The sequence below is a fragment of the Saccopteryx bilineata genome, chromosome 11, assembly GCF_036850765.1.
Source record: "Saccopteryx bilineata isolate mSacBil1 chromosome 11, mSacBil1_pri_phased_curated, whole genome shotgun sequence".
Taxonomy (NCBI): Eukaryota; Metazoa; Chordata; class Mammalia; order Chiroptera; family Emballonuridae; genus Saccopteryx; species Saccopteryx bilineata.
In genome coordinates, this window is record NC_089500.1 from 53,262,451 (window position 1) to 53,334,539 (window position 72,089).

At 42.5% G+C, this 72,089-nt stretch overlaps 1 protein-coding gene across 3 annotated transcripts; it reads right to left on the reverse strand.

The window, feature by feature from the left end:
• Positions 1-27,180: 27,180 nt before the first annotated feature.
• Positions 27,181-37,237, reverse strand: ZBTB14 (zinc finger and BTB domain containing 14). 3 transcript variants are annotated; one of them, XM_066246770.1, is made up of 3 exons: positions 36,852-37,237; positions 34,403-34,484; positions 27,181-33,300 (listed from the first exon to the last, which is right to left on the reverse strand). In XM_066246770.1, the coding sequence occupies exons 2-3, from the start codon at positions 34,403-34,405 to the stop codon at positions 31,954-31,956; spliced, it is 1,350 nt and encodes a 449-aa protein (XP_066102867.1). In that variant the 5' UTR covers positions 34,406-34,484; positions 36,852-37,237; the 3' UTR covers positions 27,181-31,953. The 3 variants fall into 3 exon arrangements, with proteins under 3 accessions (XP_066102867.1, XP_066102869.1, XP_066102866.1); XM_066246772.1 differs by having other exon boundaries at positions 36,689-37,237; XM_066246769.1 differs by lacking the exon at positions 36,852-37,237 and adding an exon at positions 35,878-35,929.
• Between the last annotated feature and the right edge of the window lie 34,852 nt (positions 37,238-72,089).

Below are 72,089 nucleotides of genomic sequence, written 5' to 3' on the forward strand. Positions count from 1 at the left end.
AAACCCCGAAGGAAATAGGGAGTAAGAAATGCTCCGCCTTCCTCACTAACCTAAACAGGGCGGCTTTCTCTGGTAACTGTGAATATAGAAACTGAAGCGGGCAAAGGGGGTGAATAGATCCAGGCCCCCACAGCAAAAACGGCCGAACCAGGCTGTGGCTCAGAGATCCAAGCTGAGGAAAATCTGATCCTGTGGCAACCCGGGCAATACAAGCTAACACTCGCGCCAAACCCAAACAAAGAAAGACAAGCGGAGCGGCCATTTTACCCGGTCTCCTGGTCGGTGCGCAGTTAGTGGAAGAGAGATTTCTTCCTAAGCCGCGGAAGTGGGTGCCCGTGTTGCCCCACGGAGAGGCAGGGTCAGAGGCCTTTCTGTGGGCTGAGGGCAGAATCTCTGGGCAGCCCCAGCGCCCTGGGAAAGCCACGCACGGGAGGGAGTGAGAACTAATCCCAACGGTGGAGATTTTCCGTGCTGGAGGCTGTTTCACTCAGAGGGAACCGCGGCCGGCCTCATATCCTGGTTTGCGCGCGCAGATAAGGAGTGAGCGATTCCTCCGAGTGCCTCGGCAGTGCGCGCCCGTGTTATCGCAGAGAGGGGCAGAGTCAGGGGCCTTTGTGTGGGCCAAAGCGGAATCTCGGGCCGCCCCAGCGCCTTGCAAAAGCCGCACACGGGGACGGAGCGAGACTCAATTCCAACGCTGCAACTTTTCCCTGCGGTTGGGGGTTTCACTCAGAGCGTGAGACTGCTGGCCGGATATCCTGGTTGCAGACAGTGAGTGAGAGTTTCCTCCAAGCGCCCCGGAAGTGGGTGCCCGCTTGTGTTACCGGATAGAGTGGCAGAGCCAGAGGTCTTCGAGTGGGCAGAAAGCCCGCCTGATTATGCTAGCAGCTCTGACTGACTGAGCCTTACCCAGAGCCCTGTGCTGAGTGGAAATAGAGTGGGGAGTTGCCAGCAATTTGAGCCTCTTACTATCCAGGCAGAGGCAGCAGCAACCCCATACCTGGACTATCAGGCTACTAATTGAGGAAGGAAAGACTAGGAGAAAGGCTCCAGGAACACGGACTCTCTCACTGTCAGAGCCTATAAATGCTAATGAGCCTCGACTCCCAACGAGAATAAAGCACAATACATGACATTGCCATAGAGACTTATCAACTGCAAACCTCTACCTGAGCGTGCCAAAGGGGCAGAACCCGGGGTACAGAGTCACCGACCAGGAAGAGGGAGAGAAAAGAAAAAGCAAGAAGATAACCTCTCAAAATCAAGAATAATCTGCAGACTTTATAACCTATCCCATTTTATTATATTTGTTCGTTTGTTTCTCTTATCTTCATTCTTGAGACTTTTTTTTCCTCCTCCAATTTGGCCGATTAACTCTCTGCCGGTCTTACTCTCTCCTCTCCTTGAACTACACTACCCATAAGTGTTACATCTCCCATTATCATTTCTCTTCTCTTCCTTTCTCTCTATGAGGGTTGCACTCCAAAACCCTTAACTCTCTCTCTCTCTCTCCTTTCTTTTTTCTTCTTTTAGTGGTTCCCTCTTTTTTTCTCTCTCTCTCTTTCTTTTCTCCCTCTATATTAGTTTCTTCCTTTCTCCTTTACATCTCCTCTCATTCAAACCTCAATAACAAACAAATTATCTTATCTGGGACTCAAACCTATGTTTGTGGCATTTTGGGGGGTTTTTACTTCACCTTTTTAACTCACTAGCAGTGCTCCCATCCCTGGCTCTCCATATTATCTAGTTCTTGTTCCACTAAATACAATAGTAAGTTTTTAATTTGTCCCCCCATTTTTCCATTTTCCTCTTATTCCTCTCATCATAACTCTTAGAAAACCAACACCTAAAAGCAAATCATTTTATTCTTGACCCAAATTTTTTCCTTATTTGCTTTTTGTGGGTCCATACGCTCTTTTTTTTTTCTTTTTTCTTTTATTTTTTTTCCTTTTTTTTTTTTTTTTTCTTTCTCTCTTTTTTGCCCCTTTATTACTTTTCCCCAATTCAGGCCCTCCATCACAGGCATTGTTTGTTATAACTCACAGTCCACCACAAGATTTTCTCAAGAAAGAGGGGAGAGGAGAGGAGAGGAAAAAAAGAGGGGGGGAATAATTTCCTTTTTAAAAAATTTTTATTTTATTTTATTTTTCTTTATTTCATTATTAATTTTTTTTTTAAAAAAACAACTCTTTTCGATTTGTTATTTTTTTATTTTTTTTAACTTTTTATTCTTTATTAAATCTCATTAATACTATCAACAAAACCACCCTCAGATGCCATTAAGGAAGAGAAAATCGAATATCATGGATACAAAAGAAAGAGAGGTAACACAGCTAGATGAGGAAAAATCTATGGAGAAAAAATTTAATATATTGGAAACCTTGGAGCTAAATGACAGAGAATTCAAGATAGAAATCCTAAAAATCCTCCGAGATATACAAGAAAACACAGAAAGGCAATATAGGGAAATCAGAAAACAACTCCATGAACACAAAGAATATATGTCCAAGGAAATTGAAACTATAAAAACAAATCAAACAGAGATGAAAAACTCAATTCACGAGCTGAAAAACGAAGTAACAAGCTTAGCTAATAGAACAGGTCAGATAGAAGAGAGGATTAGTGAAATAGAAGACAAGCAACTTGAGGCACAACAGAGAGAAGAAGAAAGAGACTCAAAAATCAAAAAGAGCAGGATAATTAAAGAAGACAAGCAAAAAGTCTAAGAAAATATACAAAGCTTGACTAATAATTATATTTTTAAAAAAATAAAGAATCTTCATGAGTTATTTATCCTCTTGTAATTCATAAATGTTAAGAAAAACATACCAAGGAATGATTTGTAAAAGGTCATCAAAAGCAAATAAGACACAACTAGTTCATTGCTTCTCTTGTAACTGACTAAAGTTCTAGAAGAAAGCAGAAAAACAAAATGGGGGCAATAACAAATGGGACTGGACTCGGATGAATAATGTCTTCCTAAAACTCATGTCTACCCAGAAACCCAGAATGAAACCTTCTATAGAAATAGGATAAAATCTTTGCAGATTTGAATAGGTAAGTTAAAATGAGTTACACAGGATTAGGGTGTGTCCTAAATACAATATTAATGGTATACTCATAAAAGAAGGGGAGAATGCAGAGAAACAGAGACACAGGGAAGAAACGCATGCGACAATAGAAGCAGTGATTGAATGACACAGAACTTAAAGCCCAAGGAGGCTGAGAACTGTTACCACCACCAGAAGCTAGGAGAGAGGCATCAAACTGATTCTTCTCTAGAACTTCAGAGGAAACATGGCCTTACCAACACATTAATTTCAAACTTTAGGCTGTCGGAGCTGCAAGAGAAAACATTTGTGTTCCCTTCAGTCACCCAGTTTGTGGTACTTTGTTATGGCAGCCCTCATAAACTGCAACAAGGTTAAAATAACAATAAAAAGAAGAAGAAGGCCTGACCTGTGGTGGTGCAGTAGATAAAGCATTGACCTGGAATGCTGAGGTCGCTGGTTCGAAACCCCAGGCTTGCCTAGTCATTGCATGAACGAGAAGCAACTACTACAATTTGTTGCTTCCTGCTCCTCCCCCCACTTCTCTCTCTCTCCTCTCCTCTCAATAAAATCTTTAACAAAAAGAACTTAAATTAATATTTAATTATAGAAAGTAAATAATGCTGTAAAGAAAAGAACATGGAAAGATTATAACAATCAGAACCATGATTCCTAAATTAAATATTGAATTCAATGTTTATATTTGCCAAAATCTGTTAGCTGCATATCTTTTAAGCCATAAGTAGCCTTATATTTGAATATTATTCAACATATAGTCAATTATCCATTACAAGCCTAAGAGTACTATGAGCTGGGGTTGATAAAAAGGATAATTTTGGCCCTGGCCGGTTGGCTCAGCAGTAGAGCGTCGGCCTGGCGTGTGGGGGACCCGGGTTCGATTCCCAGCCAGGGCACATAGGAGAAGTGCCCATTTGCTTCTCCACCCCCACCCCACCCCGCTCCTTCCTTTCTGTCTCTCTCTTCCCCTCCCGAAGCCAAGGCTCCATTGGAGCAAAGATGGCCCGGGCACTGGGGATGGCTCCTTGGCCTCTGTCCCAGGCGCTAGAGTGGCTCCAGTCATGGCAGAGCGACGCCCCGGAGGGGGGGCAGAGCATCGCCCCCTGGTGGGCAGAGCGTCGCCCCTGGTGGGCGTGCCGGGTGGATCCCGGTCGGGCGCATGCGGGAGTCTGACTGTCTTTCCCCGTTTCCAGCTTCAGAAAAATACAAAAAAAAAAAGAAAAAAAAAAAAGGACAATTTTATAAATTATAAGCCTCAAGTAACTTCACTTGTTAGGAAAACAAATAATAAACAACCAAGGAGCTAAGTGTAATAAAAGAAGATATATTATAAAGCACTACATTAGGCTCTAGTTAAGATACAAAGGGGAGGTACTAACTATGATGGCCATGCAGCATCAACAGAATGAGGTCTGAAATCATGGGCTATGCTTCCTGGAAATGAAGGCACTTTATAGGGCCATAAACAATACTTGAGATTTGGTGAGGCTGAGTTAAAAGAAGCTGGGTGTGGGGGTAAACATTTAATCACAGCTCTCTTTTAGAGAGCCAGGGTAACGGGCTCTGGACAACCTGAGCAAATGTTCAATAACTCTCTACTTGGTTCTCTGTGTATGCTCTCTCTACAGGTGTAACTGTGGCACTCGGGGTAGTCAAGTAGTATGAGGTTAGAATTAACCTTAATTGTAAAATCAATTATTATTAACTAGCAATAGTATGCAGGGGCTTGTGACCATTAACAGCACCAAAGGATGTAGATTGGTAACAAGATATGAAAAGTGAAAAATGTAAAGTTTTGAAGCACATTATTTAAAAGAATTGTTTTTTTTAGGCTTCATATTAGTCATTCTTTGCTTTATAACACACTTCTATAATTACTCTAATGTAACTAAAACTTAGAAATTTTATTACTTTAAATTATAATCTTTTAATGTTTGATTATCAGTTAATTTGTCTATTCTTTTTTTTTTTTTTTTACTTTTTTTTTTTTCTGTATTTTTCTGAAGCCGGAAATGGGGAGAGACAGTCAGACAGACTCCTGCATACGCCCGACCGGGATCCACCTGGCACGCTCTCCAGGGGGCGATGCTCTGCCCCTCCGGGGCGTCGCTCTGTTGCGACCAGAGCCACTCCAGCGCCTGGGGCAGAGGTGGAGGAGCCATCCCCAGCGCGCGGGCCATCTTTGCTCCAGTGGAGCCTCAGCTGCGGGAGGGGAAGAGAGAGACAGAGAGGAAGGAGAGGGGGAGGGGTGGAGAAGCAGATGGGCACTTCTCCTGTGTGCCCTGGCCAGGAATCGAACCCGGGACTTCTGCACGCCAGGCCGACACTCTACCACTGAGCCAACCGGCCAGGGCCTTGTCTATTTTTTAATATAAAAATAAACACTGTTTACATCCTAATACATTACTGATTAAAATTGGTAACCAGATGTTTGGGAAGCTACCTTATTGTTGAATTATAATTAAGTGCAATTGCACAATCTTGTCATTTTTAAATGTTTATATTTTATATTTACAGTTTTAAATGGTTGTGTTTTCATGATGCCATTTAAAATATTCTAATGTAGCCTGACCAGGTGGTGGCACAGTGGATAGAGCATTGGACTGGGATGTGAAGGACCCAGGTTCGAAACCCTGAGGTTGCCAGCTTGAGCGTGGGCTCATCTGGTTTGAGCAAGGCTCACCAGCTGGAGCCCAAGGTCACTGGCTCGAGCAAGGGGTCACTCGGTCTGCTGAAGGCCCATGGTCAAGGCACATACGAGAAAGCAATCAATGAACAACTAAGGAGCCGCAACAAAGAATTGATGTTTCTCATCTCTCTCCCTTCCTGTCTGTCTGTCCCTATCTGTCCCTCTCTCTGACTCTCTCTGTCTCTGCCACAAAAAAAAATACAAATAAAAATTAAAAAATGGTACAAAGGGTCCTTGGGTTATGACACAGTTCCATATCTATGACAGTGACATATCCCAAATTTAAAAATAAAATAAAATAAAATATTCTAATGTATATCACCATTCTATATTAAAGGATGTAGGGCAACAGGAATTTATTGTGAGTTTTTATCTAGGTTCCCTTAACTCTATAAATTTGCTTTTAAAAAGCTAATGGACACCCAGTGCCTAGACATTGGTGTCATATACCGTTCTCCAATAAAAGGAACCATGGATCCTTGGAGAAATGGCTAATTCTAGGCACAGAGCAAAGACTGTACAAAGTGACCCTGGAGCACCTTGTAAAGAAGTTCGGAGGGTGGTCTCCTTCCCAGGAGCATGCCTGTGCCTTTCGCTTCTCCCTCTTTGTCCCCCACAGGCATGTGTCTCCTAAACTCTAAGGGACCCTCACAAGACTTGCAACCAGGGGAGCAGTGGGCATCAGAAGCAGCAACTCAGCCTAGGCTAAACCCCTGAAACTGTCCCAGAGACCCCCTTTTCTCTGACTATCCAGCTGATAGGAGAACTCGAGAGTTACATTTTTAACTTGAGCAATGGTGGCTCTGGCTATGGTCAGTAAACTTAATGGTTAATGCAGGTAGAGGCTTTGTTGCAGGAACTAGGATACCTGAACAGGCCCATGGGACTTAAGGACATCTACAAGTAATACACACCTTGGTGCCCCAGGGGACTGCAAGCAACGCCTTTGTGCTTCAAGGACTGAACTCTCGATGACTATGATCCAATTAACTTTTACTATGATCGGATTAACTCTCCCCAGAAATTCCAAAACCCTCCCCTCCCCTTTTCTTCCCTTTATAAAAAGGTTGGCTGGGGGTAGGGGGTAAAGACGGCTTGGGAACATAACCCTATCTTCTCATATCATTGGCCACCTGAATAAAGTGCCATAAAAGATCCAATCCCTGTCTTCTTTGGCCGAATTGGTGACAGGCAGCACAAATGCCAGTATTTCTGGTTTCACAGTGAGCTGACAGCAGCCCTGCCTTGGCTCACTTCTTTTCAATAACATTTCTAGAGAGCCCGAATTAGTCTCTGTTCTGTTACTTCTATTCAAAGCCCTTCCTTCTTTCACTGTCCCCAGCTTTAATAAACATACTTGCAAAACACAAAAAAATAAAAAAGGTAAGAAGTGCTTAAAAAAAAAAGAAAAAACTAAGAGAGGAAGCCTATCAAAGTGATATCAGACCCATCTTTAAAAATTCTGCGCCCTGGCCGGTTGGCTCAGTGGTAGAGCGTTGGCCTGGCGTGCAGAAGTCCCGGGTTCGATTCCCGGCCAGGCCACACAGGAGAAGCGCCCATCTGCTTCTCCACCCCTCCCCCTCTCCTTCCTCTCTGTCTCTCTCTTCCCCTCCCGCAGCCGAGGCTCCATTGGAGCAAAGATGGCCCGGGTGCTGGGGATGGCTCCTTGGCCTCTGCCCCAGGTGCTAGAGTGGCTCTGGTCGCAACAGAACAACGCCCCGGAGGGGCAGAGCACTGCCCCCTGGTGGGCGTGCCGGGTGGATCCTGGTCGGGTGCATGCAGGAGTCTGTCTGACTGTCCCCATTTCCAGCTTCAGAAAAATACACACACACACACACACACACACACACACACACACAATCTGCAATGGTTGAAGCTATAAAACTTGAGAAAAAAAAACTCAAATAGTGCAGTATTGGATTATAGTCCAGAGTATAAAATACCTGTGAGCCCCATGATTGCCCTAACTTACCAGATAGAGAGAATTCCCCATGGCAGAAGAAAGGGAGAACCCAAACACCCAAATAAAGCATGGCTGGCCCTCTGCTTTCAAGGTTGGCAGAAGCCAACGCATTTGGAATTCACAGGTGTAAAGCCAGTATCCACGGCCACCATCACAGCCGCCCGGCCCATGCATGTTCGCATTAGATTCGGACAGACGGTAATGAAACAATGGAACCAAGAACTGGTGGGCCATCATTATTAATCCTAGCTTGCACCCTGCAGGCAAGTAAAAACACACTGGGCTCCAAAACCCATTTGTAAAGCCAGAAGCCAAGGCCAGGGCCACTATCACAGCAGCCTTCTGGCCTATGCAGGTTCGCATTGGATTCGGACAGTCGGTAAAGAAACAGCAGAGCCAAAAACTGATGGGCCATAGTCTTTAATTCTAGCTTGCACCCGGCGGGCAAGTAAAAATACACACTGGGCTCCAAAACCCAATCACATTCAGTGCTCACAAAGCTACTGATTTATCCGAGTTTCCTAGAATCAAAGGTTTCTAGCTCACCAGCCTTATTCTCCTCAGTTCCCCATCTCCTTCCTTATCCCAGATACAAACTCTACATAAACTGGCATCTCACTCAGCACTCCACCATCTTGGCTGCTTCTCCTGGCCTACTCCACGTGGCCTCCTCCCGCTCTGCTCTCTGATGCTATTCCAGGAACCGAGCGCCAAGTCCCGTTCTGCCCCCATTTTATAGTGTAGCTTCACAACCTTTAATCCAATATACAAAATAGGGAAGTCTCTAATACAAAGTCACTTTCTGAGGCATGATTGGATTGTACCGCCCCACATCAAAAAGGGTAGGAAAGGCTTAATCCCAAAACCAAGCCCCAGGCTACAAGGATTCTGCCTGCCTTTAGCCCTCCCCCAACACACATTAATATCACCTGGGCGATGGCCTCCTCGTGTCATCTTTAACAAAGTGAGCATAATACATTTTATCTGCCCAACACCACTCATTCAGTGCTCACAAAGCTACTGACTTATCCGAGTTTCCTATAATCAAAGGTTTCTAGCTCACCAGACTTATTCACCTCTGTTCCCCATCTTCTTCTCCCTGTACAAACTCTGCACAAACTGGCTTCTCACTCAGCACTCCACCATCTTGGCTGCTTCTCCTGGCCTCCTACACATGGCCTTTCTCTGCTCTCCTCTCTAATGCTAATCTCAGGAACTGAGAGAGAGCAAGCTCCAGGTCTGCCCCCATTTTATAGTGCAGAAATCAAAACCTTTAATCTAATATATAAACAAGGAAGTCTCTGATACAAAGTCACTTATCTGAGGCATAATGAGATTCCTCATAAGAGTGCACCACCCTACAGCAAAAAGGGAGGGAAAGGCTTAGTCCCAAAACCAAGCCCCAGGCTACAAGGATCCAGCCTGCCCACAGCCCGCCCCCAACACATATTAATACAATCACGCCCATCCCAAGCAATCACCTGGGCAACGGGCTTCCACGTGGGCAGTGCCATCTTTAACAAAGTGAGCATAATATATTTTATCTGTCAAACAACAGGGCAGAGGAGCAAAGCAGAGAGCTGCAAAGCAAGCAAGCTCTGGATGTCTGCAAAAGGGTCCCCTCTGGTGTTCAGCTGAGTATTGATCGACTCACGTGAATGAGGAAGCAATGGAGGGTAGGGGAGATGTATGGCCACACGGCGGCTCCTGGAGACGCCACAAAAGAGCAGCAAGCAGAGACAGCTCTCAGGTCTCACAGAAGGCTATGAAGAATTTGTATTCCCACCGGCCAGAGTGGAGAGAGCTTCTACTGCTTGGGGCATCTAGGAGAAGCCACTGAGGGAATTGCCTTCTAGAGGGGCCACATTAGCCTTAGAATAAAGTCACCCTGAGTGCACCTAGCAAAGCTTTAAATCAAGTGTAAGGCCAGGAACCGCCATCGTGGCCATTCACATGCAGGTTCCCATTGGATTCGGGCAGACGATAAAGAAATGGCGGTGGCCCTGGCCAGTTGGCTCAGCGGTAGAGCGTTGGCCTGGCGTGCAGGGGACCCAGGTTCGATTCCCGGCCAGGGCACACAGGAGAAGCACCCATTTGCTTCTCCACCACCCCCTCCTTCCTCTCTGTCTCTCTCTTCCCCTCCCACAGCCAAGACTCCACTGGAGCAAAGATGGCCCGCACACTGGGGATGGCTCCTTGGCCTCTGCCCCAGGCGCTAGAGTGGCTCTGGTCACGGCAGAGCGATGCCCCGGATGGGCAGAGTATAACCCCCTGGTGGGCAGAGCATCGCCCCTGGTGGGTGTTGGGCAGATAAAATGTATTATGCTCACTTTGTTAAAGAGGCCGTTGCCCAGGTGATATTAATGTGTGTTGAGAATTGTTGTAGCCTGAGGCTTGGTTTTGGGATTAAGCCTGTCCCACCCTTTTTGGCGTGAGGTGGTACAATCCTATCATGCCTCATAGAAGTGATTTTGTATTAGAGACTTCCCCATTATGTATATTGGATTAAGGGTTTGGATTTCTACACTATAAAATGGGAACGGAGCGGGAGCTTGCTCTCTTGGTTCCTGAGGTTAGCATGAGAGAGCAGAGAGAATAGAGCCAGCAGCGGGAGGAGGCCACGTGGAGAAGGCCAGGAAAAGCAGCCAAGATGGCGGAGTACTGAGTGAGATGCCAGTTTGTACAGAGTTTGTATCTGGGATAAGGAAGGAAATGGGGAACTGAGGAGAATAAGGCTGTTGAGCTAGAAACCTTTGATTCTAGGAAACTCGGATAAATCAGTAGCTTTGTGAGCACTGAATGTGACTGGGGTTTTGGAGCCCAGTGTGTATTTTTACTTGCCCGCCGGGTGCAAGCTAGATTAAAGACTATGGCCCACCAGTTTTTGGCTCCATGGTTTCTTTACCGACTGTCCGAATCCAATGCGAACCTGCATGGACCAGAAGGCTGCTGTGATAGTGGCTCTGGCCCTGGCTCCTGGCTTTACAGTGGGCATGCCAGGTGGATCCCAGTCGGGCGCATGCAGGAGTCTGTCTGACTGTCTCTCCCCATTTCCAGCTTCAGAAAAAAAAAAATACAAAAAAAAAAAAGAAAGAAAGAAAAAAGAAATGGTGGAGTCGGAGGATGGTGGGCCATCCTATTTATTGGTGTCTCACCAAGACAGGCAAACCACAAAAGAAGACAAGGGAAAAGCAGAAAACCAGCTTTTCCCATGAAGGGCAAGGGATCAGGGAAGCCCCTGCAATTGTGATAGCAGGAACTGTGTGAGCCAGCTCCTGGTCTGTCCCACTTTATAGTGTAGAAAACCAAAAACCCCTAATCCAATATACAAACAAGGAAGTCTCTGATACAAAGCCACTTATCCGAGGCATAATTGGATTCCTCATGAGAGTGCACCACCCAGATCATACAATCAGTCAAGGGTGTGGGGAAAATCTCAGTCTTAAAACTAAACCCTAGGCTACAATGACCCTACCTGCCCAAAGTCCGTCCCCCATACCCAACACAAACCACAAGCGAGCAAACACATATATCATATTTACAAACTCATTTGACCAACATCAAGCCTAAAGCATCAAACTGTTTTCAACTAAATTATCTGCATTCCAGAACAAAGCCCAAATCACTTTAAGAAATACAAATGTCAAGCATCCAATAAGGTGAAATTCACAGTTTTGAACCTGATTTGAAAAAGAAAAATGTTACCAATCACACCAAGAAGCAGAAAATATGACTTATAACAAAGAAAATTTTAAAAAGAAACCTAGAAATTACTGTATGGCCAATAGACATGGCCACCATCACAGCCACCTGGCCAGTGCAGGTTCGCATTAGATTCGGACAGACGGTAATGAAATGAAGCCAAGAACTGTTGGGCCATTAGCTTTAATCCTAGCTTGCACCCAGCGGGCAAGAAATACACACAGTGAGAAAACACTCCCCTTACCATTCAGGGCTCCCAAAGCCACTGACTTATCTGAGTTTTCTAGAATCAAAGATTTCTACCTCACCAGCTGTATTCACCTCTGTTCCCCATCTCCTTCTCTCTGCACAAACTGGTTTCTCCCTCAACATTCTGCCTTCTTGGCTGCTTCTCCTGTCCTCCACGTGCCCTTTCTCTGCTCTCCTCCAGCATGGGCTCCTCTGCCCCATTTTATAGTGTAGAAATCAAAACCTTTAATCCAATATTACAAACAAGGAAGTCTCTGATACAAAGTCACTTATCTGAGGCATAATGGGATTCCTCAAAAGGGTGGGAAAGGCTTAGTCTTAAAACTAAACCTAAGCCTTTGGTGGGCGGTAGTGGAGCAACCAAATGGCACTGTGATTGGCCTACCATGAAAGCGAGAGGAACCAGGTTGACCAGCACTGCAAAAGTGGGCGGTTTTTATCAAAAGGTTCGCCATCATGGGCTTTGGCTATAATAACCCTGCCTGCTTACAGCCTGTACCCCACACCCAATGCAAACTTTAAGTGAGCAAACATATACATCATATTTGCAAACTTATTTGACCCACAATTACACAGATGATAGAATTAGTAAACAAGGGTGTTTAAAACAACTGTTTTTGCCTTACCAGGAATTGGCGCAGTAAATAGAGTGTCAGACTGGGACACAGAAGACCCAAATTAGAGACCCCAAGGTCGCTGGCTTGAGCGTGGGATCATAAACATGACCCTATTGTCACTGGCTTGAGCCCAAGTTCGCTGGCTTGAGCAAGGAGTCACTTGGTATGCTGTAGCCACACCCCCCCTCTGGTCAAGGCACATATGAGAAAGCAATCAATGAACAACTAAGGTGCCACAATGAAGAATTGATGCTTCTCATTTCTCTCCCTTCCTGTCTGTGTGTCCCTATCTGTCCCTGTCTCTTCACCAAAAAAAAAAAAAAAAAAAAAAAAAAAAAGAGTGAATTAGGGGCCCTGTCCGGTTGGCTCAGCAATAGAGATTGGCCCGGCATGTGGATGTCTGGGTTTGATTCCCAGTCAGGGCCCATAGGAGAAGCAACCATCTGCTTCTCTACCCCTCCCCCTTCTTTTTCACACTCTCTCTCCCTCCAGCAGCCACAGCTCGATTGGCTTGAGCGAGTTAGCCTTGTGCATTGAGTTTGGCTTCATGGCCTTGCCTTAGGTGCTAAAATAGCTTAGTTGCTGAGCAAGGGAGCAGTGGCTGATGGGCAGAGCATTGCCAGGTAGGGGGCTTGCCAGGTGGATCCTGGTCGAGGTGCATGTGGGAGTCTGTCACTCTGGCTGCCCACCTCTTACTTAATTTAAAAAAAATAAAATAATAGGGGGCCTGACCAGGTGGTGGCGCAGTGGATAGAGCATCGGAATGGGATGCGGAGGACCCAGGTTCGAGACCCCAAGGTTGCCAGCTTGAGCGTGGGCTCATCTGGCTTAAGCAAAGCTCACCAGCTTGGACCCAAGGTCACTGGCTTGAGCAAGGCGTTACTCAGTCTGCCATAGCCCCATGGTCAAGGCACATATGAGAAAGCAATCAATGAACAACTAAGATGTCACAACGAAAAACTAATGATTGATGCTTCTCATCTCTCTCTGTTCCTGTCTGTCTGTTCCTATCTATCCCTCCCTCTGACTCTCTCTATCCCTCCCTCTGACTCTCTCTCTGTCTGTAAAAAAAAAAAAAGGAATCAGGGACAGATAAAATCATAGACAGAAAAGGGAACCTTTTACTTTTAAAGAAAAGGGTCAATTTTTTACCGTTTTTTTCAGTTTTATCTTGAAAAACTGATATTCTATACCTCCTGTACCTGCTCATATTAAGTGTTAAAAGAAATTGTATCACACAGCTGGTAGAAGTATACATGAAATAACTTTCTTGAGATGCAATTTGGCAGTTGGTAGCACAACTTTTCATTTTTCACCCTAACATCCACCCAGCAGCCCCTGTCTGGGGCCAATGCTCAAATCAACTGAGCTATCCTCAGCACCTGAGGCTGATGCTTGGACCAACTGACCTATCCTCAGTACCATGAGGGCTGACGCAGGAACCAATAGAGCCACTGGCTGTGAGAGGGGAAGAGAGAGAGAGAAGGAGGAGAGGGCAGGGGAGATAAGCAAATAATCATTTTTCATGTGTGTCCTGACCAGGGATAGAACCCAGGACACCTGCATGCTGGGATGACACTCTATCCACTGAACCAACCAAACAGGGCCATTTGTCATATATTTTGACCCAACAAGTCTACTTCTTAAGATCTATCCTAGAGACATTTACTTGCTCAGAGATGTGCACAAATATTTGGTCAGCTTGCTGTGCCATATATATATACACACACACACACACACACACACACACAAAATAATTAAACATACTAAAAGAATAAAAATAAAGGCTTGAATAAACAAACTATGGTAATATCCCAATACCAGAATGTTATGCAGAAACAAAAATTATACTGTGCAAGAATAATATCGTTACTAAAAAGTTTGTTATATGCTATTTAGTAAAAGAAGCATGATAAAAAAAAACAGGATGCATAACATAATTCGATGTTTATTTTTATATATAGAAAAATGTCTACAAGGCATATATAAAAATGTTGAAATTTACACAGTTCTAAGATTATCTAGAAGATAATATAATGGACAAAATAGACCAAATGCCAATTATCATGAAGTTTATTTTCCAGTGGGGAAAGACAAAAAAGAAAACAGTAAATTTGTAAATGTACGCTATAATATCTCACATGGCAATAAGTTCAGTGGATGATGGAGAGCTAGTGGAGGCAAACAAGGCTGCTATCTGTGTGAAGTGGTCAAGGAGGCCTTACTGATAAGGTGACATTTGAGCAATGACCTAGAGGACCCTAGGAATGTGATGAAAGGGACATTAGAGTTTCTATTTTTTTTTTTTTAAATTTTTTATTTATTCATTTTAGAGAGGAGAGAGAGAGGAGAGACAGAAAGAGAGAAGGGAGGGAGGAGCTGGAAGCATCAACTCCCATATGTGCCTTGACCAGGCAAGCCCAGGTTTTGAACCGGCGACCTCAGCATTTCCAGGTTGACGCTTTATCCACTGCGCCACCACAGGTCAGGCTAGAGTTTCTATTTTTAAAGGATTCCTCTGGCTGTCATGTTTAGCGTAGACTGTAGTGAAATGGGGCATGGGCAGAAACAGAGAGCCCAATAGGAGGCCACCGCGATATCTTGTCAAGAAATAATAGTAGCTTAGAACTAGGGTAGTCAGTCTGGTTACATTTTGAAGGCTGGGCCAATAAGAGATGTTGGTGGCCTGCATGTGGGATGCAAAAGAAGGGATAGGCTCAATAGTCTCAACAACTGGGAGGATGGAGTTGTCACTTAGGGAGATGGGAAAGACTGTGTGGGAGCAGAGTCAAGTTTCAGTTCAAGAGTATGGTTTTGGACCTGGCCAGTTAGCTCAGTGGTAAAGCATTGGCCTGGGGTGTGGAAGTCCTGGGATCGATTCCCAGTCAGGGCACACAGGAGAAATGACCATCTGCTTCTCCACCCCTCCCCTTTCTCTCTCTCTCTCTCTCTCTCTCTCTCTCTCTCTCTTTCTCTCCTCCTCACACAGCCATGGCTTGAATGGTTAAAGCAAGTTGGCCAGGTCACTCAGGATAGCTCCATGCCCTTGCCTCAGGTGCTAAAATAGCTCAGTTGTCAAGCAACAGAGAAGTGGCCCCAGATGGGTAGAGCATCAGCCCCAGACAGGGATTGCCAGGTGGATCCCGGTAGTGGCACATGCAGCAGTCTGTCTCCCTGCTTCTCTGCCTCCTATAAAAAAAAAATTAAAAAATAAAAAAATTAAAAGTATGGTTTTGGATATGTTATATTTGAGATGCCACATAGAACTGAATATGAAGACCATCTATGACGTAGTAGGTGAAGGGTTTTCCTCCCTCTCTCCCCCTTAGTTTGAATTAGGTGCTCTTGCCCTGCATGGCACCACCCACGTCCACACCCACCCACACTTGCACCAGACTACGATTGTTTCTGAATAATTTTTCCCCACTAGATTGTGAGGATCCTCACTGTATCCCTGGCACCTACTACAGGGCCTGGCTTTTATAAGTACCATAGAAGTCTGCAGCATGGGGGTTATAAAAGTAGAGAGACTGAAGCCAATAAATATAATCATGAGTATTATTTTTTTTACCAATAAGATAAATACCTTTTTACAGTTCATTTAGAAAGATCCTACTAAAATATTTTTACTTCAGAATGAAAAATATTGACACTTTCATAACTTGAGTCTCACGACAGCAAATTCAGTGATACTGTTGTATGCTCATTTCTTTCCAACCTTCACAAATTAAAGATTTACAACCAAAGTGTAAACTTCTCATGTTACTCTAGTTTAAAGAAAGACACTAGAGCTTCAGGTTTACTGACTGACTCCACAGGCTACCACTGAAAGACAGGCTTCATTCAGTACACTTCTGCCAAATCCTAACTAAGATCTTACACTCCCTTAAGAATTTTCATATTGAAATAGTTACTGGGACTCCTGGTTACACACAACAGATGAACACAGGTATTTACTTACTTTACCACTCCAAGGCCCCTCTGAAGGCAGGGTCTCAGAAAACAAGGAAAACGAAGGGAATACAAAAATTAGGTGATCAGGGAACATGCAGATACTCCAGTACTTTCAGCCTTTTGTATAGTGCACTTTCACCAATGAAATAAAAGTTGGTTTTGCATCTCATTTGCATAATTGAACAACTTTCTTTGACTTGTCGTTTGCTCTTCTGATGTTGTTTAATAAAAAACATCAAATGCTTTTTTTTATCACTTCATATTCATTTTGAAATAGCCCCTACTTTTTGTGAGCAGTATATATATTGAATGATGATATTCTTCAACCTTCTTCTCCTTTAGATTCCCAAAACACTATCAGCCAGACCATCTCCACCAAGCAGATTTAAAAATATTCTTTGTTATGTCTGACCAACTCAAAAGGAAGGATCTAAAGAAGCTGACATTAGGTAATAATAACAAACATCTGTCAGATCACCAGTGACTGAAGCCTCACCCCTGTGCTTGGGTATTCCCATCAGCCTTTATAACCCACTTTTGGAAAGAAGACAAAGAGATATCACCTGTGATCTGAGGAAAGTCACTAACATAAAGAGAGAAATCAAGGCAAAACAAACAAAAATAAAAAGGAATTTGAGACCTAGCCAGATAGTTCAGTTGTTTAGAGCACCCTCCCCATATAACTAGATTATGTGTTCAATCCCAGTCAGGGCACATAAAGGAATCAACCAATGAATGCATAAATGGTTGCATTCTCTCCCTTCATCTCTCTCTAAAATCAATAAATTTAAAAAAGAAAGAAAAAAAGGAAGAAAGAAGAAAAGAAGGAAAGGAGAAAGAAGAGGAAAGGAAAGGAAGGGAAAGGAGCTAAGGTCAGGTCACAAACATACCCTGTTCTTCAGCCCAACCCTCCTTGTATTCCCATAGCAGCCTAGGATGCAGATGAGTCATCCTACCTACAGGCAGGTGTGTGCAGAAACACGATCCTCTAGGAAGGATATCTGGCCCTAGCACAAGGCCAGGAGATGGTAATGTGTCCACAGCTGACATTATCAAGCCTAAGTAGCCAGAGAATGTTGGATATACACCCTGGGAACCTTCTGGTGTTCTAAACCAGAGTCCACGGGGCAAAACAAAACAAATTTTAAAAAGGAAAGAAAAGAAAAAGCAACTTGGAGAAAATATACTGCTCACAAAAATTAGGGGATATTTTGTTGCTTCGTATTCATTTTTGAAATATCCTCTAATTTTTGTGAGTAGTAAATAATTGCTACAGGAAGAACATTTAAAGCAAACTATCATTAGTATCTTCAGAAAAATAAGATTTTTTTTACCACCTGTATGGCCAGGAGCCGCCATTGTGGCCATTCGCATGCAGTTTCCCATTGGATTCGGGCAGACGGTAAAGAAATGGCAGAGTTGGAGGACTGTGGGCCATTCTGTTTATTGATGTCTCACCAAAACAGGCAAGCCATAGGAAAAGACAAAGGAAAAGCAGAAAACCTGCTTTTCCCATGAAGGGCAAGGGATCAGGGAGGCCCCTGCAATGGTGATAGCAGGAACCGAGAGAGCGAACCCCTGGTCTGTCCCATTTTATAGTGTAGAAATCAAAACCTTTAATCCAATATACAAACAAAGAAGTCTCTGATACAAAGTCACTTATCTGAGGCATAAATGGGGTTCCTCATAAGAGTACACCACCCCCTATCATGCAACAGTCAAGGGTGTGAGCAAAAGCTTAGTTGTTTTGGTTTTGTTTTTTTATTGATTGATTTTTAGAGAGAGAGGAGTGAGAGAAGGGGGGAGGAGCAGGAAGCATCAACTCCCATATGTGCCTTGACCAGGCAAGCCCAAGGTTTTGAACCGGTGACTTCAGTGTTCCAGGTCAACGCTCTATCCCACTGTGCCACCACAGGTCAGGCAAAAGATTAGTTTTAAAACTAAGCCTTAGGCTATAATAACTTTGCCAGCTTACAGCCTGTCTCTCACACCCAAAGCAAGCAAACATATATGTCATATTTAAAAACTTATTTGACCAACACCACCATAAAACAAAAAGAAGTAGCAATAAAAAACCAAACAAACAGGCCTGATCTGTGGTAGTGCAGTGGATAAAACGTCGACCTGGAAATGCTGAGGTCGCCGGTTCGAAACCCTGGGCTTGCCTGGTCAAGGCACATATGGGAGTTGATGCTTCCAGCTCCTCCCCCCTTCTCTCTCTCTCTCTCCCTCTCTCTGTCCTCTCTAAAAATGAATAAAAACAAACAAACAAACAGGTGGGATGCATTTAAAGAACAAAACAAAAAAGCTTTTAGAAATTAAAAATATGGTAGCCCAATGGCCAAAGATGAAACAATTGGAGTAGCAAAATATATGATACTCTTGGCTTATATCTCATAGAATAAGATAAATATTCATGAGTTCTGGTACAAATAATTAAGTAACTAAGGGAGAAGGGGCATCTCTTTCTTATAAAAGAATTTCAATTAACACATAATAAGAGCCCTGACTGGATAGCTTGGTTATTAGAACCTCATTAGAGCGTCATCCCAAAGCACAAAGGTTGCACCTACAAGAACAGATCTATGTTCCTGTTTCTCTTTTTTTCTTTTCTCTCTCTTCCTCCCTTCTTCTCTCACTAAAATCAATAAATAAAAATAAAAAAATACATAGAAAGAATGAGAATAATGAAAAATCTTTATTAGAACACCAAAATAATAACCGTTGTAGGCAATTTTCACTGGTTGGATGCTAAAATTAGTGACTGAAAGTTTGAGGACCTACAGGATGTTTACATATTCTCAAAGTACTACCACCAAGATATTAATTAAAAAGGAAAAATAGTAACTTACAATTAAGAAACCTTGCAAAAGCTAGATTACTTAAGTGATCAAGGTAAACATTACCAATAATAAAACAGTAACATCAAGAACCCCCAATATGGGCCCTGGCCAGTTGGCTCAGTGGTAGAGCGTCGGCCTGGTATGCAGGAGTCCCGGGTTCGATTCCCGGTAAGGGCACACAGGAGAAACGCCCATCTGCTTCTCCACCCCTCCCCTTCTCCTTCCTCTCTGTCTCTCTCTTCTCCTCCCGCAGCCAATGCTCCATTGGAGCAAAGTTGGCTGGGGCGTTGGGGATGGCTCTAGGGCCTCTGCCTCAGGTGCTAGATGGCTCTGGTTGCATCAGAGTGGTGCCCCAGATGGGCAGAGCATTGCCCCCTGGTGGGCATGCCGGGTGGATCCTGGTCGGGTGCATGCGAGAGTCTGTTTGACTGCCTCCCCGTTTTCAACTTCAGAAAAGAAAAAAAAAAAGAACCCCCAGTATGATTCAGAGACAGGCATATTGCTTGCCAAAAATGCACAACCTCAAGTAATCATAAGAATTATTATCAAACTCAAATTGAGACTTATTCAACAAAAATAACACACTAGTGCTGTCCAAGTGTGAAGGCCATAAAAAACAGGGAAAGAATAACCAGCACAGCACAGGTTGGAGGAAATTAAGGAGATAGAACAAGTACTTGTAAAGCCAGTATCCACGGCCACCATCACAGCCGCCTGGCCCATGCAGGTTCACATTTGATTCAGACAGACGGTAATGAAACAGCGGAGCCAAGAACTGGTGGGCCATCATCTTTAATCCTAGCTTGTACCCAGAGGGCAAGTAAAAACACACACTGGGCTCCAAAACCCATTCATTCAGTGCTCACAAAGCTACTGACGGATTATCCGAGTTTCCTAGAATCAAAGGTTTCTAGCTCACTAGCCTTATTCACCTCTGTTCCCCATCTCCTTCTCTCTGCACAAACTGGTTTCTTCAGCATTCCTCCATCTTGGCTGCCTCTCCTCTCCTCCACATGGCCTTACTCTGCTCTCCTCCTTGCTCTCTGCCCTCCTCCTAGAACGCAATCACTCTTCTCCGGGAACAACGTGATCTCTCTTCCTTTTAAAACCTTTTGGCATGAAAGCCCTTTCCCAACACATACTGACATAATCACGCCCATTTCTAGCAATCACCTGGGCGACAGGCTTCCACGTGGGCAGTGCCATCTTTAACAAAGTGAGCATAATATATTTTATCTGCCCAACACTTATAATATGATATCCTGGATGGATTCAACAGAAAAGGACTTTAGTGAGGGGAAAAAACTGGTGAAATCCAAAATTAAGTCTGTAGTTAACAGAATTATTCCAATGTCAATTTCTTCATTTTGATAATTACATTATGGTTATGAGGAGCCACTGAGCCATTGCACCCGCAGGTGTTGTAAAGTACCAAAGGCTACAGAATTAATATTAATATTTTAGGAGGCTTGGAAAACATTTTATTAATTTGGATTAAGGTGTGCAGAGAAATTGTGAGAATAGTCTCTGTACTGTGTGATTGGCATAACCAGGATGGCCCTTGGCATTGTATTGTAAATGCAAGGGGAAGAAAACATGGATTCCCAGACATTCCACCACACCTGTGGGGAAAGGGTTGAATGGCTAGCCAGGTGCAGGAAGAGAAAAGCCAAAATAAACCTTTTCTTATAGCAATGAGTCATTTGCGGGCATTTGTCCCCACCGAAACTACCTCTCCTATGTAAATGTGTGTGTGACTCTGGACAGAGAGATAGCAGATAAACACTAGATAATATAGGAATGCCTTTAATATGTAAAGAGACATCTTTCTACCATTGTGTTGGCTTATAAACTTTGTTTTCCCCAAAATAATGTATAGCTTGCAAATTGAACGTGGTCCTATCATGTTAAAGGACATATGACTATAACCAATAGTGGTAAGGGGCTCCTAATTGCAATTTTTGCTTCTGTACCTCCCACTTACAAAACTATAAAAACTAAGTAGAACAAAGAGCCGGCGCGCTCTCCTCTCCATCAGATTTCTGTTGCAGTTCTCGCCGCTTGGCCTAGCTAGACAATAAAGCTTTGATGTGTAAACGATGGACATTGCTCCTGCCTTCCATATTTCGGGTCCCTCCAAATTTGGATTAACAGTTACATAAGATGTTAACAGTAGGGTAAGTTTACTCCTGGTATGTGGAAACTCCCTGTACTCATCTTGCAAGTTTTGTAAATATAAAATTATTTCAAGTTAAAAACTTTCATTTAAATCTTAATGTAAATGTTGGATATATAAAGTTAAGGGAAAGGAAATCTCAGAATTAGATCAAGAAGACAGAGATGGAAAATAAGGAATGAAAATAAATTTAGAACATCTGTCTAGGAAAACTGGAAAATAAGAAAACAAACATGAGAAAAGCAAAAATGAAATAATTCAAGAAAACTTTCCAGAACTGAAGAACCCAGTTTTTAGATTGAAAGAACCGACTCACCAGTTTCTAGTACAAAGACCCACAGCAGGAAACATCATCATATTTCAAAATATGGGCATGAAGACAAGATTCTTTGTTTTAAAGAGAGAAAAATATATAGGCCATTCATAAAGAATAAGAAATAACTTTAGACTTCTCAAGATATTTTCAAAATTTTAAAGCTAGGTTGTTTTTAATATGTATATTTATTTATATTTTTACCCTGAGAGGTACAAGTTCTGAGCTGAAAGTTCTGTAGCAGAAACCAAAGTTATTACTTACAGCAATAACTGCACCAGTTCCCCACACCCAGCCCCCTACAAGTGACATGACAGCCCTCTGTCACCCTGCATGCAAGAGTCTGCTCCTCCCCCCTCTAGAAGCACGGAGTTTTTGTTCTCTAGTCATTAGCAATCCTCTAGAATGTAAATGGTCCCAGGCTCTGCAGTTCATCCCTCTTTGAAATGCAAACACATTGGGAGATAAGGCTCTAAATCCCTTTGGAGGGCTCCCGTTATTCAATTACCCTTCAGCTTCCAAGGCTAGTCTTTCAACCCAGGTGCCATAGAAAATTTGCGCAGAAAGTGTGTGCAGAAATATGAAATCATTCACTTCCTCACAGATTATTTTCTGCTCTATAAGTCTACCCCTACTACGAAGGTAAATTTATCTCAAAAGTTCACCTTTTACTTACTCCTCAGATTGAGGATGGCCCCTCCACCAAAGCAAGACATTGAAGCAGGGGAGCTAGAAATATATCTTAGAGTATGGTTTTCATTTCTTTTAGATGTATCTCCAAAGTCTGAGAATGTACTTAAAATAAGCAGGAAAGCCCAGGTTCAGTTGCATTACATCAAGTGTGGTTTAGATTATTTTGCTAGGAGCTATGACAGTTGGGGTGGATTTACACAGATAACGTTCATTCTGAACAGCGGCACAAATATGAAAAAGAGTCACCAGCTTCCAAATCTCCCTCCCCTACTACCTCTCATAGGTACTCAGTGTTGTAGTAATATAAAGTTATAGTAATTAAATATATAGAAATATAAAAATATGGAAGGTATATAAAAGTAATTAAAAGGATATTAAAAATAATTATTAAAATTAAATAAAGTTATGCCATTTGGATAGGAATTAATATACTGGCTTAGTGCCATAACTCTGTAATGTGATAAACAGACTTTGACTTACAAGCAGAGCCCAGTTAGTATGTGTGTGAAGTTATACATAGATAAGCAGTGGCTTGGTGTTATTTACATTAACTTTGTAAATTAATGAAAATAAGAACATTTTAAAAAGTGGTTTAATGCAAACATTTCAGTAGATTGACATAGAGGGGATTCCCTGTGAGGAACTCCCAAAAAGGTGGTTTGAGGTGATAATCCTGTAGATTGACACCTGTTAGAAGGCGTTGGCTTTAGAAGGGTACTAAAGCTGAGGGGCCCCCCCTGCTGCAGTAGTCGCCCAGACTCCAACGTTGATGTGGACTGTTTCCACGCTGCTCTGAACTCTGATCAAAGACAGCCGAGAGGAGGGACGGGGCTCCCTTAAGCTGTACCCAGGCACGCCAAAAGGATTTGTGAGTAATAAATTGCCTGTGTGATTACTGCAACCAATTTGTGTGTCGGTTGTGTCTTTCCTCCGGTGGCACTTAACAGTAGATCCTCACAGCCACCTCAAGAGTAGTCTCGAAGAGGCTGCCAGCCCTGCTGGTAAGCAGGAGTGTCCCACTGCACAGGGAAGTCGAATCAGGGACGCCTGATCAACATAGAGCTTGGGCTCTACCGAGACACTCAGGAACCTGGATCCGGTAATCACCTTTGGTGCCCATTTGCAGTTAGAAGGCAAGCAAATTTCAAGAAATTACATTAAAAATGTCTGGAGGATATTATCCAAACTAATTAAACAATTACAGAACAATATACTTGAATCCCGAAATAATCTTAAAGACCATGTAGTACAAAACCTTCCTTTCAAACAAATAATTTGCAATTTAAAAAAATAGGCAAAGAACTTTAATAGACATTTCCCCAAAGATCTACAAATAGCCAATAGATGCATGAAAAGATGACAACCGCTAATTATTAGGAAATTGTAAATTAAAACCACAGTGAAATATCATCTCAAGTCTGTCAGCATGGCCCTCAACAAGAAGAGAAAACAAATGCTGGCCTGGGTTTGGAGAAAGGAAAACGTGTGCACTGGGGGTTCCTCAAAAACTAAAAATAGAACTATCACGTGATCTAGCAATTCTACTTCTGGGAATATATCCAGAGGAAACAAAAACACTAACTTAAAAAGGTATCTTCCACACACACACACAAAAAAAGGTATCTGCACCCTTATACTCACTACAGCATTATTTACAATAGTTGAATGACAAAGAATGGATGAATGGAGAAAGAAGTTGTGGTACACAGAGGAATAGCTTGTTTAAGAGAGCTTCCCTTTATTGCACTTCCCAGATTGTGCATTTGGTACAAATTGATGGCAAGACTTGCCATCAGGAAAAAAGGTTACGACTCGCTTTATTGTGGCAATCTGGAACCAAACCCATTATAGCTCTAGGTATTCCTGTATATACAGTGGAATATTATTCAGCCTCAAAAATGAGGAAATCCTACCATTTGTGACAACATGAAGGCAGTATGCTAAGTGAAAGAAGTCAGAAAGAGAAAGACAAATACTGTATGATCTTACTTATATGTGGAATCTAATTTTTCAAAGAGATCAGATTTGGGTTACCAGAAGCAGGGGGTGCAAGGAAGAAAACTCGGAGGAAGGTGGCAAAAGATAGAAACATCAAGTTACAAAATAAATAAGTGTTAGGGATGTACAACAAGCTGACTAGTTAATGTTACTGGATAGGTGATCTGGCCCTTCGGGTCTGCCTAGGACCAGCTAGTAGTGTGTAGGTTCTTGACTCCATGCAGGAAAAATTTCACAGTATGGTGAAATTTTGAAAGTTTATTAAAGCTGGGCACAGTGACACAAGGAAGGGCCGAGAATAGAGGAAACCTTATGGGAACGAAATGAGTCTACGCTGGAAGTCAGGGAAAGAGAGGGCCTCAGAGAAGGTTCGGGGGTTAGCTCAGGACAGCTGCCGCTGAGCACTGCTCCCCTGGTTGCAAGGCCCATGAGGAACCCTTTGAGTTTAGGAAATACACAACTGCAGAGCAGTAGGGAAGAGGGGAAGAAGGGACAGGAAAAGGGAAAAGGGGAAGGTGCCAGTGTGCTTCCTGGAGGGAGAGCATGCTAGGCCTCTGTTTTGAGGGTTTTTAAAGACTGGGAGTTTAGGAGAGGGCTTAGGGGAAGGATCCCAATATTCATCAGCTTTTTGCTGATGCCTCAAAATGAGCTTTATTCCCTTAACTTCATCCCTCCTCAGATGTGGTTGGCACAAATGGTAATAATTGGTTTCTACTATCTCCCTGAGTAGTGATTTAAGCTATTTTTACCTTTTGGTTGGGGAGAAGTGTAAACCATTCACACTTGGTTACAAAGGACAGGATTTTGTGATTCACTAGATGGCTGTAAACTGCTTGCCCGTTTAACTCTGTGTTTCTCTATCCCACTTGTCCGGGCTTACTGGCCTGTCTGTTAATACTGCTGTATAATACAGGGGGGCAAAGTAGGTTTACAGTTGTATGTGAAACAGTCTACTCTCATGTTATTTATTAATTATTGCATTTTCCATGTGAACTGCAAACCTACTCTTGACCCACCCTAAATAATTGTTTACACTAATCCAGACCAACTGATTCAGCAGCCTTCCAATCTGTTACTATTTCATGTTTCATATTTGCTGAGATTGCTAGAAGGCTGCAGAATACAACAGAATAGCTAAAGAATTCCAGTATTTCAGAAAAACAGCACTCACACACACCCTTCACTTAATGAAATGTAAACAGCATCAGAATGAAGTATAATTTTAAGTTCTCCATCTGTCTGCCTTCTAACTATCTCAATCTATCATCCCGCTGGAGGTCAGTAATCTTTTAAATCAATTATATCTGATCTTAAGAACCATTTTAAAGCTAAATTTTCTATTTATCTTTTATGCAAGAAATGAGTTTATCTTTTGAAATAATAGTGAGGTAAACTGGGCCGGAAATCATGATTTACATTTTGGCTGAAAAAAAAAAATTATTTTATAAAAGAAAGCAAAATTACGCAACCATCCCAAGGTGGTGCCAGCTTGAAAGCCGTAGAGCCAGACCGTAATTCAAGTGTTCTATCACCTTTCAGAGGCGGGGGAGATTTCCTAACACAGAGAACTATTTTACAAACCTAAGAGTTAATTTTGACACTAAGCTGATGGCCTTTGGTCCGATGGGGTTTCCCTGGCTCACTGAATCATGGAACATGTGAAGAAAGTGAACAAGTAGCTCTGTTACTTTGCAATCATCCATGACACTCTATCTACAGTTTTGCATATTATTTCTGGCAGCCTCTAGACCCAAAAAGTACAATGTTGGTTTAGCATTTGGCTTCTTGCTTGAGAAATGTCTTGGAGAAACAAGAATATTGGAACTAATTTATAATATAAGCTTAGGAGTAACTGTTTGCATAAATGCCCCTACCTCCCCTCCAGCTGCCCTGTCCCTGCTAACAGTGGACTCAAGCTGGTGAGGATGTGTACGAGGCCAATTACTCCACTTCCTGTTTGAGGGCATTATGACACAATGACTAAGGCACAGCCTCTAGAGACAGATGGACCTGTTTATCTATCCTGGCTCTGATAACAACTTGACATTGGCAGGATTTTTAACTTCCCTGAATATTGGCATCTTCATCAGTAATAAGGTATATCTCAGAGTTGTCAAAGCGTACCTAGAGATTGTGTATATGGTGCCTGGTAGCTGATAAATACTCCACAAATGCTAGGTTTGGGGGCTTTTAGGGAATACATGCTCACTCTCAATTCTCATTTTGGAGCTGCTGCTGAGCGTAGGCTGTGTTGCTCATTAAGCTGCTTCCCCTTAGGACCTTCCGAGTTAATACACCTTGTTTAGAGCTGCTGCAAGGCCAGGTTATGTTTTTTTACTTGTCTAATTTTCTTTCATCAGTCCTTTCTTGATGCCAGGACTTTTATTTAAAAAAAATAAACCATAGTTTCACATTATACTCCTCTTCCAATATTCAGTATCACAGATTAAAAAAAATAGTATTAATGAGAAATTGAGCATCACTCTATGGAAATAATATTTAACAAATATATTTTCTCAGTATACATTCAAAAATGTCACTTGAGAATGTTTCTTGACTATGCTAAACTTCATGACTGTATTAAAAACTCAATTACTTTCTAAAATATGTTCTATGAACTGGATAAAAATACAGATACATACCCCAGCAGATTTTTTAAAATAATTATGGCTGTTTACAACTACTACTTGTAAATCTTTGTAAAACTTGCAGCAAAGGTATCTGTTTCACTCCATCCTAGATGGTAAGCTGCATGAAGGCAGGAACAGTACCTGTCTCGCCGTTACATCCCAGCATCCAGACCAATGCTGGGCATACACAGGGCATTCAATAAGCATTCACTGACAACTTTAACTTTCTTCATAGAAAATACTTAAAAAAAACACATTTATTTATTGATTTTAGCGAGAGAAAAAGGGAGAGAGGAGGGAACATCGATCTGTTCCTGTTGTGCCCCGCCCAGGGATCGAACTGGCAACCGCTGTGCTTCCGGATGATGCTCTAACCAACCAAGGATTCCAGCCAGGGATATAGGAAATATTTTCTGTAAGATTAATGGAAATGTGATCCAGAGAAGAGCAAGCAAAGTGATTCAGTACACTCATATCTTGAACTAAAAGGAAAACCAGAATTCTTGGGTGTAGTATAAGACCCTTTGGGAAGAAAGCAACAGATCATCTTACAATTCACACAAGCCAGAAGGGGAAAGGTTGGGTGTAGTCTGAAATACACCCAATTTCAGAAAAGCAAAATATAAAAAAATACCTCCAAAATGCATGATTTCATGAGACTCAGGAGTCGGCTCTCAAAATTGCAATTCTGACTCCCGTCAGATATCCAGAGAAGTAGGGAGCCATCCAGAGGCAACTCACCCTGGACTACACGTCAACCTACTTACATGATGGGTGATTACACAACCAGAGAATCCTAAAATACGTACAAGTTTGTGAGAAGAAAGAAGAAATGGGTCTACAGTTACAGACTGCTAAGGCAGACAAAACTGCGGTAGTAATTCTCAGTTCAGACTGGAGGCTGTCAGATCTACCCCCGGGGCTGATGCTGAACTGACACATCAAAATCAAGGGAACTTTGGTTTGACTTCTGCTTCTCTATTAAGAGGGTGTTTTTAAAGAAACATTGATGGTGCACTGAAAAATCAGTGGGTGCTGGGCCCAGTATTTTGTACTGGTTATCACATTTATCTTCACAGTAGATTGAGGTAGAAATCCCAATCACCATTTTCGAAATGATAAAACTAAGGCTCAGGACAGTAAAGAACTTGACTAAATTTATACATCAACTGATAAACAGAACCAGAATCCAACTCAAGTCTGACTACAGGAGTCTTCCCACCAAACCACACTTCCCCTAGTCATACTGAAAACATGAACATGAACACTGGCAATTGGGAATACCTCTCAAAGAGATCATAAAATCACACAACTGCTGAAACATCACAATCCAGCTGAATTACATCCAAGGCCCTTAAGATCAGTATGGTGACCTTTAAGGAATCATGGATAACAGGTGATGGGCAAATGCCACCTCCATTTCAAAAAAAATAATGCTTAAGACAGGCTGGGAAAGGGAGCACTCTGCTAGCCAGGGCCAAAGCTCTTCAGCCTTTCTATCTCTGGGACCCAGCTCAGGGCCTTAATACATACTAAATAAACAAAACTACAGGCTACCTTCACATATCTGAAGTGTTGTCAAGGAGATGCAGGATCAAGTTTACTCTGAGTAGTTAGTTCCAAGGGGGAGGTGGTGGTATGCAAAATCGGAGACAAAATTCCAGGAACAAGGGGCAGGGCGAGCTGTCTCAAGATGGGAGTGGGGGACATCGCGGAGGGGGTTCCCCATCACTGATGGCTCGCTGATTTCGGTTAAGTATTAGAAGAAAGCATCAGAATAAATGATGGTTGTCAGTGGTTACCTTGCTTCCAGTTTGATGTTTTACTGGTCTTTCTACATTTGTGGGGTGTGGGAAGGTGGTGGATTGAGGTAATGGAGAAAGAGAGGTAGATATTAAAGGTAAATGGCAGAGGAAAGGGAGAGATCTCCATTCTCTTTCCCAGAAGCCTCAGCTCCTTAACTCCCACCACTGAGAGCACAAGACGAGAACCCCTACACGAATCCTGTTACTTGTACACCGGCTGTTACAGCTGCTTCAGGAACTGAGCACCACTATCAGCATTCCTCAGGAAGATCTATCCCAGATTCCCAATGATGAGTTACAGAGAGCCTTACACAACACAACCCATTAAATCAAAACCACATGAATTTGCATCATTCTCCATTTCAATTTTTTTTCCTCAACAAAATAGAAGGACTTTATTAATATTAGGCTCACTTGATGGCGAACTTGTAATTTCCAACAACTTTAAATTTGTGATTAACTTAATTAGCAGGCAAATGACCTAAAGTTTAGATTTCCTAAAATTCTCTTCCTCAATCATTGCCAGTACAATGCGTGTTGGCATAAAGATAAAATCAAGTTTGCAGATATTCTTTAAGCAGAAAAAGCGGGTTGACTTTACACTAATTTCCTCCCCTAATATGACAGATTCAGTATAAGGACATTTCAGAATTAATCCCCTGTGACTGGAGTTACCCTTGAACTGTCTAACATGAAGGTTTCACCATCCAGGGGCCTCCTGAAGCCAGCTGGTGGAGAGAGAGGCAGTCTCAATGACCAGGAGACAGGAAATCTGCCCCGTCACGACTGCGGCTAGCAAGAGGACAAGCATCCTAACACATACACGAACCCAGTACCAGTGGTAGAAATTACAATACAAATACATTTCTCATGCAAAATAGGACAAATGATAAATATTTACATTAATACAAATAAAGGGCTAAAAATTAAGCTTTCTTTTGGGGGGTACCACTGTGATTATGTGGTTTCAACGAGGGTTGATACCACGTAACTTGCAACTCTGAAAAACCAGAATGAAGATAGTATACAGCAGGGGTCCGCAAACTGCAGCCCACCTGAGGCCATTTCTCTGCCCCCCCCCCCGCACTTCCGGAAGGGGCACTTCTTTCATTGGTGGTCAGTGAGAGGAGCATAGTTCCCATTGAAATACTGGTCAGTTTGTTGATTTAAATTTACTTGCTCTTTATTTAAAATATTGTATTTGTTCCCGTTCTGTTTTTTTTACTTTAAAGTAAGATATGTGCAGTGTGCATAGGGATTTGTTCATAGTTTTCTTTATAGTCCGGCCCTCCAACGGTCTGAGGGACAGTGAACTGGCCCCCTGTGTAAAAAGTTTGGGGACCCCTGGTATACAGAATATGCATTTTGGTTGAAACCCTGATGCGTGAAAGGTTGCTACGAAAAAATGAACACAGGAATGATAGAACATATATAATTTTGTAATGCACTAAAATAAAGAACCAAAAATGGTTTTTTGAAGTAGCTATCAACAAGATGTCAAATTATTTTTCTTTTGCTTTGGTTAAACAGCCTAGGAACGTCAATAAGTTCCCCTTCTACTAATAGCATATAAACAGTGACAGGACTACTTTTAAAATGGAAAAAACATCTTTTAAGCAAAAAAATTAAATTAATTTTAAACTAAATTAAACACTTTACCAATAAATAAGTTTCTTCAAAGGTAGCATCTTGATCCTACGATCTCAGGCACAACATTTACACCAATTTAAAAAGTAAAATTTCTCCCACAATAGTAATTACAGGTGTTAATGCAACACACTACGAAATGAAATTATTTTAATGTAGCTTTAAAAAAAAAAAGGCTACCAACCAAAAATAAAATTTTAAGGTCAACATTTTTCTAAAATTATACATTCTAAAATAATTGACTAATGCTTTATTATAGAACATAATTAATTCAAACTATTGTTGGTATTTCAATATATTCCTAAAGAAATGGTTTAAAAAATTTTAATACACCAAAATTGGAATAGCATTTATAATTGTTACAGCTATGAAAATGCAATCAATTCTACTTAAAACTGTAACCACTGATTAAATATACTTCAAAAACATACATTTGGTCTGACAATCTTTAATATTGGTTAACAACAGACTGACGTTTCTTGCTGTTATTTTAATCCAATGTGCAAAAAACAGTGTAGCCGTCTACTTTTCCTTGACGTACGTAAGATCAACACTTCTATACTATTTACACATTATTATTAATTAGGTAACGATATTGCATCTCCTTTATGGATAAATCATGTGCTACAGAGAACCCAAAGCTTGATAACATCCAGTAAGTTACACAAATGTATCTGAAGAGGCATACCTGTTCTTGTCCTAATTTCAAAAGCAATTACGAATTATTTTGATCTAGGAAAACTTGGAATTGCAAATACAAAAATTTTGTCTGTGAGAGCCAGGTTCCTGTTCACCCTTTTCTAAACCTCTCACCACTGGTCCACTCCACAAAGCCCACCTATTTCAAAGTGGCAAAGTCCCCAATAAGAGGAATGAAGGAAGTCGGCCCCCAGACTACCAACATCCTTGTGTATCTATCTGCTCAGCCTGTGGGACTCGTTACCTCATCTCTTGGGGTCAGCATGGGCAATCAAAATGACTGAAGAAACACTTCAGCAAAGCAACCATTATCTGTCCACAAAAACTGTGAGAAACAGTGATAGAAAACTAACAAATCAAATATAAATCTAAGACCATTCCACATTTTCAGGCTTTGCTTTCATATTTGCGCAGTGTTCTTGGTCAACTACCCACCAGTATTTTCTATGTCTACATGAAGTACTTTTATTAAGTTATTAAAAATGCTGTTTTGACCATAAGTCACATACAATTATGATCAGAAAATCAATTTACTCATTTATCACTCTGTGCAGTGCATTCACCAGTGCAGGAAGTGTAGAGAGGAATTAAAATGAAATAGAAGTCTCTCATTCTGAACTGGACACAGGAGTCCTGAAAACCATAAAAAAAGGAAGGGGCAGGACTAACTGGCAACATTAATACTAGACACCAGACAGGACAGTGAAACTGTTTGGTCAGAACCAAGGAACGTTACTTCCTTGACAAAGTTTTTCAATTCCTAACCAGGCACTGCCCTAAGTCCAGTGATTTTCCGTAAATTTTCAAAAAATAAAAAAAAGTAAGAATACAGTGACTGGTGTTCATTTATGATGAACAATGCAATCTCAGTCCCCAAGGCTCAGCAAAGTGTCCTGTGCCGTCACCTCTAGCTACAGGCTATTGTTTCCAGCTGCTGCTCTGCCTCGGCGGCCATTGCTGCTGCCTGCAACTGTTCCGTCTCGCTCTGGATGGCACTGGGGGTCACCTGCTTCCTCTCACTGTGCATATTGTTCTCATGCCTTTTCAGGTCAGACGCCTTGGCAAACGCCTTGGTGCACGAGCCACACACAAAAGGCTTTTCCCCTCTGTGTCTTCGTTCATGATCTTTGAGGTGGGACTTGTGTTTGAAGGCTTTGTCACACATGTGGCATGCGAACGGTCTCTCGTTACTGTGAACTCTCTCATGCTTCTTCAGGTCTGGGGCGCGAATAAATGACTTCCCACACACCTCACAACTGTAGGGCTTATACCCCGTGTGGATTTTCAGGTGTTCTTTCAGGTGGGCCTGTGTGGTAAAACCCTTTGTGCACATTTCACACACAAACGGCCGGTCTGCAGTGTGGAGTTTTTCATGCTTCCTCAATCTCCCTTCGTCAGAAAATGTCTTACCACATGCCTGGCAGGCAATCTGCTCCCGATGGTGGCCGTAGAGTAAATACTCAAACTTCATGTCACTGGTAGCAGTTGTCCAGCCTGGTGTCTGTTCATCTTTCACTTCACTCATTCCATCATTAAATGTTAAGGCTTGAGGGGTCTGGGACCCCAAATCTTTTGATTCTGGGGTCTCCATGGATTCTACTTCCTGGCCGTAGCAATTCACTTTTCGGACTTCCTCACTGCCCAGCTCTTTCAAGATTGCTTCCTGAACCCTGAGTGTAGTTGTAGGTGATTTGCCATCCTCCTGACTCGGCGGGGTGCCTTCTACGGTGTCATCCGATGGACTGTCATCTTGATCTCCAATTTCTTCCACATCATCATCCTGAGTGTCAGCAGCATCTCCAATGGGGCGATTTATTTTGAGGCAATACTTAGTTTTTGACTGGCCATTATTTTCATCAGGACTAGACACATCACGCTTCTGAGTACAGAGTTTATCCAAAAATCTGATACCAAGAATCTGACCTGATGACATCATTAAATTAACATCTTCTTTTTTCACGGAAATCTTTGCTGTGTACATGTAGTTCAGGACCTCTTCAAATATGTCAGAACGAAGAAAATCTATTTCTATTACTGAAGAGCTATCAACCTCAAGCTTCTTGAAAAGCTTTTTAAAGTAGGTGCTGCAGGCAGCAAGAACACACCTGTGTGCTCTGAATTTCACATCTTCAACCACAATAGCAATATCACAGAATTCTCCTTCCAGGCGTTGTTCGTTTAGTGTTTTCAGAAACAGAGTTTTATGATCATCGTCATTATATTTAATGGTTTCAGACATACTGATGAAAAACTCCTACAAAAAATTTTAAAAATTGATAATTATACACAATGCTTTCATATATAGAAAAAACAGGTAGATTTTCATTTTCTGATTAATTTTTGGTACCTAACAACTTCAGAAAGTCACAAAAAGGGGTTCAAGAAAACGTGTAGAAAAGACATACCAATATAGAAATTTCCACACTGTGACTTTTATTTATCTAAGTTTACTAAGTAACTTGCCTAGTTATAATGATAGCCAGCTTTTACTGAGCACATAATACAGGCCAGGTGTTCTACATGTCTTCACAAGTCTAATGATCAAATAAACCTATGATAAGTATTACTATCTCCATTTCATAGATGAGGTTGGGACCTGACCAATGTTCTAATTATTTAGTGGAGAGCTGGGACTCAAATCAGGGCAATCTAGCTCCAAAACCTGTGCTTCCTGACAAGTAGAGTTACTAATGATAGATAACTCAGTTTCAAGGTTTAAGAAACAGTTCTGAGGCAAGGATCCACCAGTCCTATCTATTGTGTCTCCTCTAATTTCATGAAGAAGATTCAGTAAAATAACAGTGTTCAGTGTTCTACTTCCTGGACAGCACTGACAAATCACTGTTGCAGAACTAGGAAGGGATATCGATGCCAAAATATTCCATTTGGTGTTATCTCCTAGTTTTTCTATACCAGTTTTGGGCCACTTCTGAATGAGGGCTCAAGTTTAATGACTCTCAAAGAATCAGATGACATTTCAGAAGACAGGGGATGAGCAGCACCATACCCTCTGGATGCAAACCTATCTGCCAGGCAGACAAAAAATGTCATCAAGATTGGATGTACTTGACAAATGCTTCAAGTATTTCACAAGCAAACGGAATTTAGAACTGGAACAAAAGACACCCGTCACAATGTTAGAGAAACTGATCATTTTAAAATAATGCATTCTACATTGTGTTTTTTAAAACATAGTTTTTCCTTCATTTAACAAAGCATAAATAAAGAAAATACACATTTCCCCCAGAAAAACAGAAGTCCTAACAATTAACTGATATGTATATATACACATACATATTTTTTAAAGCAAATACCAAACCATATTTTCAAGATTTAATATCCAAAGTTATAGTTACCATGAACAACACAGGCTATTGTCTTAATGCTTGAAATACCAAATTCTTCAGATCAGAATAACTGACCAGGGGCACACCAGTCCTACAAGAGAAAAGGACACACAAGAGTAAGGCAGGATCTTCCTCTACTCCAAATTCTGAACAAGAATTAAAAAAAAAAAAAACACAAAACTTTCCTTTCTTGTCCTACTACTTGCACACGTACTCATTTTCAGGTTGGGAACAGATAGGAGGGTGGCTGGCAGCATCAGGTCCAGCTCTGAGCAGACACTAAGAACAGCTAAGAACTATATAGCAATGGGGTGTCGAGGGGCTGTGTAATCAGAGGATGCATTGGAGAGTCACTAAAAAATTTCTCCTTGTAGACAAAGTCCATGTAAGAATGTTGACAGCTAAATACATAGGTATCAGAAAAAGCTAGAGCTTTTTCTATAGTGCCCCCTCCCCATCCCTATCATTTCCTGCTAGGTATGCAGCCCTCCACATTTTTCTCTAGGCTCATATATAGAGAGAGCCTATATATATATATACAGAGAAAGTTGTAGAAGTTCACAAACCCAACAGTTAACATTGGAGAAAAGGAAACAGGAGCTGCTTTCTTTCTTCTTTCCACATTTCTGTGGGATGTAGCACATATCATTTAAGCAACACTAATCTTGAAACCTGCATTTGAGAAATCCCGGTGTTTACACCTGTATGTATCCCTACAGAGCTAAAAGAATTCTAGCTTTTTGTGAATTTTAACTCTTACCAGAGGGACTCCATCCTGTAGACCACTTACCTAAAAAATATAAGAAGTTTCTTCTACTGAGCACTGACCACACAAACTTTGGTGTGGTAGGACCAAGGAACTGGGCTGCAATAGTCTTACCCAAAAACTCCGAGTGCAAGACTCCAAAATCCTTAAAACTATCAAAAAGCTCCATCTACAGAAAAGCAAACAAAGCTGCCTAAAGTAGAGAGTTTTCTTACTTGTATAGCGTGGGGGTCGGGCAAAATTAGTTCTAGGGATGCTCTGACTTTGGTTCCTAAATGGAATTCGGTCTTGAATCACTCCAAAAGAAAGCAGCCAGGCCCAACTTCCTATCGGATCACTCCCTACTGCTGCCCGTAACTGTATCCTAGGGCTTGTGTGATAAAAGTGTATGGACTAGGGAAAGTGGCCGTACACATCAAGTGTGTCCATCCCCCTCCACACCCCGTTTTTTGGCCAGGGTGTTAATTTGGCCTCTACTGTTTTCTCCCAAGATCTCTGATGATCACTTCTTTGTATTTGCGATGTTCCAATTGCTAAGTTCAGGTGAGTCAAACTGGAGGGAGACCCATTGCCAGTATGCGTGCAGGTTGTGAGAAAACTGTAGCCCCAGTGAAACCTCCATAACAAAGCTGCCCCTTTATTGCGGTTCTCCAAATGCTGGCGCGCAGGGCCACCGTTTACAGAGCAGGAGCGGGGGCTCTAGGAAAGCCAAACTTACATAAGCAGCAGCAGCCGCCTTCCCTACCCCGAACAGCCGCGACAATGGCGGCGGCACCACCTCCCGGTCCAAAGCTCGCCACTTCGGGATGGGGAGAAAGAGAACGAAGTGCAAGCGCCATCGCGGAGCCGTCGGAGCTTCGCGAAACCACGCTCTCATTTCTTTCTGCCCGGAGGTGGACGAGTGGATAAGGCCGTTTGCATTTCTTCCCAAACAAAAGCTCCGGACACGGAGCCGGGAGGCGAAGGGGCCGCTTTCCCTTTCATAATCGGACTTCCCGCGCAGGCTGCGGGCCTGGGCTCTGAGCGCGAGAGAAAGAGCTCCCGGCTGTCCCGGCGGCGGCGAGCGGGAGCGGGCGTGTGGCCGGCCTCCGCAGCCCCGCGCCGCGCCCCGTACCGCCCGCGAGCCCGGAGCTCGCGCCCCGCGCACTCCCCGGCCGGCTCGCGCCGGGCCCTCCCCCGCCCTCCCGCGGCCGGGGGCGGGGGCGGCGCGCGGCCGGCTTCCCGAGCTCGGCGGGCGCACCCGGGAGTGCGAGCGCGGGGGTCCGGGCCCCATCCTCTGCAGGCAGCTGGGGGCGGCGCCCGGCGGGCCCACTAGGCGCCCGGCTCGGGGCCGTCCCCACCCTCGCCGCCGAGCACTGCGGAGATGCGAGGACGGCCATGAACTGCGCCGCCGAGGCTTGGCGAGCGCGCGCGCGGGCCCGCTCGGCAGCCGCCCGGCTGCTGTCCCAGCCCGCCAGCCTGCGCGGCCCCCGGGACGCTCGGGCCCCACGCTCAGCCCAAACCCGGCCCACGCCCGTCCCCGCTCGCACCGCGCCGCCGCCGGCCGTCCGCACATCCTGGAGCTGGCTGGTGCCCCAGAGCACGGCGAGAACGCGCTTCTTCCGGCCCGGCCCGCCGCGCCAGGCGCCGTTCGTCCCCGTGCCCGCCTCGCGGATGGTCCGGGCCCCTCCCGCAACCCTGGCCCGCGCTTACCTGCAGCCTTGCACAGCCACAGACCCTCGCCGTGGGCTCCCCGCGCTCGCCGCACGCAGGCTGGGGACGGGATGGACGCGGGGCGCGGGGGCACGGTGGGTGGCAGTGTGTTTGGGTTTTTGGGTTTTTTTTTTTAGTTTGGGGAGGGGGCGGGGTGGGGGGGAAATCGTGCACGTCCCTGATGGTAGCAGCCCTCCTCTTGCACGAGCACAGAATGTCTAGCCGGCCTTGAAAACCCCCACCGGCACACACCCCCCCCCCTTCCCGTGCATGCGCGGTGCGGGCTGGGGGGAAGGCGCGCCGCCGGCTTGCGCAGGCACGGAACCCGACGAGGCCTCTAAATTGGCGGGCAGGGAAAGAGTTAATCCGGGACTTTACGACGCTTTCGTTCTACGGGGCCGCCTCCGGAGGGCCCTGGCCTGCGCACGCGCGCGCACGCGCGCGGTGTGGGGCGCGCGGAGCCCGCGCGCGGGAGAAGTGGAGGGCGGGGTAAGGGCGGGGCTTCGGGAGCAGAGGAGCGTATGCACGAGCGCCGTTCGCGGGCACCCGCCCTGCCTGGAGCTGCCGCCTCCTGCTCCAACTCCTGAGCTCCAGCCCGCGCCCGGCGCCGGCACAAAGCCGAGGACGCAGGAGCCCAGCGTTCCCGTGCGTGTGCATGTGCGTGGAGCAGTACCGCCTGCGGGCGCGCGCAAGCCGGGCGCTGCCGCTGCGGGCTTCAGTTTTGGCTCCGAGGCACCCAGACCACCCAATCTCTCCGCGTACCCCGACCGACATCGAAACGCGCGCGCGCGGTGGGTCTTGGCTGGTGTCGCTGCCGCATTATGTATGTCAGGGAAATGGCAGGCGCTCAGTAAACGTTTATAGAACCAATGAAAAAAGTGACATTTTATTTGGCGTGTAAGGACCGATCCCAGTACCCAGGAGGAAGAGATCACCCCTAAAGTTCTGGATCTAGCCAAGCCCGCACACACACTCCAGCAATTACCTGGACACTCAAAGAAAAGCCACGTGGAGGGGGGGCGGTTGTGAAGGTCCTAGTGCATCTCTAGCAGTCGTAAGCCTGGACCAGATTTCATTTGCAGCTCCCTCGGGGGACTTTAATAATGCAGCACCATTCTTAACATCGCTATTCCGCAAAAGCAATAGTTCAATTTCTGTTGAAACTTATGTCTCGTTCCCTCTGACTCGGTGGCTGGGCCTGTGCACGGCATTGAAACTTGGGAACTCCCTCCAGCTCCCGCGTTTCATGCTCACCTAAATACTGGAAGGTGGACAGCACTACCGCATCTCCTCAGAGTCGTTTATGCTGTTTTATCGCACCCACTTTAACAGCGTTTCACAGAAACGTGTGATCCAACATCTAAATATACTGATATCAGAGCAGGACCTTACTCCTGGGCTTGCGTGAAGATTACAGGGGATAATACTTGTAACCAGAACATTGTAAACATTTAAGAAATATGATTGGCTGTATTAAATTCTAAAGACACTATATGGCCTCAGCTGATTTTGCAATATTAAGTGACATTAAGTTTTGGTGTTTCACAACGTGCTTTTATACATGTCTTTTTTGATGTTCATAAAAGCACTGAGGTTAGGTAGGTCTACGGAATGAAGCAGGATAGACTTGACGAGTTCTAGAGGCAGACATACCCACTTCAAATACTGGCTACACTGTTTAACTTCTCTAAACCTCAGCTTTTTATTCCCTGAAATGAAAATAAGGAAAGCACCTAAAATGGCAGTTTGTGAGGATTAAATGAAATAATGTTCATTTCAGTGCTTAGTTCAAATATTAGTTCCATGGTGTTAAATGACACTCTCCATAGATGGTGGATTTAAGTGGCGTAGGACAAGAACGGACAAAATTTATGTCCATAGTTGATGTTTGTGGTCCTGTTCCCTCTGACACCATTGCTAGCCCTGCTTATTTCAATCCTGTCTATGTTTTGCATTCATATAGCAGGGATACTAATAGTACTATATCATAGGGTTATGTTATCAAGTAATAAAACTGTCACTGCATTTAGCAGTGTATGGACATGACTAACACTTAGTTATGGTTCATTGTCTGCCGCTGTTCCCCCTTCTCCCATACCACATAATTGCATAGCTTTATATATTCTTTCTGCAAATATTTACTACCTGCTTATTATGTAAAGACATCCATGTTGCATATAGCTAGGTAGTGCCTTCCCAGGATTTGACTAATCTGATGAAATTAAAACAGTTCAGAAGACTTCTCAAGTACTAGAATGCATTTCTCAAGTAACAGATTCCTGACATTTTGGTTTTGCATCTATTAATCCTCTTCTCATATGTTTATTGCTCATGTCACCTAGGCTCTCCTTGACTGTGTCTTGCTTCACGGGTATCATGGGGATGAGTCTACATTACAGGGGCAATTCCAATGGAAGGAGGAGGGAGGAGTGGGGACCACAAAGAAAAGGGCCTGACCCAGACCTGGCACCTTGCCTGGTCCCTAGCACTGTGCAGCACCCTTTAGGCCATACATAATATTGGCTGATGGATAAGTGATAACCTAGAACTTGATACCCCAGGGAGTTATAAGGGCACTATTTTAAAAATCTGTATAATTGGAGTAAAAATTGTACCTACCTCATAGGGTTAATTGACTGAATACATAGTTAGGAGTATTCCTCTTGTTCCAGGAGTCTAGGCACTGTGGATACAGCAGTGAACAAAACATTAAAACATACAAATGCCACCCGGGAGGCAGACAAGAAGCAAATGAATAATTTAAATGTATATTATATCAACAAGTGATAAGTTCTATGGAGAAATACACAGCAAGGGAAATATGGGTGAGCCATTTGAAATAAAGCCATCTGAGAAGGTAGCATTTAGGCAAAGACCGGAAGAAGGTGAGGGGCCAGTCAAGTGAGGATTGGGATGAGAAGCCCTCTAGGGAGGAAGGAACAGCAAGTTCACAGGTCTTGCAGATCAGTACCCCTTTGTGTTGAAAAAACAGCAAATACAGAAATGGAGGAGGGGAGTGCTGAGAGGGCACATCTCAGCTGCCACTCTGCATCAGTCTAGATGGGACCAGTGGTAGTCAACCTGGTCCCTACTGCCCACTAGTGGGCGTTCCAGCTTTCATGATGGGCAGTAGCGAAGCAACCAAAGTATAAATAAAAATATAGAAACTATAGTAAGTTGTTTTATAAAGATTTATTCTGCCAAACTTAGCGAAAATCCGACATAAAGTACTTTGTAAGTAATTATTATTATATGCTTTAACTTGCTGTAACTCTGCTTTATAGATTTTATAAAGTTAAGTTACTTCCCTACTGTATAAATCACCATTACTGTGGAACCGGTGGGCGGTTAGAAAATTTTACTACTAACAGAGATACAAAAGTGAGCAGTAGGTATAAAAAGGTTGACTACCCCTGATGGGACCGATGACAGTGTAACAGTTTTTTGTTTTGGTTTTCTACTGAGAGTCTATATTTATGTCTGTTGAAAATTAAGAGCCCAACGCACTGTAACAATAAATTTTATGTATTTCTGGACAAATTCTAGCATGGTTTTAGAGACTCCTAGAACTAAGATCTTCACAGAACAAGGGGAGTAACAGTGGTGGGAAGGCGGTGGGGGTGGGACATGAGTTGTACAGTCAAATGGCCTGAAAGTCACAGCTGGGGCCTTTTATAGAGAAAGGAGAGGGAAGTTTCAAAAGGAAAGGAGGAATTTGCTCCACTCCAGGAAGGAGTACAAGTAGTCATGCTGGGGAGGGTCACAGGGAGCAGTGTTCTCCAGTGAGGACCAGTAGACGCCTGAGAGCAGTGCTTGTTAACCTTGACTGTACACAGTCATCACCTAGGGGGCTTTAAAGATGCTGGCCCTGGGGTCCCACCCTCAGAGGTTCTGATTAATTGCTTTGGGATGTGGCCCAAGTTATCAGTTACAACAGCTCCTATGTGATTGTAAGGTAAAACCACTGCCTTATAGCGAGTAAGTAAGGAGACCTTTGAGAAACATTTCAGGAGTTGAGAGATATACATTAAAATACCTTTAAGATATTAACATAGGTTCTGGCAGGTTCGCTCAGTGGTAGAGCATCGGCCAGGTGTGTGGAAGTCCTGGGTTCAATTCCCCATCAGGGCACACAGGAAAAGAGACCATCTGCTTCTCCTCCCCCCCCCTGCCCCCCCCATCTCTTTGTCTCTCTCTCTCTCTTCTCCTCCCACAGCTATGGCTCAAATGGTTCGAACAAAGTTGGCCCTGGGCGCTGAGGATGACTCCATGGCCTCGCCTTAGGCACTAGAATAGCTCGGTTGAGCAACAGAGCAGTGTCTCCAGATGGGCAGAGCAACTGCCTGGTAGGGGGCTTGCTGGGTGGATCCCGGTGGGGGCAAATGCAGAAGTCTGTCTTTGCCTGCCACCTCTCAGTTAAAAAGAAAAAACAGATATTAACACAATTTCTATTGACTTCCTTCTTCTGACTCGACAGCTTAAGTGCTGGCCTCAGACGGTGACATTTGTTCTCCAGGACAGGATCGACAGACATTAAATGTGTAAAAATATCTCAGCAGAATTCTTTATTCCATCCAACATGTTATCTTTACAGAGATCCTTTATCTTTCCGTGGTCAGCCCAAAGTTCTGTCTAGAAATTAGACATTCCTTATTCTCATCCATGCTTTTAAAATGAGACTATAGATTAGGGCAAAGTAAATAGAATATTCATTCTCTCCTCATACTTAGTTTGAGAATCAAGCTGATTTGTCTGCATAACTAGCCAGCCACCTGGATCTCAATTCCAGTTTTTCTTTGGGATGAACAGGCAAAGCATGCATTTAAGCCAGTTAATTTTATTAGCTGCTAATATATATACTGCTTACAAAAATTAGGGGATATTCTATTGCTTCACATTCATTTTGAAATACCCCCTACTTTTTGTGAGATTATATATATATATGTATTTTCTTTTTTAGTGAGAAGAGAGGAGGCAGAGAGACAGACTCCCACATGTGCCCCAACCAGGATCTACCCCCACAAGCCTACCAGAGGATGATGCTCTGCCCATCTTCTGAAGCCAATGCTACATTGCTTAACAACTGAGCCTTTTTTTTTTTTTAGCTCCTGAGATGCAGGCCAGGGAACCATCCTCAGTGCGCTGAGGCCAACTTGCTCAAACCAATTGAACCATGGCTGTGGGAGAGGAAGAGAGAGAGAGGGAGAGAAGGAAGGGGAAGGGTGGAGAAGCAGATGGTTGCTTTCCCTGTGTGCCCTGGCTGGGAATTGAACCTGGGACATCCACACACCAGATGGACACTCTACCACTCAGCCAACTGGCCAGGGCCAAGTATATTTAATAATAAAATTAACAGGTGGTCTAAGTATTACATGACTATCTTTATGGTTAGGAACAAGTTGATATATTTTCCCATACTTCTCTTATATGTTATTAAACTATAGTCTCATTTTCCAGCTTAAAAAAATTCAACAAGAGTTCAAAGAAATTTGCAAAGGCATATAGATCTTTTTAGAGCTAATATTTAAACCAATTAAGTAACTGGAAAAAGAAATGATTAGACAAATTATCAGCTTTTCATGATATGTCTTTAATATCAGAGTAAAACTTTATATTTCTAAACAGACCTTTTTGAAAAATCCTACAGAAACATATCTTGTTTTATTGAGATTTGCCATAATACACTTCACAAACATTGAAAAAATTTTAAAATGTTTATTTATTGAAAGAGGAAAGGCACAAGAGAGAAAGAGAGAGAGAGAAGAACAGTTCGTTCTTATACGTGCCCTGATCAGGGATCGAACCAGCAACCCCTGCACTTCAGGAGGATGCTCCAACTGAGCTATGCATTTTTGTTTTTTTTTAAAGCCTTACTTTAGTTTGTTCATTGATTGCTTGTCCTATGGGCCTTGACGGGACAAGCCCAGGGCTTTGAACCAGCCACCTCAGCATTTCAGGTTGACACTATCCCCTGCACCATCAGAGGTCAGGCTACAATTGTTGCATTTTGTACAAATTGAAGGCAAGACCTTCCATCCTATGACTCGCTTTATTGCTATACTCACTTCATTGTGGTGGTCTAGAACTGAACCCTCAATACCTCCATGGTATGCCTGTACTATATTTAATTTGAAAAGGTTATTTATAAAATTCTATTCAGCTGTTTGCAAAATGGTGTTTAGAACAATTTAAATGAATACTAAAAGGGAAATGTTCAAGGAAAAAATAAATTCTTAAAAAAAAAGGAGAGCTGTTAGGTATGCTTATAGTTCCTATCCAGGGAAGCTATACATTTCAAATTTCCCATTCAGGGGAGGTGCATATTAACTAACATGTTCATTTGACCTCTGTAGAGTTCATATACTGTAAGCTGGCACTAGAGCAGTGTTCCACGTAAAAAGGGCAACTATTTACATTAGAAGTTTCTAACTTTTCTTTAATAAACTCTTATTTTGTAATAATCTATAGATTTATGAAAATGGTGCAAAAACAGTATTAAGTGCTTCTGCATAGCCCTCCACCTCATTTCCCCATCGTGAACATCTGGCATGACTGGTACATTCATCTAAACTAAAACACAGGCACTGGTGCATTACTGTTAACTAAACCCCAGACTTCTTTGGATTTTATCAGTTTTTCCCACTAATGTTCTCTTTCTGCTCCAGGATCCAATTCAGGGTTACACGTTGCATTTCGTTGTCATGTCTTCCACTCCCAGTCTTTTATGGTCTGTGACAGCTGCTCAGTCCCTTGGATTTTGACCACTTTGGCAATCTGAAAGAGTACTGGCCAGGTATCCTGTGGAATGTTCGCCCAGTCTGGGTTTCTCTGATGTTTTCCTCATGGTTGCACTGTGGCTATGGGACATTATACTGAGTGAAATAAGTAAATCAGAAAAAGCTAAGAAGTATATGATCTCACACATAGGTGGGATATAAAACTGAGACCATGGACATAGATAAAAGTGAAATGGTTACTGGGGGGAGAAGTTTGGGAGAAAAGGAGGTAGAGGGAGGAGAGTAAAGAGGGACAAATATACGGTGACAGAAAATGAGTTGACATTGGATGATGGGCACACAACATAATCAACAGTTCAAATGCTACAGAATGTTTACCTGAAACCTATGTACTCTTATTGAGCAATGCCACCTCCTTTAACTTAATTTTTTAAAATAAACATTAAAAAGAAAAGACTACTACAGAGATGAAGTGCCCCTCTCCTCACATTATCCCACTATTTTAAAAATCACTATCTTTGGACTAGATAAACTCTAAGATCTTTTCCAGTTCTCAAGGGCTATGATCATATGTTTCATGGACCCTGTTATTTTTTTAAAGTAAATATGTATGTTCCGGTTTTGTAAATTTGGGTCTATAATTTCACTCATTGATAAGCAGGCAGGGAAGACCACTTAACCAATACATCAACTGCAGGTTAACTTTATACTTTTGCCATAAGCCACATGCTCTCTTTGGCTCTCTGGCATTTACAGATTTATGACAGATTTTAGCAGTTTACTAAATATCCCTATCCTCAGTTAAACTTACGCATTGGATGTAAATGTATCAGTAAGCCAAGCATTTTTTTCAATAAAAGAAAACAAATGAAACAACAACAACAACAACAAAAAATAGAAATCTATCAAGAATAAGAAAGATGCTCCTAATTCTAGGAATCCATGATTCCTTGTGTGAGAATAGAAAGAAAAGTTTGAGAAAAAAAGGACAATAAAGAGGGAAAAAAGAAGAGGAAACTGCTGGTGACCAGGCAAACTTTTATTAAAGTGATTTTTGTGGTTGCTTTATTTTCTTTTATGACCCCTCAGTATTATACTTACAGAGCAATTTGGACTTATCAGACTTGGACATTAACATTAAAATGATTTCACAGAGAATATAGTACTGAACACACCCTATGTTTTTGGGGTTTTTTTTTTTTTTTGTATTTTTCTGAAGTTGGAAACGGGGAGGCAGGCAGACAGACTCCCGCATGTGCCCAACCGAGATCCACCCGGCATGCCCACCAGGGGGCGATACTCTGCCTATCTGGGGCATCGCTCTGCTGCAACCAGAGCCATTCTAGTGCCCGAGGCAGAGGCCACAGAGCCATCCTCAGCGCCTGGGCCAACTTTGCTCCAATGGAGCCTTGGCTGCGGGAGGAGAAGAGAGAGACAGAGAGGAAGGAGAGGGGGAGGGGTGGAGAAGCAGATGGGCGCTTCTCCTGTGTACCCTGGCCGGAAATCGAACCTGGGACTCCTGCACGCCAGGCCGATGCTCTACAACTGAGCCAACCGGCCAGGGCCAAAATACACCCTATGTTGATACTAAAAACCAACATTACATTCGCTTTTCATTTGTATGATGCTTACACATTCATTATTCAACTTAATTATTGCAATAGCCCTGTATATTTTCATTTGAGAAGGGAAGAAATGGAGGGCCAGGTAAATTTTGAAAGGATTTGAAATCCAGACGCACTTTTATGTGACCTGCACCCTCGTTTTACAGATGAGGAGACAGATACCTTGAGATGTTAAAACTAGTACTTATAGCTAGTTAGTGGTAGAGCATAGTAATAACCTGTGGTCAGCTAGTCCTCCCGGCCTGCTGGCTGGCTTCTTCAGAGTAAACAGCAAATGCCTAGACAGTACTATTCATGAGTCTGGAAGTGTTCCAAACTATTCAGGTTTATTAGCTCATTTATCCTCACAATACCTTATGAGGTAGGTGTCCTCATTTATAAGTGATGATACTAGAGCACATAGAAATCAAACCATTTCCCTAACATCATCCAGCTAGCAAATGGTAGGCTGAAGGTTTGAGCCCAGATTGTCTCACTCGACCATCTCTTAACCACCATACCAACTGCCCTAATTTATATGATGGTTTCCTTAGTTTCCATTTTTTTCTTATGAATAGAACACATTAGACTGTTATTATCTGAAGAATTCAAAAGAGTCTCACACTGGTCGGTGTATAATCAACGTGGAGATTTTCCCAAGCTGGCTCTCTTGGGACAGTCTGTACAGTTGCTGGATTTCTCCTTATGCTGATCCCTTCTTTTTTGCCTTCACAGTGTATTGAAAAGGGGCTCCTGCTTCAACCCAGTCACGCACTCCACAAGTACATATTGAGCATCTACTATGCATAAAAGATTGGGGATATTGTCATGAGCAAGACAGACACAATCCTGCTCTCAAAGAGATTATAATTTAGTCATGGTGGGAGGTGGGAATTTGGGATAGTAGAGGTAAATTCTTCTCACCAGAGCAAAGGGATCAGTTGTTGAAAAAAAATGCAGCAGATCAGAGCTATAAATAAAGGCATCCTCAGTGGACTAATAAGTACACAATTAAAAACTAGATAGGGCGCCTGACCAGGCGGTGGCGCAGTGGATAGAGCGTCGGACTGGGATGCGGAAGTACCCAGGTTCGAGACTCCGAGGTCCTGCGCGGGCTCATCTGGCTTGAGCAAAGAGCTCGCCAGCTTGGACCCAAGGTCGCTGGCTCCAGCAAGGGGTTACTCGGTCTGCTGAAGGCCCACGGTCAAGGCACATGTGAGAAAGCAATCAATGAACAACTAAGAAGTCGCAACGCACAACGAGAAACTGATGATTGATGCTTCTCATCTCTCTCTGTTCCTGTCTGTCTGTCCCTGTCTATCTCTGCCTCTGTAAAAAAAAAAAAAAAAAAAAAAACTAGATAGGGCCCTGGCCGGTTGGCTCAGCGGTAGAGCGTCGGCCTAGCGTGCGGAGGACCCGGGTTCGATTCCCGGCCAGGGCACACAGGAGAAGCACTCATTTGCTTCTCCACCCCTCCGCCGCGCTTTCCTCTCTGTCTCTCCCTTCCCCTCCCGCAGCCAAGGCTCCATTGGAGCAAAGATGGCCCGGGCGCTGAGGATGGCTCTGTGGCCTCTGCCTCAGGCGCTAGAGTGGCTCTGGTCGCAACATGGCGATGCCCAGGATGGGCAGAGCATCGCCCCCTGGTGGGCAGAGCATCACCCCTGGTGGGCGTGCCGGGTGGATCCCGGTCGGGCGCATGCGGGAGTCTGTCTGCTGTCTCTCCCTGTTTCCAGCTTCAGAAAAATGAAACAAACAAACAAACAAAAAAAAACAAAACAAAACAAACAAAAAAAAAACTAGATAGGGTCTTGGTAATGTTGTAGAAGAGAAACAGTCATCATGGCTTTGACAGTAATAATGGCTAATATAAGTCATGACAGAAAGATGATTTTAAAAATTTTGCCAGGTTTGTTTCATATTTTTTCAACAAAAAAGCATGCAAGCATACCTGTATTTGATGGAAAGCAAATTGTAAAATGTTTGGAATTAATGAGGAGATACATTTTTGTCTGGCCTCAAATAATTCTCTATCCCCAAAGATGAAACTTTACAAACATACCTTTATAATGTTCTGGTAGTCATTGGAAGTTGAAAATATTTTACTATCTGAGATTTATTTATTTTTAAATTTTTATTTATTGATTGATTTTAGAGAGGAAGAAAGAAAGAGAGCGAGCAAGCGAGCGAGAGAGAAATATTGACTTGTTGTTACACTTATTTATGCATTCATTGGTTGATTCTTTTATGTGCTCTGACCTGGGATTGAACCCACAACCTTGGCATATTGGGACAATGTTCTTACCAACTGAGCTACCCAGCCAGAGCATCTCTGAGATCTAAGCCAGGAATAATTCTTCTATTTTTATTTGCTGACAAGATATATCTTCTATTAATTATATCATCTTTAATAGCATAAAGTCAATGGAATGGAATATATCTGATAATTTTATCTTTAAAAATCTTCAAGTGGAATACTGATTTTATTTTGAACTTCAAATTCAGCTATTAGGCATGTATTCCTACTGTCCATATTTCATTATTTATGGTTCTGATATAACTGTAAGAGTAGGAAATTAGACAGCAAATAGGAACAATTATTTAGTCTTCTAGGCAGCATTTTTATTTATTTATGCTGACTTATAAATTTCTTGATATGGCCACACCAAGCCAACTCTTTCTTAATTTGCATGCAGTCAGAAGAAGGAATTATGAATTATGACTACAAAATCATAGCAGGAAATGTCCTTTCTAGCTTTGGTGACTCCACAGGGCACCCATTGATGGCTGGGTTGTCATTTGTTCATTTTTGCCTTTGCTATTATTTTCTTCCCACACAAATTGCTTGTCAAATGTCTCTGGAAGCAGCATGGTTGTTTTCACTTGGAACAACCCACTGTTGGGTGCTTATATTTCTTTTGCTGTCAAATTTAGTAAGTTGGTCAGATTTACTATAGCTCCAGTCACAAGTAAATCAATGTTTCATGTGAAATTCCTCATTTTTTATTGTCAAGGTATTAAATGCAATCCAGACTCATAAAATAATTTTTTTCCCTGCCAAGTAGAAAGGACAACAATCAAGTATATCCAAAATCATCACAATTACCATAACAGCCAGATTGAACTAGAATCCAAATTGTTTCTGGAATCCTTTTTTCACCCCAAGTTCTTCTTTTTCTTACACTTGTAGTCTTAGAATAACAGATATTAGTTTCAGGAGCCTTTAGTTGAGGTAATCATCATGATTTTCTAATATAGTGCTATGAAATTAACACATATTTCACTTGAGTTCCCTACATGTATGTACACAATGCAGTCAGGTTGGGAGGGTCAATACTTCAGAAATGGAGAAACAAGATTTAAAAGCTAAATGACTTATCCAGGAAGTTACCGGTAACAGGTGACCCTGCTGATGCTAGCAACTTCTGCCTCCATGACTTTTGCTCCAAACTCTATATTCCCTTCAAGGTACCAAATAAAATAAGGTTATAAAATAGATGTGATGTATTTGACAATTTACAAAAGGATCTCATTGCTGGAATAGATAAGCAAATGTGACTTTCTGTTTAGTTCTGTTTTTTAAAAACCATGATCTTTTTCTCTTTTATTTAATGTCTGTAGATCCTCATAGTTTTTCCATTCCTTTAACCAATTACATTTAATAAAGATGCCCTTTGGTCTAACATCACTTTTTCTTTCAGATTATGAAAATAGTACGAGATACATTATTTCCTTTGTTCACAGAACTAGGTATCAGAGCTGTAGGAAGGAACTACAAGACACAGTTGATAACTGTATGAAAGACCGAATAGTCAAAACTTTTTTATTTTTATTTATTTAAAAAAATTTTTTTTTACAGGAACAGAGAGAGATAGATTGGAACAGACAGACAGGAATGGAGAGAGATGAGAAGCATCAATGATCAGTTTTTCGTTGCGACACCTTAGTTGTTCATTGATTGCTTTCTCATCTGTGCCTTGACCGCGGGCCTTCAGCAGACCAAGTAACCCCTTGCTTGAGCCAAAGACCTTGGGTCCAAGCTGGTGAGCTTTTTGCCAAGCCAGATGAGCCCACGATCAAGCTGGCAACCTCGGGGTCTCGAACCTGGGTTCTCCGCATCCCAGTCCGACGCTCTATCCACTGCGCCACCTCCTGGTCAGGCAAAACTTTTTATCTTATGTATTTGTCTACTCCAACAATATGTACTATTCTGGGGAGTGCTAGCGTAGGAATGAATATGATTCGAATGTATTTATATTTAGAGGGTGTCTGAAATTGAGAACCAGGCAGATCCCTCTACTCTGACCCTAACTGACCCTAATGTAAATTGAAGAAATCGGTTGCAATGATTATAGGTGGGGAATTTTTGAAGTATGTCCATATTGAAGTGGAGATCAAAGAAGCCCAGCCAAAAGAACTGTGGACTGACTGACGACAGTTATGGATTGAGCAAGCACCGTTATTTTTTCTTAGGCACTTAGGTGTCATTTATTTGAAACACTAAGCCTTTGTGTATCATTTTTAGTAAGTACTTTTATAAAAGCCAAATATGTGTTATTCAAACAAAACAGCAGATGTGTGCTAACATCATATGTATCACAAGTTTCTTCTTAAATTTTGCTTTTAAAAATACAGAATTTTCCAAACCATATAGTGAAACATGGCTTTAAAATAGATTTTTTGAGCAAAAATATTTTTTAAAGGGATCAAGACTCAAATTCAGGGCCCTGGCCAGATGGCTCAGTGGTAGAGCGTCAGCCTGGCGTGCAGGAGTCCCGGGTTCAATTTCCGGCCAGGGTACACAGGAGAAGCGCCCATCTGCTTCTCCAACCCTCCCCCTCTCCTTCCTCTCTCTCTCTCTCTCTCTTCCCCTCCCACAGCCAAGGCTCCATTGGAGCAAAGCTGGCCCGGGCACTGAGGATGGCTCTATGGCCTCTGCCTCAGGCGCTAGAATGCCTCTGGTTGCAACAGAGCAACACCCCAGATGGGCAGAGCATCGCCCCTGGTGGGCATGCCAGGTGGATCCCGGTCCGGCGCATGCGGGAATCTGTCTGACTGCCTCCCGTTTCCAACTTCAGAAAAATACAAAAAAAAAAAAAAAAAAAAAAAAAAAAAAGACTCAAATTTAGGAGGAACTAAGGCAGTGGAAAGAGTCATAGCATATGAAATTCTTTAAATAAAAATTTATTAAGTTTAAATAATTGTGCTCATTACACACAATAACTTTTAAAATCCTTTATGCTTAGTTAGAAAAAGAAAATAGTATGAGCTTTGTAAGTTTGTCAGCCTAGGTTTGAAGCTCAATTCTGTTACCATTTGTGTCAGCTGAGGCAAGAAAATAAAACTTTCCAAAGCAGAACAATAGATAAATTAAAATTCACCATCTCTTTGAATTGCCATGAGGTTTTAAATGATAATTAAATCAATATGTACACAGTGCCTGACACAGTAAAGGTAATCGATAAATGTAAATTCATTTCCTTTGATGTGACCATATTCTACTGTGAGCATTTTGGTTACATACTTATTTCATATTTACAGGGCACTGCAATGATAGCCAAGGGAATGACAAAGTAAAAACAAGGCTAAGATGAATTCAGTATAATATTTATTTATCCTCTAAATATAATATTTATCTGGTCCAATATCAGCATCAGTACAATGAATTTAGATTAAAGTATACAGAATCTCCTACTGGAGTAAAAATCTCTTAGTAATTTAGGCATACTTAGAAAATTAGAAAATAATACAAAGATTCTTTCAAGTCATTGCCACAGGCTCAACTCCAAAAGGAGGCATAAACCTAAGTATCACTTGTTAGCCTACTATTTATTTATTAAATAACACTTATTGAGTTCCTGTTCTCTATCTGGTTTCCTGGAGTCTGATTGGTTTCCAGGTAGAGAAATAAGCATTCTGGAATTTGGAAATGTCTCCAGTTGATGTTGAGAGAGGCTTCAAGTAAACTGAGAATCCATATAATTTCAAAGTAGACCTGGAACAAAGGAATCCCTGCGACTGCAGAGCTATTTCACGATGGCGAGTGTTAGAAAGGGGGATATGGCCTCTTTCAGCGCCCCCAGTGCTATTTCTCCCAGACTTCTGGGGTTATATCTATAGCACCCCTGGGAAAATGGCATGAGAATGTCCCCCTTGCCTTTTTATTTCTTCATTTTTAAATTTATTGATTTTAGAGAGAAAGGAAGGGAGAAAGAGAGAGGCAGGAACATCGATCTGTTCCTGTATGTGCCCTGACTGGGGATCGAACAGCAACCTGTGTGCTTTGGGACTATGCTCTAACCAACCGAGCTATCCAACCAGGGCTCCCTTGCCTTTTTTGTTGTAGTTTGTTCATTTTTTGTAAAGAAATACTGCTTCAGGCCCTGGCCAGTTAGCTCAGTTGATTAGCGCTTTATATTGAAACACCAAGGATGTGGGTTCAATCCTTGATTAGGGCACATGTGGGAAGCAACCAATAAATGCACAACTAAGTGGACAACAAATAAATGTTTCTTTCTCCCCACCCCTCATCTCTCCAAAATCAATCAATTAATAATAATAAAAAGTAAATATTCTTCACTTGAAAAACTTACATCTAAATTACTTTTGTGTTTCAAAAAGTTCTAAAAAGCGCCTGACCAGGCAGTGGCGCAGTGCATAGAGTGTGGAACTGGGATGCAGAGGACCCAGGTTCAAAACCCTGAGGACCTCTGGGTTGAGTGTGGGCTCATCCAGCTTGAGTATGGGGTCGCTGGCTTGAGTGTGGGATCATAGACGTGACTCCATGGTTGCTGGCTTGAGCCTAAAGGTGATTGGTTTAGAAGCCCAAGATCCCTGGCTTGAGCCCAGGGTAGCTGGTTTGAGCAAGGGATCACTCTGTCTGCTGAACTCTCCCCCTTTCACCCCCATCAAGGCACATATGAGAAAGCAATCAATGGATCAACTAAGGAGCCACAATGAAAAATTGATGCTTCTCATCTCTCTCCTTTCCTGTCTGTCTGTCCCTATTTCTCTCTCTCTCTCTCTCTCTCTCTCTCTCTCTCTCTCTCTCACACACACACACACACACACACACACAAAGTTCTAAGACAAGTATCTAAGAAGAAAACATATACAGCTTTCACAGGAATAAGGACAAAAAATGAGGTTGAAAATAGTCCCACATGATATTTCCTAAAAGAAAAAAGTAATATTTAACCTTTTTTCTTTTAAAGTAGGGTAATGAACTGCACATAGTATGAATAAAAGTTTCTTACTTTACAAGGAGGAAAGACTGTGATGCTGGTTTTTGGTTATTTTTTTTGTATTTTTCCGAAGCTGGAAACGGGGAGGCAGTCAGACAGACTCCCGCATGCGCCCGACTGGGATCCACCTGGCATGCCCACAGGGGGCGATGCTCTGCCCATCTGGGGCATTGCTCTGTTACAACCAGAGCCATTCTAGCACCTGAGGCAGAGGCCACAGAGCCATCCTCAGTGCCCGGGCCAACTTTGCTCCAGTGCAGCCTTGGCTGCAGAAGGGGAAGAGAAAGAGAGAGAGGAAGGAGAGGGGGAGGGGTGGAGAAGCAGATGGGTGCTTCTCCTGTGTGCCCTGGCTGGGAAATAAACCCGGGACTCCTGCATGCCAGGCCAATGTTCTACCACTGAGCCAACTGGCCAGGGCTTGGTGATGCTGTTTTTGATGCATATGACACAATCGACAAATACCACTCTTCTGATCAAGATGAGGGAATAAAAATCATTTTTCAATATTTCAATTCTCATACAATGAAGTCCAAAGGTCTTTTGTATCTGCCTTTTCAATTCAGGTACTGCCTATACTTCCTCTTTGGAGACACATTTATGGCATAGGCATTTGACTCTGATTTTAATCAGAAATGTTAAAGGTTAAAAAAGCCTTAGATGATCTAGTCCATGCCTCTATTTGTAGATAAGGAAACTGAGACCCAGAGAAGCAGAGACTTGCCAAAGGTCACATACCTAGCTAGAAGGCAAGGTGGGACAGGGCTGGCTTGGGGCAATGACATCACACAGCAAGCAATCACTGCTCTAAAGCAGACATGTCTTGAAATCAGTGTTTGGTTCCTTAAACTGGGCTTTAATTCCCATTTGGATGGTCGCAGAGTAAATTAAATACACAAAGGATCAAGGAGTGGTAGAAATGCTTAAAACACAATGCTGTTTTTTGTGCAATATTTAAGAGTATGAGTTACAAAGCCTAAAAAATCAATTTTATGAACTCATATATAAAACTGTCTTTCAAAAATGACAATGTCTTTCTTAATGAGAATTTGAGGCTACGTTTGAAGGCACAGGCCAACACTGCTAAGGGGACAATTCTCCTTCAGAAAAATAAATAGAAAGAGTCTTAGGGATTGGTAAAGGCTTCTTTCTAAATATATTGCACAGTCATAGGACATACCCATCCCCTTATTTAAAAAACAGGTCTGTGTTGGGAAGATAAAATATATTATGCTCATTTTGTTAAAGATGGCGCTGCCCATGTGGACGCCTGTTGCCCAGGTGATAATATTAATTGCCTTTTGTATGGCCAGTATACACAGCCACTATCATAGCCGCCTGGCCCATGCAGGTTCACATTAGATTCGGACAGACGGTAATGAAACAATGGACTGGGTGCTAGTATCATAACCATATCATAGACAGAGTGAAAGACTGGGGTGGGGGTGGGGGTTCAGGAAATTATTTTCCTAGACATATACGGTCTTCAGTCATGAGCAGACAAGCTTGAATCATCAAATGATCCTTAGGGTGCTGTAAAGCCAGTAGCCACGGCCACCATCACAGCCGCCTGGCACATGCAGGTTCGCATTAGATTTGGACAGTAAGTAATGAAACAACGGAGCCAAGAACTGGTGGACCATTAGCTTTAATTCTAGCTTGCACCCAACGGGCAAGTAAAAACACACACTGGGCTCCAAATACTCATTCATTCAGTGCTCACAAAGCTACTGACTTATCCGAGTTTCCTAGAGTCAAAGGTTTCTAGCTCACTAGCCTTATTCACCTCTGTTCCCCATCTCCTTCTCTCTGCACAAACTGGCTTCTCCTTCAGCATTCCTCCATCTTGGCTGCTTCTCCTCTCCTCCACATGGTCTTTCTCTGCTCTCCTCCCTGCTCTCTGCCCTCCTAGAACAGAGTCACTCTTTTCCCAGAACAACATGATCTCTCTTCCTTTTAAAACCTTTTGGCACGAAAGCCCTCCCCCAACACACATTAACATAATCATGCCCATCCCAAGCAAGAAGGGCAATTAATATTATCACCTGGGAGATGAGCTTCCACATGGGCAGCACCATCTTTAACAAAGTGAGCATAATATATTTTATCTGCCCAACAGGTGCTATTTAAGATGGGGTAAGGAGAAAAATCAGGGCTCAAGTAAAAAGCCACTACCCCATATACCCCACTCCCAGTCCTTATGGTACTACCTACAAATATCAAAACTTAAAGAAAACACCACTATCTTCTATTCTGCCACCTATAACTTGATCAACCCTCCTCCCCCAATCACCACTTGCAAGGAAAAAAAAGGGGGGGTGAATACTCAGAGCTTAAAATTATTTTCTTCCACTCCAAAAATGTAAAATAAACATATGGAAGGGGATGGGAGAAGCCTAGGAACTTTCCTTAATATTCATGTATTAATCTTAGTCAGGAATACGTTTAGATTAGAGCCCTGCATGAAAGGACAGCACTCACTCATCCAAAGAGCAGGAGAAAGATATACTTTGGGGAACTCTGAACAGTCTGGGGTCTGGTAGAAGATGAGTAACTCTCTGAGGGCCCAGGACTTGCTCCTTCAGAACTGTGCTGCCTCCTGCTTCCCAGATCCCCAGTGACTGGTCACATGTTCTTCTGGGGAAACTGCTGAACCCTCATCTCTTCAGCCTGAATGAAAACCCCTGCCTGAAGATAATTTCACCCGAGCCCAGAGACATAGGGCCAGGGAAGAGGAGGTGCTTGAGAGGTGGCCGCCAAGGACCCTCGCTGGCATGAAGGTGGATTCCGTGCCATGTAGATGTAAGCAGATCCTGAGGATGATTTGTAGGATAAAATACGGGACAGCCCTCTGAATTTGAACTTCTGATAACAGTGCATGAGTTTGTATGCAAAGTATGCACACTTATACTAAAAGTTATTTATTGTTTATCTGAACTTGAAATTTAACTGAGAATCCTGTATTTTTATTTGCTGAACTTGGTAACTCTAATTTTAAATAAGGTGGTGAATGTCCAACAAAATAAAATGTTATTTCAATCTAAGCATTTAAACACTGTTGTAAGTCGAATTTTTATAGTTATTTTCTTATTTTGAAGATGTGTATTTTATAGTATTCCTAGTTCATATTATTTAGGGATCTGTAACATCAATGATATTTTTTATTTGTTGGGATAGAGATGATAATTTTATAAGTGAACCGAGATAATTTTTATAATTGTAAAGTTCTTGAAATAGATGTCTTCCATATTTACGAATAATTCTAATTAGTTCAGGTCCTTTTCTTTTTCAGAATTAACTTGATAACCACTGAGAGAGGTTACGACTATATTCAATTTGGAAAATGATTGAATCAGAGGTACAATGATACCTTTTCAATGCGTCGCCTATCAAGAAGATGGTGATGGAAATATTTGTGACAGTATCAGCGGAGTCAGTCCCTTGCTACTTCATAAAAGCCATCATCGAAATTAACGATTTCTTTTTATAACGAAGACAGCAGTCAAATCAAAGGGAAACATTCAATGTAGGATGAAAGGAAATCGGCATTAGAGAAGATGACATGGTGACCAGAAAAAAAAATAGGAAATGATTTTAAAAGTTTGCCATCTCGGAGGCACACTAAAATCACTGGGTTGGTTTTTTTTTTTTCATAAAGTTTTCTTTTTTATTGTACAAACCCCATGCTTCCCCAGAGGAAAGAGAGAGGTTTTCAAATGCTAATAGGTAAATTCAAGCAGCCCATGTCTGCGTGCAGTAAGCAGTTATTCAAACAAGGTCAGAGGTGAAGCAAACTTGACTTCTCCCAAATGCTTGATGACTGTTTTAATAATGTACCATGAAAGTTAATGCCTAGGGGCAAGGAAGAACAAAAAAAACCCAAAAAGCCAAGACAGAAACACTTCTATCATGCAGTGGGAAAGACACAGCATTAGAAGTGTTGAATTTTGAGCACCATTGTGCCAGTAACTAGCTGTGACTTGGGACAAGTTCTTCAGACTCTACCTTTATAGAATAAAGAAGTTTAACAAGACCGATCTTGCAAGCTCCCTGTCTGATGACACTCCAAAGAAACTTAATTATGTTTTTCCCTAAACTCTTACTTCCCTTGTCCATCTCTCCCCATACCTACCTGGTGAAGTCCTAACCCTCCTCAATCAACCTAGCTATTATAATCTACGTGTCATCATCCCAGGCAGTTGAGAATCACGAGAGCCTGACCTGTGGTGGCGCAGTGGGTAAAGCGTTGACCTGGAATGCTGAGATCACTGCTCCAAAACCCTGGGCTGGCCTGGTTAAGGCACATACGACAAGCAAGTATTACGAGTTGATGCTTCCCATACCTCCTTCCCCTTCATTTCTCTCTCTCTCTCCTCTGTCTAAAATCAATAAGTAAAATCTTTTAAAAAGAAAGAGAGAGAGAGAAGCACGGGAGAAAGTGGCACAACTGAGAAGGCCAGTGCCACCCCAGATCCAGAGCCAACAGCCTCCACCCCCACTCAGCAAAGGTCCTGCTGGTCAAATAAGTTTGTGAATATGATATATAGGTTTGCTCGCTTATAGTTTGCATTGGGTGTGGGGGACAGGCTGTAAGCAGGCAGGGTTGTTATACCTGAAGGCTTAGTTTTAAGACTAAGCCTTTCCCACCTTAAGTTACTTTGTATCAGAGACTTCCTTGTTTGTATATTGGATTAAAGGTTTTGATTTCTACACTATAAAATGGGCAGACCGGGAGCTTGCTCTCTGTCAGTTCCTGAGATTAGCATTAGAGGAGAGAGCAGACAAAGGCTACGTGGAGGAGAGCAGAAGTAGCCAAGATGGCGGAGTGCTGAAGGAGAAGCCAGTTTGTGCAGAATTTGTGCAGAGAGAAGGAGATAGGGAACAGAGGTGAATAAGGCTGGTAAGGTAGAAATCTTTGATTCTAGGAAACTTGGATAAGTCGGTGGCTTTGGGAGCCCTGAATGGAAAGGAAAGTGTTTTCTCACTGTGTGTATTTCTTGCCCGCTGGGTGCAAGCTAGGACTAAAGCTAATGGCCCACCAGATCTTGGCTCCGTTGTTTCATTACTTTCTGTCCGAATCAAATGCGAACCTGCATGGGCCAGGCGGCTGTGTTGGTGGCCGTGACTACTGGCTTTACATCCTCCCTCAATTTAGAGAAAATAGAAAACTCCCCCCAAAACCTGCCTTCTCTGCTCTACACTCACACCAACTGCTTTCCTGGTCCTGTCTCAGTGGCAGGAGGAGCTTGTTGTAGATAATGCCCATTGGTTATCTCCCTAGGGTATATAGCTTTTTCCCATTTTACTGGAAGAATTTCTGAGCATAAAATGTTTATATAATCTATTATAAACAAAAACCCTCCCATTTCTGTCCTGTTGTTTCTTCTCTTAAGAATGAACTCGTGGCCCTGGCCGGTTGGCTCAGTCGTAGAGCGTCGGCCTGGCGTGCGGGGGACCTGGGTTCGATTCCCGGCCAGGGCACATAGGAGAAGCGCCCATTTGCTTCTCCACCCCCACCCCCTCCTTCCTCTCTGTCTCTCTCTTCCCCTCCCGCAGCCAAGGTTCCATTGGAGCAAAGATGGCCCTGGCACTGGGGATGGCTCCTTGGCCTCTGCCCCAGGCGCTAGAATGGCTCTGGTCGTGGCAGAGCAACGCCCCGGAGGGGCAGAGCATCGCCCCCTGGTGGGCAGAGCATCGCCCCTGGTGGGTGTACCGGGTGGATCCCGGTCCGGCACATGTGGGAGTCTGTCTGACTGTCTCTCCCCGTTTCCAGCTTCAGAAAAAATACAAAAAAAAAAAGAATGAACTCTTCAAGAGGGTGGCCTAGGTGGATAATTATCATGTCCACTTTCTTATTCCAGTTCCCTCCTTTACTCACTTCTACCTGATTCCAGCTCCTGCTGCCCAGTAAACAACTCCCTAAAATGACCACCTTCCTCATTGCTAAAGCCAGAGGACATGTTCCAGCCTTCAGGCCTAAGAGCCCGTGCTCGGAATGTTCTTTCCCTTGGCTTTTACTTTCTCTCTCTCTTCTCTTCACCCATCCCTTCTTTCTTCTCCTCCTTTTAATTTATCCCTTGACTGTTGCTGTCCCCAAGATAGTATCTGGAGGATCTTCTTCCTTGCTTGGATTCACTTACCAACTTTACTAACATGTTTAATTTTCCAAAACTGAATGAGTGATCCTACCCTCTAAATCCTCTATGTCCCTCTCAACTTGGGGGATCAGCTGTCACCTAATCACCAATATCAGAAACCTTAGCCCTATTGTTAAATTGATCATTTCTCTCACCTTAAATATAGTCACTGAATCATATCAATTCCATCTCTGTAATGTTTTTAAAAAAATATTGTATTTATTGATTTGAGAGAGAGAGAGAGAGAGAATGAGAGAGAGAGAAGGGGGGGTTGAGTGGGAAGCATCAACTTATAGTAGTTGATCCTAGTATGTCTCCTGACCGGACAGGCCCGAGTTTTCGAACCAGTGACCTCAGCATTCCAGGTGAATGCATTATCTGCTGTGCCACCACCGGTCAGTCTCACCTCTGTAGTGTTATATTTCACTATCAGGCAGATCAGATCTGATCTTCACCACCAGCTACCTCTGTGACACCACACTGAAAATTCTGAGGTTCTAGAGCACCGACAGGAAACAACACAGCCCTTTGCCATGGACCTCAAAACCTTTTAAAAGCTATCCTTAATATACATCCCTGATCTCATCTCCAGCCATTCCCCACTGATGTACTCTAGATGCCTGTGGTTTCCGATGTGTCATGTTGTGCACGCACAGGGCCTCTGCGCATGCTCATTCTTCTGCTGCAATGCTCCCCTACTCCTCCGCTCCCTGTGTCAGCTGACTCACTTCTACATTTGCTTCAAGACACAGTTTGGGTGTCCTCCCCACCAGGAGTCTTTCTCAGTGCCCCAGTCTAGGTTGGTCTACTACAGGGGTCCCCAAACCTTTTACACAGGGGGCCAGTTTACTGTCTCTCAGACCAATGGAGGGCCGGACTATAAAAAAAAACTATGAACAAATCCCTATGCACATTGCACATATCTTATTTTAAAGTAAAAAAACAAAATGGGAACAAATACAATATTTAAAATAAAAAACAAGTAAATTTAAATCAACACACTAACCAGTATTTCAATGAGAACTATGGGCCTGCATTTGGCTAATGAGATGGTCAATGTCTGGTTTCATATTTGTCACTGCTAGTCGTAATAAGTGATATGACATGCTTCCGGAGCCGTGATGCGTGCATCCCGCGTCACCAGAAGTAGTACTTTACGTGCGATGCTGTGCTTTGCAGTGCCGCCACATACAGTACTGCAGGAGTACTCTGCAGTACTGACCACCAATGAAAGAAATGCCCCTTCCGGAAGTGCAGCAGGAGCCAAATAAATGGCCTCAGGGAGCCGCATGTGGCCCGTGGGCCGTAGTTTGGGGACCCCTGGTCTAGTAAGTCCAACATACAGACTGTAGCCAAGATTTTAAATGTTTTTGAAAGTTTATTGTTCTGCTATGATGATTTTAATCTTTTAACTATTAAATTGACCCTAATTTGAAATGCCTGACTTCTTCCATACCTCACGTTCATTTGTACTTCACATTCTTTTCTTTGGATCTTTATCTCATCTTCATTATGTCACTTTTAATTCTGTCTTACACAGTTCCTACAAAACATTTTCCAAAGAAAAATGTTAAAGGGGAGCAGGTGAGGGATGGGGTCCATGGATGGCTGGAAAATGAAGGCTAGACCCAAGTGAGACACAGTTAATTCTGGAGGACATGCCCTCCAGGTAATCCCTGACTGTGCTGTCACCAGAGCTTCTTCAGTTGTGATTCCTTAAAATTTAAATACTGTAGAAAGTTGCTAGCTACTTTGAACATAGGAGTTTTCAAAGAGGTACTATATTAGTGTCACTATGAGTGTGCATTTAAGCACTATGAGTATTAGTAAAGATGTTGGCTAAGTTGCTATAATTTTAAAAATTAAGAAAACACTGGCTCTAACAAGGTAGCTCATTTCTCATATAAAAGCTGTGCCCAGATCATCAAAAAAGGCTGGGTGGGTGTAAAGCCAGTAGCCACGGCCACCATCACAGCTGCTTGACCCACGCACGTTCGCATTTGATTCAGACAGACGGTAATGAAACAATGGAGCCAAGAACTGGTGGGCCAGCATCTTTATCCTAGCTTGCACTCGGTGGGCAAAAATACACACAGTGGGAAAACTTTCCATTCAGGGCTCCCAAGCCACTGACTTATCCGAGTTTTCCTAGAATCAAAGGTTTCTACCTCATCAGCCTTATTCACCTCTGCTCCCCATCTCCTTCTCTCTGAACAAACTGGCTTCTCCTTCAGCACTCCACCATCTTGGCTGCTTCTCCTCTCCTCCACGTGGCCTTACTCTGCTCTCCTATAGCATGGGCTCCTCCTAGAACATAATCACTCTTCCCTGGAACAACGTGATCTCTTTTAAAACCTTTTGGTGTGAAAGCCCTCCTCCAACACATATTAATATAATCACATCCATCCCAAGGAAGAAGGGCAACTAATATCATCACCTGGGCGATGGGCTTCCACGTGGGCAGCGCCATTTTTAACAAAGTGAGCATAATATATTTTATCTGCCCAACAGTGGGCCTATACCAGGGACCCAACTTCCTTCTTCCCTGTTGCTCTGCATGTTCTAAACTACTATGTCTAGTATGGCAGCCCCTACCCACATGTTCTTATTGAGCTCTTAAAATATGGCTAGTCCAGCCCTGGCCAGTTGGCTCAGCATGTATAAGTCCTGGGTTTGATTCCCAGTCAGGGCACACAGGAGAAGCGCCCATCTGCTTCTCCACCTTTCCCCCTCTTCTTCTTCTTTTGCTCTTCCTCTCCCATAGCCAAGGATCCATTGGAGCAAAGTTGGCCCAGGAGCTGAGGACAGCTCCATGGCATCCACCCCAGGCACTAGAATGGCTCCTGCCGCAACCTGGTTGGCAGGCCGGGTGAATCCCAGTTAGGTGCATGCGGGAGTCTGTCTGACTACCTCCCTGCTTCTAACTTTGGAAAATTACAAAAAAGAAAAAAAATATGGCTAGTCCAAACTAGGACATGCTATAGGACATACTGTAATATAAAACACATACTATATTTCAAAGACTTATATAAAAAAAGAGAAAGAATTCAAAACACCTTGTTAATAACTTCATATTGCCTGGCCTGTGGTGGTGCAGTGGCTAGAGCATTGACCTAGAATTATGAAGTCACTGGTTCAAAACTCTAGGCTTACCAGGTCAAGGCACATACGAGATGCAACTACTGTGAGTTGATGCTTCTCGCTTTTCCCCCCATCTTCCTTTCTCTAAAATCAATAAATAAAGTCTTTAAAAAACTCACAAAACTTCATATTGATTGCATGTTGAAATAGTATTTTGGATGCGTTGGGCTAAATAAATTATTAAATTTAATTTCATTCATTTCTTTTTTGATTAAAAATCTTAAATTACACGTGTGGCTCACATTACTTTCTACTGAACACTGCCGTTTTAGAATGTTGTATATTATCTTTATCTGTATGGTAAAAAGTGACTCACCAATACTACATACATGGTCATAAGAAAAGCTGGAATGAAAAATAGTAGAGGGCAAGTAATTTTTTTAAGGAGATGATAAACAATTTGCACACATCAGTCAGTTCACTTACTTTTCATTGGTGAGAACTTAGTCACGTGGCCCCCACAAGTTGCACAGAAAACAAGGAAATGGATGAAGTATGTGGATGGAAAGTGGTATGCCATATTGGAAAGAAAGAAGGAGGTGGATTCTCGTTACCTGTGACTAGTCTCTGACACAGGTATGTTTCTAAAAAGAGGTGTGAGAGTTGACTTTGAGCAGAGGAAAATGAAAGGTGTAACCTGGGTGGGGGACGGGAAAATATGCAAAGAACATTCAAAAACCTAATGAAAAATAACCAAACTAAGATATTTCAACACCCGGGTTGAGAAAGTAAATCAAGGAAGAAGAGAAAAATGGAGGGCAGAACTTATAAGGGATTCTTTGTTTTTTTGTGTTGTTTCACCGACTAGCGGAAGCATGTGTACTTTTGTGTTTTTTGAAGCAGAATTTACCAGGAAGATTAAAACTAGAAAGTCATTAATCTAGGAAATTAGAAACTAAGGTACCAGGATGAGACTGGAGCAAACCTGAAGGCAGGAGGCAGCATCGTTGCTTCTCTCATTAGGACAAGTACTGTTATAGCGCCCGGCCCCTAGTAAGGTGCGGAAGCAGACAGCACAGCTCCTTTGTGCGCTTGGGTTCTCACGGCAATTTCTTTTTTTTAATTTTTTTTATTTATTTATTCATTTTAGAGAGGAGAGGGAGAGATAGAGAGAGAGAGAGAGAGAGAGAGAAGGGGGGAGGAGCTGGAAGCATCAACTCCCATATGTGCCTTGACCAGGCAAGCCCAGGGTTTCGAACCGGCGACCTCAGCATTTCCAGGTCGATGCTTTATCCACTGCGCCACCACAGGTCAGGCCAATATCTTGAATTAAGTTTGAAAACTGTTAGCATACAGCCTCTCCGGAAGCAGAACGCTCAGCAGGATTCAATTTCTTTCTGCGCCTTCGGTATTAAAATCTTTGGAGAAGGGGAAAGTGGGAAAAAGGCAATTTTATCTGCCAGAGGCTATTTTATCTAGCCTCCTGCCAGAGGCTATTGTTGCATGTTGGAGAAAGGCACCACCATTCTGAGCAAAGTGAGTGAGCAATCTGGTTAACAGGGCTGAGGAGCAGGAGCGGTCACGTGATCCTTCCCCCGTGAAGATTTTCTCGAGCTGTTTGTCATTACCAATTCATCTAACGAATGTTAATCAACATTGACAAGACACTGTCAAATTCACCTGTGGGAGTTTTCCTCATTGATTGAGGTTACCTTAACTCTTTCTCAGGTAGGAAACAAATAGCAGTAAAAAAGATAAATTGTTGTATCATTTACTTAAAACTGAATTCCTCATTGCTGCATTCCTTCTTGACTATGAATTCTATGTTAAGCAATTCATAAAACAACAATTTAAATACAATTAAGACGTCATTTCAAACTGTGATGTATTTCCTAAGAACTTTTTCGAAGAAATGCTACCAGAAAAAATTGGCTTTTGTTTTCTCAAATTAGAGTTAAGCCCCTTTCCAAGTGGGTAGGTAATGCTGGTATGAACCCAGTTAAGTTCGGGGTTACTGTTTAACCCTGGGGATCAAAAATAGATGCTATATTTATTATATATTGCTACAAAAATAACCGCAAGACGAAAAACAACAACAGAAACAGTAGTACTAATAAAATGTGGTAGAAAGAAGAGAGACTTAGAGCCTGTCATCAATGAGCCATTCCTTCATGCCCAGCAGCCAGCCACCTGGGTGTGCTCTCTCCTAATAGGGCCGTTCAGGTGATTCCCAACATTTTCTTCTATTAAACAATGTGGCAATAAAAAAATCATACAGCCTGACCAGGTGGTGGCGCAGTGGATAGAGCGTCGGACTGGGATGCGGAGGACCCAGGTTCAAGACCCTGAGGTTGCCAGCTTGAGCGCAGGCTCATTTGGTTTGAGCAAAGCTCACCAGCTTTGACCCAAGGTCGCTGGCTCGAGCAAGGGGTTACTCGGTCTGCTGAAGGCCCACGGTCAAGGCACATGTGAGAAAGCAATCAATGAACAACTAAGGTGTTGCAACACGCAATGAAAAACTAATGATTGATGCTTCTCATCTCTCCGTTCCTGTCTGTTTATCCCTCTCTCTGACTCTCTCTCTGTCTCTGTAAAAAAAAACCATACATATGTCATTTTGCACATATGTGATTTTATCTGTAGAATTACCAAAAGTGAATGTTTTTACTTTTTCTTTTGGTATAATAGTTTTTTTCTAGATTAACAAAGTACACACTTACTATTTTTTAAGAAATAAAGGTGCAAAAAATATTTCATCACACAGATGCAGCCATTGTTAACATTTTAGTCTGATTCTTTCCAATTTTTTTCTTCTTCTATAGGCTTTGGAGACCATAGTCCAAACTTTTGCTTTATTGCTAATTAGTTGTATGACCTTAGGCAAATTATCTCTGAGCCTTAGTTTCTTCATTTGGAAGACAAGGACTATCTACTTAAAATTGTTATGTTAGTGGACTGGAACATAATATAGATAGTGATCGTCTCTTTTACAAACTCAGGTTAATTAACTATAATTTACATTCTATAAAATTCATATTTTTTGGCACTGTGTTTTATAAGTTTTGACAAACATACCGTCATGGAACAACTAATGTAATCACAATATAGAAAATTTCTGACATTAGGCAAAAACTAATCTAATTTTTGCCTCTAGCAATTTCTCCATTCTGGACTTTCCATGTAAATAGAATCATACTATACGGGGTCTTCTGCAATGCTTCCTTCACTTAGCATAACATTTCCAAGGCTTATCCATGTTGTAACATGTACCAGCATTTCCTGTTTATTGCCGAATAATAAACTCCAGTGTATAAATATATCATATTTTTTTTTAGATTTTATTTATTCATTATAGAGAGGGGAGAAAGAGAGAGAGAGAGAAGGGGGGAGGAGCAGGAAGCATCAACTCCCATATGTGCCTTGACCAGGCAAGCCCAGGGTTTTGAACCGGCAACCTCAGCGTTTCCAGGTTGACGCTTTATCCACTGCGCCACCACAGGTCAGGCAATATATCATATTTTTATCTATCAGTTGATGGACATTTGATTGTTTCTATATTTTGGCTATTATAAATAATGTTCCTATGATCATTCAGGTACAAGTTTTCTGTGGAGGTATATGATTTCAGCACTCTTGAGTGTACAGCTAGGAGTAAAATTGCTGGGCCACATGGTAATTCAATGTTCATCATTTTCAGGAACTGCCAAACTGTTGTTTAAGGTTGCTGGATCATTTCCGTTCCCACCAGAAACGTTTGAGGGTTTCTTTCTTTACCCACTGCCTACTTCCTTTGTCCTCAGCAGGCACCTCAGCTGGTTGTAGCTTTTTTCCCAGTTGGGTGAATCCTGTCTTCATTCCTGAAGGGTCTGCACGATTAGCAGTCCTGATTGTATTGGGTTGCTGTGTGCAGGAAGCATCTATGCCAGTAACAGCATAATGCTGCCCTTCCCATCATGAAAGCAGTCCAATGTCACAATCTGGCACTAGGTAGCTGGCTGGTTACCCCCGGGAATGGTGCCATATTGGGGGCTCAGTCTTGGTTTCTGCTGTTGGCTGACTGGGCACCCAGCAGGGGCTACAGCCAAGTTAGCCTTGGAAATGGAAGTCCATTTTGCTGGTTCTATGTATACACTTCATCCCCACCACATGGCAGCTTTGTTCATGAGCACATGGGTGGAAAATAAAGTCTGGGGAAAGAAATGGATGGTATCCAAAGAATGTGTCACCCTGCCTACTTGATTTTTAAAATCCTCTTCTGCTGAGCTCATCCTTTGGTAAACATTCACATGGGAAACAAACATTTTCTCATTTTTTCAGTTACTGAGTCAGTCCACCTATCTCTTTTTTAAACCTCGTTGTCACCAATTTTTCAATCATGTTCTTTCCAAGTCTCCGATCATTCAGCCAAACAATTGGCCATAGTCCATCAATACATAATATTTAGTACAGAATATACAATTGTACATATGGTCATTTCTCCTTTTAAACAAAAGGAACAACCGGGTGCCTGCACAAAGGGCACCAGTCTGCATTCCCACCAACAGTGAACCGGGGTTCCCTTGTCTCCACATCCTCGCCAACACTTGTTGTTTGCTAATGTATTTTTTTTTTGTATCTTTCTGAAGCTGGAAACGGGGAGAGACAGTCAGACAGACTCCCGCATGCACCCGACCGGGATCCACCCGGCACGCGCACCAGGGGCGACGCTCTGCCCACCAGGGGGCGATGCTCTGCCCCTCCGGGGCGTTGCTCTGCCGCGACCAGAGCCACTCTAGCACCTGGGGCAGAGGCCAAGGAGCCATCCCCAGCGCCCGGGCCATCTTTGCTCCAATGGAGCCTTGGCTGCAGGAGGGGAAGAGAGAGACAGAGAGGAAGGGGGGGGTGGAGAAGCAAATGGGCGCTTCTCCTATGTGCCCTGGCCGGGAATCGAACCCGGGTCCCCCATACGCTAGGTTGACTCTCTACCGCTGAGCCAACTGGCCAGGGCCTGTTAATGTATTGATGATAGCCATTCTGGCAGGTGTGAGGTGATATCTCATTGTGCTTTTAATTAAAAAAAAAGCTGTGGTATATTTACACAATGGGATACTATTCAACAGTAAAAAGAGAAGGAAATCTTACCTTTTGAAACAGTATGGATGAACCTGGAGATTATTATGCTTTAATGCAACAAGCCAGTCAGAGAAAAACAAGTACCATATGATTTCGCTTATACGTGGAGTCTAACGAACAAAATAAACAAACAAATAAAATAGAAACAGACTCATAGACACGGAGAATGAACTGACCACTGTCAGGGAGGATGATAGTTATGGGTCTGGGTGAAAAAGGTGAGGGGATTAAGCACAGAAAAACTTATAGACACAGACAGCAGTGTGGGGATTATAGGAGGCAGAGGGGGTGGGGAGGTAGAGGGGAGTGGAGGGAGGCTAGATGGTGATGAAGGGAGACCTGACTTGGGGTGGTGAACACACCGTGCAATATAGAAATGATCTATTATAGGATTCTGCACCGGCAACCTGTATAATCTTATTAACAATGTCACCCCAATAAATTCAATGAAAAAAAATTAAAATGACAACAATGAAAAACGTCTAGAGTAGATTGCTACTTATTGCTCAGGAGGTCCAACAGTATAATGTGATCAGAGTGGAAGAGCAGTGTAACGTCTCTTAAAAACTAGAAAGCAATCAAAATCCCTTCAAACTAAATTATGACATAGGGCTGCAGAGTTGGTATAGCCCTGAGGTATGACAATTAAAGTGTTTATCTGGCCTTACCAGTTGAAAGCAAATCTTTTGTAATGGTATTTATGAAAGGTGTGGAGAAAAAAATCTTTGTCAGATAAACAGCTGAATGCCAGGTACCAGGGGGTGTGTTCATTTGTTCAAACAATGAAAGCACAACTGGTACAGCAGCTGTAATTGGAATGACCACTGGTTACACTTGTAATAATCCACTGTTATTCTTTCAGACCCATCTGGTTTTGGCACAAGCCAAATAGTTGAATAGGGATGTGGTTGGAATCACTACCCCTGCATCTTTTAAGTCCTTGACTGTGACACTAAACTCTGTCATCTTCCCAGGAGTGTTGCTTTTGGATTACTATTTTTCTAAGTAGAGGTAGTTCTAGAGGCGTCCACTTGGCTTTTACCACTATAATAGTCCTTATTTCACAGTTCAGGAAACCAATATGGGGATTCTGCAAGTTGTTGAGAATGTCTAGTACAATAATGCATTCCATAACTCAGGAAATAACCATAGGAAGGTGCACTTGGTGTGTCTCGCATTTTATTTATCCATTCATTTTTAAGCTGGCTATTGGTAAACGATGCTGCAATGAACGTGGGTGTGCATATCTCTCTTTAGGATAGTGATTTTATGGCCTTCAGATATATAACCAGAAGCCATTGTAATTTCTGACCTACAGAGAAGGGCAATCACAGGACTCTTAAAAGACATGGGGCTCCTCTCATAAATTCCTTTCTCACAGTCAGAATAGTAGGTGTGCCTTCTAGACCCTCCCAGGGTGAGAGAACAGGTTTTAAATTAAAAATTCACGTTAGCATTTCGATCTTTCTAAGCCTTTGGATTTTTTTTTCTTTTTTTTCCAGCTTAAACAGATGTACATATCTTTATTTTCATAAAATTAGCCAATTAGCTGCCAGTGGAGTTACCCGTTAGCTTTGATTTGTTCTCTTTTTTTGTGATTTTAATTTGTGTTTACATAGTTTCACGTGTCCCATCGAATATATATCTCCCCGCCCCCTTATTCCCCTCGCGCCCCCCCCCATGTGAGAAATGGGGAGGCAGAGAGACAGACTCCGCATGTGCCCCAACTGGGATTCACTTTTCCCATCTGGGGATGCTGCTTTGTTGCTCACTAACTGAGCTATTTTAGTGCCTGAAGTGTGGTCATGGAGCCATCCTCAGTGCCCAGGACCAACTTGCTCCAACTGAGCCATGGCTACGGGAGGGGAAGAGAAAGATAGAGAAAGAAGGGAGAGGGGAGGGGTGGAGAAGCACATGGTTTCTTCTACTGTGTGCCCTGACTGGGAATCAAATCCGGGACATCCACAGACCGGGCCAACGCTCTACTACTCAGCCAACTGGCCAGGTCTGGATTTTTTCTATGTGTATTTACCAAGGTTGTTCTGGCATTTCAACTTCATTAAGAGTAGACCAACTTTCAGTTCATGTTTCAGTAAACCAACCGGAGTCCTTTCTAACTCCGCAAGCTGCAATATTAAATACAGGATTTCTGCTTGGTGGATGCTGTCAATCAATATGGCCTGATACAATGTCTCTGCCTCAATTATCCCACACTCTTAACATCTGTTCCCACACATATTCCCCAGTTTTCTGTCTGTATACATTAGAAAAAACAAATCTCTTCAGATGTAGATGAAATAGTTGCTTTTGTTGGAAAAGAAGACCCATCAGAATTCAGGGGGTCCGACATCCTAAGCTTCATTAGAATCATTCTGTTTGTGTCCACTCCAATCTTCAGGAATCCATTCCTTCCTGGTCAATGCCCTCGCTTTAACAGCAGACACTCTGCATGTCTGGGAACTCACTTTGCGTTGGAATTCAGTCACTCACAAGATGAGATGCTGGATTTGGTTTTCAGCAGTTTCAGCTCTGCAGCTACAGGAGGTAAGGGCTGCTTTCAGGGCAGAGACTTTCAGGTCATTTATGTGACACTCGACTGGGAATTCAAATCCCTGATCTCATCCTTTCTTTTCTTCACTTTGTCCAAAGCAATTGGAGCAACAAATAATCTCATTATTGTTAGTTTGACCAAAATGTTTTAGGGTATCAAATACATGGTCATCTATGATCAGGACTATTTAGTGGTGATATTTTGTATATTTCTATTACTGCATCATACCATCAGCTATCAGTGATATCTTTACTACTGGAAATAGAGGCATTAGTGACTTGAAATCTAATCAGAGTAGAGAACCAGTTTCAGAAACTTCAAAACAAATCATGAAAACTCTTTAGAAGCAGACCCAATAGAATATATATAGTAATTTTGGGATAAAGCATCGACCTGGAACACTGAGGTTGCCTGTTCGATACCCTGGGCTTGCCTGGTCAAGGTGCATATGGGAGTTGATGCTTCCTGCTCCTCCCCTTTCCCTCTCTCTCTCTCTCTCTCTCTCTCTCTCTCTCTCTCTCTCTCTGTCTCCTCTCTGAAAATTGAATAAATAAAATCTTTTTTATTTCAGATATATACCCAGAATCCACCGCAATTTATATTATATATAGAGAGAGTCAGAGACAGAGAGACGCAGACAAGAGAGACAGATACAGAAAGCAAACTCATACTTGTATCCAAAGATCACCTTTATCCTGGCTTCTAGCATCATAGATAACTTTTGCAATGGGCATGCTTTTTCCCTATAGATTTTCCCATTCAATGTAATGTTTCTGAGATTTAACCATGTTATTAAATATAACAGTTCCTTTCATTTCATTACTGTTTTAGTTTATCATTATATGAATACACCATAATTTACCCATTATATTAATGGTCAATAAGATTTTTTTAATTTGAGACTATTATAAATAATATTGCTAAGTATATTCTTTTTTATACACAGTATATATTTCTGCATACATACATTTCCGTGTACTGTATACCTAGTAGTAAATTAGCAGGACACAATGTATGTAAATTTCCAAATTTCATAAATACTGCGAAACAGATTTCCAGTGCGACATACACTGGAAATTGTACTTCTAGTAGTTAATGAGAGTTTTAATTACTCCACATTCTTGCTAATACTTTCTGTTGTTTTCCACTTCTAATTTTTTAAAAATTAGCCCCTCAGATGTGTGCATGTGTAAATGTACAGTATTTTGTAATTTTAATTTGTGCTTTTCTTTTTACTAATGATCAACATTTTCATGTTTCCACTGGCTATTTATGTAGCTACCCTCTCATAGGGCACCTGTTCAAGTGCTCTTTGCTGTTTTTCTTTAAGGCTATCTCTTTTATTATTGATTAGTCTCTCTCTCTCTCTCTCTTTCTCTATGTATCATTATATATACACACACATACATTTCTACTCTCTGGTTTTTAAACTCACAAAGGTTTACTTTGATGAATAAATTTTTTTTTCTTTTTTACAGAGACAGAGAGAGTCAGAGAAAGGGACAGACAGGAACAAAGAAAGATGAGACGCACCAATCATTAGTTTTTCGTTGCAACACCTTAGTTGTTCATTGATTGCTTTCTCATATGTGCCTTGACTGTGGGGCTGTAGCAGACCAAGTAACCCCTTGCTCGAGCCAGCGACCTTATGTCCAAGCTGGTGAGCTCTGCTCAAACCAGATGAGCCCGCGCTCAAGCTGGCAACCTCGGGGTCTCGAACCTGGGTCCTCCGCATCCCAGTCCAACTGTCTATCCACTGCGCCACTGCCTGGTCAGGCTGATGAACAAAAAATTTTAATTTAAATGCAGCCCCATTTACCTCACTTTTCTTTTTAAACTTTGCTGTCCTGTTGAAGAAGCTTTTTCCTATGTCACATTATAAATTTGTATTATATTTTCCTTTAGATCTACAAATCACCTCGAATTGGTTTTTGTGTAGAGGTGGTGTAGGGGTCAAAATTCATTTTGGATATTTGGATATCCAATTGTCCCAACACCTTTGATGGAATAGGTCCTTCTTCCCCACACTGCTCAGCTGTGTGTGACCTTTCTGTAAATCAATCATCTGTATAAATGTAGGGCCGATGTAGATTCTTGGCGTTGTTCTTCTGGTACACATGGCTAGCTACCCTTGCAGAAAAACAACATTTTCTCAATTACTGTAGTTTTGTAATAAATCTTGTTATGTATTATATAGTTGGTCCTCCTGTTTTATTTTTCTTCTTCAACATTTTTGTTCAATATCCTTGTATTTCCAAATAAAATATGGAATTGGTCTGTACATTTTTATGCAAAAATAAAAACTGGAAAATAAGCCAAATAGAAAGATTCATGGAAACAGACAACAGCTTGATGGCAGTTACAGGGGAGGAGTGTTGAGGGGGGCTGGGTGAAAAAAGTGAAGGGACTAAGCAAAAACATAAACAGATAAAACACCTCACAGTCACAGACAACAGTATGGCGATTACCAGAGGGGAAGGAGGTGGGGGGAGGCAAAGTGGAGTGGGGATAAAGGGTGACAGGAGGCCTGACTTTGGGTGGTGATCACAATACAACAGACAGATGATGTAGTCCATCTGAATTCTATATAATTTTATTTACCAATGCCACCCTGATAAAAAGTTTTTTAAAAAGCATTTTTTTTATTAGGATTCTATTAAATCTACAGATCAATTTGAAGAGAATTGACTTTCTTAACTTTATCCCATTAATGTCAGTTCTAAATCTTAAATCTATTAATGCAAGACTTTAATCCATTAATATGTCTTTCAGAGACAA